General features: G+C 35.4%; 3 protein-coding genes across 8 annotated transcripts; 1 reads left to right on the top strand and 2 right to left on the bottom strand.

Annotated features, from left to right (window-relative positions):
• Positions 1–11,598: 11,598 nt before the first annotated feature.
• On the top strand, positions 11,599–15,123 carry LOC132623455 (uncharacterized). Its single transcript, XM_060338212.1, has 4 exons — positions 11,599–11,748; positions 11,865–11,982; positions 14,639–14,730; positions 14,849–15,123. Exons 1-4 carry the CDS (start codon positions 11,733–11,735, stop codon positions 14,911–14,913), a joined length of 291 nt encoding a protein of 96 aa, XP_060194195.1. The 5' UTR covers positions 11,599–11,732; the 3' UTR covers positions 14,914–15,123.
• Positions 15,124–16,274: 1,151 nt separating this feature from the next.
• LOC132622593 (chaperone protein dnaJ 50) lies at positions 16,275–21,527 on the bottom strand. The gene is made up of 10 exons (XM_060337218.1): positions 21,309–21,527; positions 21,161–21,223; positions 21,018–21,084; positions 20,432–20,491; positions 20,173–20,223; positions 19,949–20,029; positions 18,055–18,167; positions 17,790–17,907; positions 17,483–17,609; positions 16,275–16,794 (listed from the first exon to the last, which is right to left on the bottom strand). Exons 1-10 carry the CDS (start codon positions 21,428–21,430, stop codon positions 16,691–16,693), a joined length of 906 nt encoding a protein of 301 aa, XP_060193201.1. The 5' UTR covers positions 21,431–21,527; the 3' UTR covers positions 16,275–16,690.
• A 1,920-nt stretch (positions 21,528–23,447) lies between these two features.
• On the bottom strand, positions 23,448–33,656 carry LOC132623627 (gibberellin 2-beta-dioxygenase 8). 6 transcript variants are annotated; one of them, XM_060338406.1, is made up of 5 exons: positions 33,501–33,607; positions 33,093–33,194; positions 30,642–31,105; positions 24,765–25,086; positions 23,448–23,877 (listed from the first exon to the last, which is right to left on the bottom strand). In XM_060338406.1, the coding sequence occupies exons 2-5, from the start codon at positions 33,129–33,131 to the stop codon at positions 23,638–23,640; spliced, it is 1,065 nt and encodes a 354-aa protein (XP_060194389.1). In that variant the 5' UTR covers positions 33,132–33,194; positions 33,501–33,607; the 3' UTR covers positions 23,448–23,637. The 6 variants fall into 6 exon arrangements, with proteins under 6 accessions (XP_060194389.1, XP_060194390.1, XP_060194388.1 ...); XM_060338407.1 differs by having other exon boundaries at positions 33,093–33,169; positions 33,501–33,579; XM_060338405.1 differs by lacking the exon at positions 33,501–33,607 and adding an exon at positions 33,340–33,490.
• Positions 33,657–71,838: the final 38,182 nt, after the last annotated feature.

The raw sequence follows: 71,838 nt of genomic DNA, 5'->3' as shown, positions 1-71,838 counted from the left end.
AGCATTTTCACATCTTTCCTTTTCCCTTTAGGATTAAACTCAAAAGTTAAAAAAACTGGTTCCATACATAGCTACTTGCCTCATGTCAATCACATTCGAAGCCTGTTATTCTGTTTGCCTTTTTGTGGTGGTTCCTTAATTTGGCAAAAATTTGTTAAGTCTTGCATAGGGATGAGAATAGGTAGTGCTCCTCTAAGGTTTAAATGGCATGACAGGTTGTCTTTAAATTTCCCCAATGAGTAGTAGTACATGGTAATCCTGTTGTGCTGTTTGGCTCAGCCCCTTTGACAATTGATTGTTGGTCCATTCTATGTATGCTTGTCATTTGCAAACATCTTCAAAAGAACTAAAATTTTGCACTCATTTGTTGATCTACTTAAGATCCATTTTGCTGCAGAGCCATCATAGTATCATAGGTTATTTCTTTTGGTGTTGTCTCCCTAAATCTTACTATGACCTATCATTCATTCATCTGATCAGATAGCAGAAATCCCACCTGACCCTTCTGATGAGCTGTAACTGAGTCATTCACAATTATACTTGCCTTATTCATTCCTCCAAATGCTGCCCAGTGACCTCTCTGTTTCGATCAAATCATCAGTGCATTGTGAATGTTTGGAATTTGGAGCATATACAATGTGGCGAACCAGTCTCCGTGTTTGACTCTGTTAGCCTATCCTTACGTTTGTCGAATACATCCATTTAAAACATGGACACCCCTGTTGAATGTTGCTGTTTTGTTGTGAATCGGTGTCCATTACAAAGCGAATGTGTCTTGAAAGTTTTAAAAATGTCAAGTATGTTTTATGCAATATTGGTTATGTGAAAGAATGTCGCTTGAGTTTCTTGCGCTGTACTACGGATTAAACATATAGTTTCCACAATACATATAAATTACACCTCTTCTCTGTATGGGTGATTAGTCCGAATGTTTGTTTGGATATTGAGTAGTTCGAATTAATTCCCGTCATTAAGCTAATTGTTATATTCTGTCCAAACTGAGATGCATGTTTGAAATTAAAAACCAACTGCATTGCTGGGACAATCCTTAGCCATATTGCTACTTTATTTAAAGTTCCAAATTTATTAGTTTGGCTTATTGCTTATATACGTTTACCTTTATTTGTGGATCATATACTAATCCTTTTCCTTCATTTTTTTGTCTCTGCATGAACATCGCATACGAGTCCAAAGAGACTCGCCTCCCTCCGCACTTGGCGTTGGGCTAAAGCCCAACATAACTCCTCTCGAGTCAGCCCATATAGTAGCGGCCAATCCGCAGCCAAACAAGGAAATAAAATTTGGGCCTAAGCCCAATAAATGTGAACAGCAACAGTGACGCAGCAGCAGTCCCTGGAAATGGGCTGAACCCATTTAACCTATTTGCTCCTCCATTTTATTTTTTTTGTGCATTTAATTGGTAATTGTATGACTGATACTTGTTTATTTGCTTAGAGTAAGTAAACCTTAGCAGAATTAGTAGTTTAGTATGGGTAGTTAATTCCACAAATCACATTCACTTCTATTTTTAAAATTATTTACAGTATCTATAATATATATATTATGCTTACTGTCTTAGAAGTTTAAAACGTCACAAATTTTACATACTAACGTTAGCTTGTTTTGAGAAATAAAAGGCAAACTAGTTCCATGGATAATTATTCCACCTTAATTCCTTTCCAACACTTGAAACATATATTTGTTAAAATAATCCTTACATAGTCTATATTGAACTATTAGTCTTTTGTAGGTCTTACTCTTAATAGCACTAAAAATCTTCTTTTATACAAATAACTATTTTTCTACAAGTTTTACATTCAATAACTTTAGCGATACAAGATACTTTCTTAGATATTTAAATATTCACATCTACATTTTTAGCCTTAATTAAATAACATAAGTCCGGTCGGTTAACCATTGTTAATGGGTCTTAAAGGATGCCTAATACTTTCCCTTTAGACTAATTGAACCCTTACCTAGAATCTTAAGTTTCGCAGACTTTTAAACAGAATTAACTTTAAACATAACTTTAATTAACTTTAGGTGTCCTAATTAACCGTAAATAATTAGGTGGCGACTCCTTAAAACAAAATAACAAAAATAGGAATCACCAATATGTCGTACTTCTACTTTAACTCCCGGGTTAAAATGGGGTGTGACATAGGGTACATGTAACTGATTGGTTTTCCCTATCCTTAGTCATAAATTTCCAAACTTTAGCTGTTGGCTTACGAGTTCTAGGCGGTTTGTCTTGTGTATGTGATTGTGCAGGACCTGTATCTCCTATGGGATTTTCGGGGGGTTGTGTTTCATCATCATCATCATCATCTAAGTCTTCATTAAAAGTGTCGGTAAAATGTTGTTGCATTGCCTCATGACCTAAAAGTGGATTATTTCCACCAACATCAATACCTAAATTAGGTGTTTCTTCCACAAATGTTTCCTCATTAAGCGCACCCCTAACAGTACGACTACTACTACCGGCACCACGTCTTAATCTCTTTGACATTATTAAATAGAAATAATTTAAATCACAATCAAATAAATCACAAGAAAATAAATTACAACAAATTAAATTGCTAGAATTAAATTGCGTAAATTAAATTGCGAAAAATAAATTGCTAGAATTAAATTGCGAAAAATAAAGATAGAGTTGGAACGAAGGTACCAAATTGTCGTATTAATTTCCAACAAAGTGAAGGCGGCTAGAATTGCAAATCCACCAAAGCTACTTCGGATTGTTGCAAAATCACCAACTCCACCAACAATATTATAATTGCAAAATTAATAATTGAAAGTTGAAACTATAATAAGACTTTGTGGCTAATTATTGCAAAGAAACTATAATTGAGAGATTGAAATTTGAGAGAAAGATGAAGAAGAGTGAATTGATGTGAATTAAAATGAAAATGAAGAAGGATTTATATAGGGGTGGGGATGGGTTAAAGTGTTAAAAAAAAAAATTGGGGGCCAAAAATTAAAAAACTGACCGTTTGGCAACGACCATTTTTGCAAATGGACCGTTTCCAACGGTCCATTAAGGCCCAACGGCTCTTTCCTTTCTTTTTTTTTTTTTTTTAATTTTCACCGATTAAACCGGTTTAACCGGTCCGGTTTTACCAGTTTAACCGGTTTCGGTTTCCAAAATATTGGAACCGGACCGGTAAACAATTACACGGTTAACCGGAACCGGTTAACCGGTTCCGGTTTAACCGGTCCGGTTACCAGTTAAAACCGGTTAGCCCGAACCGGTTGCCACCTTTAATTACATATAATGTTATCTAATATTTTTTACTATGATCGAGATTGACTGGGATTAACGTGTAACTACACGTTTATAGAGACTAGTACTATATTAAAAGCACGAAGGGCCTTAGAAATGTTGATTGAACTTTTTGCCTTTCATTAGAAAACTTTATTATAGACAAAAAAATGTCATTTACCATTTTCCTAATTGAGTATATGTGTAATTACGTATAAACACTAATAACATATATTTTTGAAAAATTAAAAAAAAAAAAACTCGTATATTTCAATTTAGGATTCACTTTAGGTTTAGAATTTTTTTGAACCACTACTTACGTTTGTTTCAAGGGTTTCTTTTTCCTTTTAAGAGTCGGTATTAGCTTTTGTTTATTTAAGTTTAGGATTCAGTTTATAGTTTACGTGTTTTACCAGCATCTCAAGTTTCAACCAATGCATCAACTTCTCTTCACAGGTTTGGATATTCCCGGATTTAATTAAGTTGAGTTTCTCTTTTGGTTTTTGGCTTCCCTATAACTTGAGGTTTGTTAATTTAGTATTTTTTTAAATTGTTTTGGTAAGCCTTCAATTTTCTGAACTTGAGCATGCACCAATTCATGAAATTATGAGTACTTTCACCATGTTTGTTGTGCATCCCACTGTCTGGCTTATCAAAAGTATAGGTAATCCATAATTTGGCAGAGTTTGTTGGAAAATATTAGAGATAATCACATTAAGAAGAACAAATAACAGACAAATAAAAAATTTAGTAATAACAATAAAGATAAGACAGAGTTGAAATCGTAAAACCCGGTTCAAGGCACGATATGGATGACACTGTCTTCAGAGTAGATTTCCGTCGCTACTCCGGTGCAAATAGCAAAGTGACGTTCTACTTCCAAGATACAATGAACCACTCAAGAATCTTCTAATGTGCACTCAAATAGAAGTTCCGGAGAACTCTTTTAATCTCTCTCGACTGCTTTAGTAGAAAGGAAGAGGCACGAATGTAGAGTTTTATGTTGCATGAATTTTTTCTAAGTCTGAAATATTTTCTAAGTGCTGGAAATCTACAGCATACCTGTTATTTTTAAGGTGTAGAAAACAACTAACACATCTTTTCAAAGAAAGGATGCAACCCTTAAGATTGAATAATACCTTTTCACAATGAACAGGTGTATCCTCTAAAGAATGGGTAACACCTCTTCATAATATATTGTGTCTTTTCAAGGTGTATTTAAATTTTGAATCACATCTAAAATAAATTCTAACAGAGTTCATAGGTAATAACTCACATTTACCATCAAGGAATTCTATCGGAAAATTGGAACAGTTTTCTTTCGTCCGAAGAGGCAACACAATGCATCCATGGAACAATAAGAGGCAACACAATGCATCCATGGAACAATAAGAGGCAACACAATGCATCCATGGAACAATCTTTGGTAATTTCTTAGATTTCATAAACTAATCTGGCATTAAATATATGCACGCTATTTTACTCCTATTTACTTAATAATTTCTTAGAAGATTATATGTGTTTGTTTAGATATTATTTGTAGATACACTTGACATATTTGTGAGTTCTAAGGTTTTCATGGGAGGAAAAACAAAACGAAGAGAGATAGTACTTATGACCGAGAAGTAAGTTGAATTTAGTTTTACTTATTCATCGTTGAAGCTTTTAGTATGTTTTTTCCATGAACGTTCGAAAGAATCTTCACTTTCTTTTTATTCTTAAAGGGGCTGAACCTATGTACATTTTCCCCTACAATTCTCCTAATTGTCACCATCCCTTTCAAGACTCTTCCCTTGTCACGTGCAAATTATTATTTAATTATTCTTATAATATTTCACCAAAAAAATTGGCTTATTTTTGGCAAAAGAAAAACTATGTAAAAATTCTTTTTTGGTTAGGAGTCCTTCCAAAATAAAAACGTTAATATAAACTGTAAATATACCTAATATTTAAAAATTTGAAACCAACTATCAGTAGAATCTTTACAAATTTAATGGAATGTAAAGTTCTATTAACATTGAACAACCGAATAGCATAAGTTACCAAAGTTTCAATCCAAACCAATCCCACGTCAAACACATATTACCTCTATATTAAGAGTTTCACGTACGTACGCACGTCAATGCAACAAATAAAATAATACACCGAAGAGCTAATAACTTTTTCTCTTTTAGTATCATATTTTGCTTTAATTATATGCATCTTGGTTGATAATTTCGTTCACTCTTTATTGGTTGTTAAGTTAACAATCTTTCTATGTACGTAGGCATTCTTGGAAGTTGGAAGGGAGATGTGTTAATCTAATTAAGACTGAATTGTAAAAAGACGCTAGTTAAAATGCGGCTCTAAAGGAGTTAGTAGGACTATATATACAATGTTGGTTAGTTCTTTTTCTTTTCTTGATTATAATATGATCATGCGCTTTTACTTCTTTTTCTCGATCGAGCTAATTTCAACCATACCTCCAGATTTTCGTATACATTTAATCTAATTTTGTGGAGTCAAGTTAACAAGCATTAAATTCTCATCAGAATTTCTGGCAATTAAATTAAAATTTTGGTGTGGTTTTGGATTGAGAAATTAAAAGAATTGGTTTTTGGGTTCGATTTCGGGTTTAGAAAAATAAAAATCGAAAAACCGAATTAAAAGCTATATAAAAGTCTAAAGGAGTTTGAATGTTTTGCCACTTTCGACCGTTCTTACTCAGTGGCCTATTTGTATTACTGTATAAAAAGACTCATTCTTAATATTTAGAATATGTGTATGTATTTATATACTTTTAAATATTGTTTTGTTTAAGTTTGACCCGCGAATTATATAATTAAAATATATTTAATAGATTTGACATGATTACTTCTCATTCTCTATAATATGTATTCTTTTTTGTCATTCAAATATAGCTATCCGATGGCAGGGGCGGATCTACGTGTTGTCGAGGGTGTTCACCCGTACACCCTCGATAAAAAATTACAGTGTATATATAGGGTAAATTTTATGTGTTTATGTGCATATATTAACTTTTGAACACCCTCGGCAAAAAATTGCAATGTATATTTAGCTTCTTCTTTTTTCCGAACACCCTGAATGAAAATTCTGGATCCGCTACTGTCCGATTGTGTTAATTATCTTATAGAACGCAACCGAATAACCAAACCGAAAAGAGAAAAATTGAACCAGACCAAACTTATTTTGGTTTGGGTTGTACGTTTTAGAAACCGAATATCGAAAAAGTGAAACGAAAAATATAAAATAGAATCAAAAAATCGAAAGCGCACCCCAAAATAAATGTTACTTTAGGTTTAGTATAATAGTATGAAAACATTCTTGTCGCACACCAGACTGTAATATAGGCGGATTTTTCCTGACAATGATCAAATTAGCATTATGCAGAGCAATTGCAGCCGTACCTAAACTCATGACCTGAAACCTATGCAAAACTCAGTGGAAGCAAACTACATTTTTTAGAATAACATAGTTAAAACTACGTTGTTTAGAATCCATGATGCGTATGAGACAATTAAAGAACGTATTTTAGAAACAAATTATAGGTTGAATAATATAATAATCAATCTAAAAGTTTATAAGAACACCTAATAATTATCGAATTTAGATGCCCGTTTGCTTACTATGATTGAATGGAATAGGATCACAAATTTTAGAGGCCCCTCTTAGCGTTCGTCTGTCACAACGTCTATATAAAGAATTGCGTATGGGAAATATTGAAACCGTCCTTTCTAGTAGTATCCCTGTTGTCTTTTATCCAGCTTTTGTTGTTGCTGGAACTATGTGGTATGGTTCGACAACTACTGAATTATTTGGGCCCACTCGTTATCAATGGGATTAGGGGTACTTCCAGCAAGATATATATCGAAGAGTTAGTGCTGGGCTAGTACCCTTGTAAAATGAGTAAAATCAGTACACAAAAATAGGAATTGGCAATTGACAAACTTTTTAGTATAAAATAAAAAAAATATTATAAATGAATTGTCATTTTTTTTTACACTTATTCTAACAAATGAAAACTCTCAATATTCTTTTAATATTAAGTTATTTCACTACTAAATAAACATGAATTATCGACAGAAAGTCAAACAGACAAATACGTCTCTAATTCTATTTAACAACAGATCAACCACGAATTATCAAAAAGAAAATTTAGCAACGAGCAATTTAGTAACTGATTAATGAGAAAGTTCGTAGCTAAGTCCAATTTTTTCCTCAATATTTATTGTCAAATGAGATACACATTTTGGTCACGCGCGTATGCTAAACTACTCTATTACTATAATGGTGTTTAACCGGTAACCGGTTCGGGCTAACCGGTTTTAACCGGTAATCGGACCGGTTAAATCGGAACCGGTAGAACCGGTTAACCGTGTAATTGTTTACCGGTCCGGTTCCAATATTTTGGAAACCAGAACCGGTTAAACCGGTTAAACCGGTTTAACCGGTGAAAATTATAAAAAAAAAAAAAAAAAAAAGGAAAGAGCCGTTGGGCCTTAATGGACTGTTGGCAACGGTCCATTTGCAAAAATGGTCGTTGCCAAACGGTCAGTTTTTAAATTTTTGGCCCCCAATTTTTTTTTTTTAACACTTTAACCCATCCCCACCCCTATATAAACCCTTCTTCATTTTCATTTTAATTCACATCAATTCACTCTTCTTCATCTTTCTCTCAAATTTCAATCTCTCAATTATAGTTTCTTTGCAATAATTAGCCACAAAGTCTTATTATAGTTTCAACTTTCAATTATTAATTTTGCAATTATAATATTGTTGGTGGAGTTGGTGATTTTGCAACAATCCGAAGTAGCTTTGGTGGATTTGCAATTCTAGCCGCCTTCACTTTGTTGGAAATTAATCCGGCAATTTGGTACCTTCGTTCCAACTCTATCTTTACTTTTCGCAATTTAATTCTAGCAATTTATTTTTCGCAATTTAATTTACGCAATTTAATTTACGCAATTTAATTTGTTGTAATTTATTTTCTTGTGATTTATTTGATTGTGATTTAAATTAATTCTATTTAATAATGTCAAAGAGATTAAGACGTGGTGCCGGTAGTAGTAGTCGTACTGTTAGGGGTGCGCTTAATGAGGAAACATTTGTGGAAAAAACACCTAATTTAGGTATTGATGTAGGTGGAAATAATCCACTTTTAGGTCATGAGGCAATGCAACAACATTTTACCGACACTTTTAATGAAGACTTAGATGATGATGATGAAACACAACCTCCCGAAAATTCCATAGGAGATACATGTCCTGCACAATCACATACACAAGACAAACCGCCTAGAACTCGTAAGCCAACAACTAAAGTTTGGAAATTTATGACTAAGAATAGGGAAAACCAAACAGCTACGTGTACCCTACGTGGACAAGTATTTAGTTTTAAGCAAGGAACTGGTAAGGATGGTGGAACGGGTACACTAAATGGTCATATGAGAACCAAACATATGGATATTTGGGGAGAACAAACGGGTTCAAATGTGGGGGGATTCAAATGACGATAGACCCACGAATCGGTAGAAATTTTAAGTATGACAAGAAAAAAGAACGCGTAGAAATAGCTAAAATGGTAGCTTATGATTGTTTACCATTTTCCTTTCCCTCGGGTTTGGGGTTTGTTACTTACATTCAACGTTGTTATAACCCGTTATTTGAGGGTATTCCTAGAAGTATTTGTAGAGCCGATGTTATAGATTTGTTTAAAAAATATAGATTTTATTTGCGCCATGTATTTAATTCTTTAAATTGTAATGTTTGTCTTACCGCTGATTTGGGTCTTAGTATTAACCATTTAGATTTTTTTGCTATTACATGTCATTGAGTTGATGACAACTGGGTTATGCAAAAAAGAATTATAGCTTTTTTATATGACGAAGGAAAAGGTCGTCACGATGGAAAATTTTTAGCCGATTCAATGTCTACTATAATGAGATTTTTTAACATTTATAGAAAAACACTTTGTATTGCTTTAGATAATGCTTCTAATAATACAAAGGCAATTGGTCTTTTAAAAAGAGAAATAAACCCTCCTCTAAGAAATATTTTTCATGTAAGATGTAGTTGTCACATTTTAAATTTAATTGTTAAAGATGGTCTTGTGCATTTTGATGATTCTGTTCAAAAAGTTAGAAATGTTGTTGTGTTTCTTTTTGTAATGCTAATAGGGGAAGAATTAGAGATTTTAAGAATGCTTGTGTGGAAAATAACCTTAGACCTAGGAAAATTCAAGTAGAAATTGAGACTAGGTGGAACTACACTTACATTATGCTACAACAAGCATATGAGTATAGGATTCCCATACAACAAGTTCACAACAAATATAATACTGATAGTGAGGATTGGTTAACCTTCAGGCATTGGGAAGATGTTAAAGAATGTATTGAACTCTTAGAATTTTTTTATAATGCAACTCTTGCTTTTTCTAGACAATTATATCCCACGGTAACCGGAATTTTAGCCTACTTAGCGGAAATAGCTAGAGTTTTACAAGAGTATAAATATAAACCCAATTATCAAGTGGCTATTTTTCAAATGATAATCAAATTTAAGAAGTATTTTTTTCCCATCCCAACTTTATTTATATTGGGTTCCCTTTTAAATCCTTGTTTAAAAGTGTCTTATACTAAAAATTTGGTTAGTCAAATTTATACATTTTTAGAAATTGAAGAGGGAGTTCAACCATCTTTAGCTGAAGCCGATCTCGCTATTGATGATGAGTTTAGAAGAGTTTTTACTCATTATTCTAGTTTGGAAGAACGTGCTACACCCGTTGCTCCACGCCCTACTACTTCTCAGAGTAGCAAAAAGGGCTTGTCGGGTTTAAAAGTTTTACATTCACAGCCAACTTCTTCTTCTACTGCAAACTTTGATGAATATAACTTTTATTTGATGCAGCCAAATGTGGATATCAACCAACTGGATGAGGTGGACGTCTTAGCATGGTGGAAGAAGTACAAGGCAAGCTATCCGGTACTTTCAAGAATGGCTCGAGATATCCTTACGGTTCAAGTATCAACCGTGGCTTCGGAGAGCGCATTTAGCCAAGGAAGACAGCAAATTGGAGACCATAGACATTCATTATTCGGCTTTAGCTTGCAAGTACTAGTGTGCATTCGAGATTGGATTTGATCGGAGCGACGCAACCAAAACTCAGAAGCGGAGGAAGGCGAAGAGGAAGAAATTGAAGATTTGATAGCTAGTGGACCGGACCAAATGAAAGACTTTGAAGATATTTCCATGACCGAATATGATGTGGGGGAAATTAACGAAATGGTTCAAAATTGATGATTTTATTATTCTACTATTTTTGTACAACTCATGTATTATTTAATTTAATGAGCGGCGAGTCCATATATATAATACGGAAAAGGTCCAAAAATACCCTTAAACTATTGAAAAAGGCTCATAAATATCCTCCTTCAATCTTTTGGTCTAAAAATACCCTTCCATCCACCTTTTAGGTCTAAAAATACCCTTAAGGTTTGTTTTTGGCTCAAATATACCCTTTAAACTATCAGAATATGTTTTTTTGTTTTTTTTTATCGGAAAAGGTCCAAAAATACCCTTAATCTATTGAAAAAGGCTCATAAATACCCTCCTTCCACCTTTTGGTCTAAAAAAATATGAACGAAATATGTTTTTTTTTTGGGTTTTTTTTTGCATTTCATGAATAAAAAAATGAAATAGGAAATTATAATTGTTTTTTTGCATTTCGTGTATTAAAAAACAAAATAGGAAATTATAATTTTTTTTTGGCATTTCGTGTATTAAAAAATAAAATAGGATAAAAAAAAATTAATTTCGTTCATATAAAAATGAAGTTGGAAAATATATATATATATATATATATATATATATATATATATTATTTCGTTGGTATATATATTTTCCAAGTTCGTTTTTATATGAATGAAATTAATTTTTTTTATCCTATTTCGTTTTTTAATACACGAAATGAAAAAAAAAATTATAATTTCGTATTTTGTTTTTTAATACACGAAATGCAAAAAAAAAATTATAATTTCCTATTTCATTTTTTTATTCATGAAATGCAAAAAGAAACCCAAAAAAAAAAAACATATTTCGTTCATATTTTTTTAGACCAAAAGGTGTAAGGAGGGTATTTATGAGCCTTTTTCAATAGATTAAGGGTATTTTTGGACCTTTTTCGATAAAAAAAAACAAAAAAACATATTATGTTAGTTTAAAGGGTATATTTGAGCCAAAAACAAACCTTAAGGGTAATTTTAGACCTAAAAGGTGGATGGAAGGGTATTTTTAGACCAAAAGATGGAAGAAAGGTATTTATGAGCCTTTTTCAATAGTTTAAGGGTATTTTTGGACCTTTTCCGTGAGCTCGACCGCACCGTTTTTACACATAAATAAAATAATCAACTGTCGAGTCTCGACAATTATTCGTCTTCTTCCCCAATTACGAATTGGAAATTTTCGATCAAGCTATGGTTTGCGACAAGTGTGAGTCGAAATTCCTCTCTTTCTTGTGAAATTATTCATTCATTACTTGGTTCTTTTATGCTACAATTTGGGAACCAGTTGATTTAGAGCTAGGGTTTGGTAAATTGAAATTGCAGGTGAGAAGAAGTTGTCGAAGGTGATAGTGCCAGATAAATGGAAAGCAGGTGCCAGCAACACTACTGAAGGCGGTGGCCGTAAAATTAACGAGAACAAACTCCTCTCCAAGAAGAAAAGGTTTCCTGCACCTCTTTTTCGCTAATTTCTTATGCCTGAATACTAAATTCTAGCTTCCTTCATTAATTCCCTTAGACTGACCCCTGAATTAAACGAAGGATTTTTATTTTTTGGCTAATAACTTATTTCCAAATATAGAAAGAGGTCATTCTTTTTGGGCACAAACTAATAAGGTAATAGGTTCACTTAAATTGAAACAGAGCAGTTTTTATTCACAATTGACCGATCGTTAGATAATGAATGAGGTAATATGGTTTCTCTGTTCTAGGAGTTTTTGATTGAAGGGTGATGTTAGTCCATCGAGACTTGTTTTACTTCTCTAGTAGGATTTTTGATGTTGAATAACTAAGAGAGTTAGGGTTTTTTCTAATGCTCGTCAGAGGAACTATTGGTGGTCAATGAAGTGGGTGCAAACCATCAAGCAGAAACAAAAAACACTAAGTGTAAGGACCCAACTATTATAAAAGATAGAAATAAAAATTACTGACTTGACTACTTTAATCTTAGCTAAGTTATTGTTTGTAGATGAAATATAGTTAATTTGGTGTAGATTTTTTTTCTTTCTTATTGGGTGCTTGTTTTTCAAACCAATAAAGGAAAAGATTGAATAGATGGTGAGGGAGAGAACACAATCCAAAAGTAAGTGGGAAATTCAAGTCTTTTTCTCTTTTTCCAATATTAAGTTAAAAGCACACACACCCTAACACAGACAGAGACACATCAGATTCTTGAGATGATTCTTTCTAATCTTCGTATTTCTGACTTGAATTACACATGTACTGGATAATATCATAGAATCTTGGATGCCTTGTGGAAATAGGGGAAAGGGGAGAGCGAGTCTAATTAAACTGGGCTATTAACTCAGAAGCAAACATTGTGTTGAAAGTTTATCTTGTAAATCCTTTTTAAGCTCTCCATGACTTTGAATTTGAAAAATTCGGATGCTGAACAGTCATGATAGTGGTCAGTACTGAGTACTGACATGACTTTCAAAATTCTTGCATGCCAGGGCTAAGTTGTGGTTCTAGTCCATGAGATAGTTTGGTATCAATACCCCTTCCCACCCAAGATTGGTGAAAGATGACCCCCACCAGTTGAGACTGGCATTAATTCTGCGAGACACGGGCTGAGGAATAGTTGCACATTGAACATAAATTAAAAAAAGTATTTCTGGATCATGTCATCAAAATGTAACTCATACCACAAAAAGAAGAAAAGAGTAAATCAACAGCTTAACATGTGACCATGATTTATCAAAATAGTTCTAACTATGAGTAGTTGTGATTCACGTTACTTTTCAAGTAGTTCCCACATATCTTACTTTTATTTTAAAAGAACCAACAAATCCTGTGTGAATTCATTGAAATTTAGACGAGTTGATTTTGGTAGTTGGTATCGTATCTTGCCATTCTTTTTGAGATAGGCTCTTTTCATCTTGTAATGAAGATATGTTTAGCCAAAGTAAATGCACAAATTTCTTATTTAGCCATTTCAATTCGTTTCTCAAAAAGGAGGTTCTAAAGCATGTTGCATTACCCAAGAAGTTAAATTGAACATGTTTTTGACTTCGAAACAACTTTTCTCTATTATAGTACCAGTTAAAAAAAAAAAAAAAAAAATTCTCTCTATTCGCATCAACAACTTTCTTGTCAATGACGGTGAAAAGTTATATAGGATTCAGGGGAGAGATGCCCTTTTCTATTTGCTTGTGTTTTTTCAGTAAATTTGTTTTTTCCGGATATTGTATGTCTGACGTGATGACTTACTAGTTACTACCTTTGCTTCTCTTCTGAAATCTTGAGACACTGAAGCTCTGTGTGGTTCATGGGCTCTGTTATTGGTACTTAGAATAAAAGAATGCATCAAGACCATGAGAAATAAATAGTTATTTATGTTTCATTTCTTTTTGTAGACCAATGGTTTATGTTGTTGATAAGAAAATCATAAACTTTGTAGTATTCTGTCTGTAGGTTTTGTTGGTTATATTTCAAATTCCATTTCCTGTACTTTTTTCTCCGATCTTCCTTAATAACATTATGTGAATAAGACTGTAGCTCATTCACATGTTGCATTTAGAATTTTACGATTTTCCGGACTTAAGTATAGGACAATGTTCATTTTCAAGCCAAGGGTCATGGGATCGAAACAGAACAACTGCACATATATTTATTTATTCTTATAAAAAGAGTATAGGACAATGTGATTTCCGGGGATTTTCTTTGTATGAGACATGGATGGAAACTACATTGGGATTGCTATACTTGGGGAAAACGTGCAAGGTTGTGCCCCACTTGTGGAGAAAGAATGCAATTTATCACTTAGCCAAGAATATTGGCTGCAATATGCTTCTTTTAGACTATAGAATCAATATAAGTTTTAGAAATCTCAAATAACAAACTAAAAATCATTGTATTGCAATGCTAAAATTAATAAGTGGATAGCTGAACGTGGTGTTCTAAGGGGCTTTTGTTTTTGTGGTGTTGCATGATTGCAACCATTTCACTCTTTAGTTATGAACATCCTATGGCGAGTGTTATGCCAAAATGAAATGATTTATATGATTTGTTGTGATATCAAATGCAGTTTGATTATGGTTAGTCCTGTGTATTTGTCATCGGTGCCGCACTTTCTTACTAGGGAACTGGTTGTATTGCAGGTGGACACCTTATGGAAATACAAAGTGCACTATTTGCAAGCAACAAGTGCATCAAGATGGCAAGTATTGTCATACCTGTGCTTATAGTAAAGGTAATGAAAAGTACTTTGGAATTGCATATATGATTTATATTTGTGGAACTTAGCTCCAAATAATTTATATTAAGGTAATGTTTCTTTATGTCTCACCTAAAGTGTTCTTCCTGTGCAGGAGTATGTGCAATGTGTGGAAAGCAAGTTCTTGACACCAAGTTGTACAAACAGAGCAATGTATGATGTGCTCACTGCTGACGATCTAACTTCTCTGTTACCTCAGCACTCTTATCTTAGAGAATTGTTGTTACTTTGTGAATCCAATCAGATGCAATGAGAAGCAGTTAATTCTGTACTCATGATTCTGTAAAATACTTAAAGAGCTGCACCGTATGAGGAGCTGTAAATTGGTGATCTTTTGTAACATTAATTTCAGTGTTTCTTTACAATTGATTTTATGTTCTGTGGTCTCTCTTTCATCCGCTGTCTTTGGTATGGACTAAAAGGTCTAATCATCATCAATATGTATCCTGAAAAGCTTGAGGGTATTGCTCGTAGTTCTGCAATTTATTGTGTGAGAAGTTGTGGCTTCTGATAAACCCGTAGTATGAAACTTTTTGCAGCGGTAAATAGCAAAGTGGTGAAATAATGAATCTAAGGAAAACAAATACTGACCAATTCAGGACACATAAGTTTCTGTAAACTGAGTGACTATGCCCGTAACTTGTTGCTCGTCACAAACAGTTTGATATGGTTTATTGACTACTACTAATGGACGCAGGACGATCGAGAATTCTAGTACTTCTCAACTTCCTTGTCATTTCACCTAGAGATTCTTCCAGCTATAAGTTACCATCTGATGATGAAAATAATGACAGCCATTTATCGTTAAGTTCACTTTCAACAAATAATATTGAAACCATATATGAAAAGCTCCGCCATCTCCGATATAACGACTTGTTCAGATTCAGGAAGTCAAAAGGTCTTTTTTTTTTTTTTTTAAAAAAAAAAATCTATATAAAATCAGCTTAAAGCATGTTTAGATAGTCATTATACATCATTTCATAATGTACTTAGTGCCTCGTTTGCTCAGTAGCCTTGGCTCCGCAACCTTACACGTCTCCGCACTTGTCATTGTGCCTAATTGCTCGCAGCGTTCACACCATATCTGCTATTACGTGCACTTTTTAGTCGATCAACTAGATTCAACTTTCTCATTCTCAGTCAGGATATCAAATAATTAAGTCAACAATGTATGAAGCAATTGTGGAAAAGTTCTGTATGTGTACTGACACATGTCTCAAAATGATATTTGTCCTTCATAAAGAACAGAAAGATAAAGGAGCAACATGTAGTCTTTGAAGAATCGAGCATGAAAGAGTTTCTCATTCTTTATCAAAAAGAAGTTTCTCATCTAAACTAACTTGAAATTACTTTCATTTGCATTTCTGGCTGATGGAAACTGTTAAAAGACCGAAACAGCATTCAAAGATGCATTTTGCCTTACGAATTTCGACCCATGTGGTTGAAATGACACCCTAACTTATCCACGAAGGGAAGCACTCTAAATTTTTACCTTATACATGTTCCTGAAGTCAGTATGATGAAGCCAATAATGATAGACCTGTCATTATCATATTAAAGACTATGGTACATACAAATACAACATAGCCAAGTATGAAGTTCATTGTCTGCTGGAATGGAATTTCTGTGCTTCAGAACATATAAATGGTTCGCCACATATTCTAACCTAGCGTTACATCAGCAAAATCACCATGGGTGGTACTCATCAGAAGAAGCTTGTCCCTGAAAATTACTCCAAATGCAGTATGCTTACGTCCTGTCTCAATATGTATTTTGTATAGTTATTTATTTTGAGTACTAGTATAGCTGTGACACTGACCGTAAAAATACAAGTTCTATGACGATACTATCAAATCCAATAGCTCTTGGTGTCAAAAGAATACTCCCCGTCAAAACTGGTCTCATCCTACACATAGCTTTGAGTAAGAAAAAACTTCTATCTTCGGCGCTTCGATTCCTTGCGCATCTCTGCCACATAGCTTTCAAAGTTGGACTTCTCCCAAAGCCGTCTTTGAATGAGATCTTCCTTGGTTAATTCGTCTGAAAACAAAGCATGATTAGAAGAAATTATAAACAGCAAGAAAAGGAAAATAAACTTTTATCAAAACACTCATCGGTAGCATGCCAAGCAGCAATGATCGAGGAAACATTTGTAAAAAGCATCACCAATCGCATATACAGCCTCAATCACTTTTATCTACCTTTTTTCAGTTTAACTCAACTAAATTGACAGATACTCTTCAATTGGAGATAAAAAGGCATTACTGAAATTTCAAAAGTACAAAGCAAATTAATGCAGTATCCAGTGAACATCTGAGGTTGCTTGCATTTTAGATTATTAGTTGTTTCATTTGCTTATTTTTCTTTTTGGAATATGCCAACGCAGTATAACAGATTTTTATGTAACATCCACCAGCTAACCTTGAATGCTAGATTATCTGCTCTTTGTTCAATTTCTGGAATACAATAAGATGCAAGAATTGCATTGGTCATTGTAAGGAATTTCCCCTAAATAAGCAAGTCAATGGAGGGAGTGTGGTAGGATCTACCTCACCATCATTTGGGCCAAATTTGTTTTACTATAACCATATTTTCGCTTATTGCTTAGTCAATTAAACTACATATGGACCTATTTATGCTTCTATTTCATCCAATGCAACTGAATTACCCAACACTACCACAGTGTTTGTAAACACAGAAGATGTTGGAAGATTAGTTTAAATCTTACCCATAGATATCCATGAATCAAGAGGAACCCGAAGAGACCTTCGTGTCAAATAGGACGCATCTTCCCATGAGTATGGAGCACGTTTGACATTGTACCTCCAGAACCAACATGCATACCACAGCAACAGCTGCAGAAGATGGAAGAAGAATGTCAGCAACTCTTAATATCTGATCTCCAAGCATGAAGTATCTTATTTTAAACCCTCTAGCAGAACAAGCTATAAGCACTGAGAAATTTGGATATCAACTGACAACGCAAAATATCTTTTCATTTCATTGTAATGCATAAAACACCAAAACGCTGCTACCTTTCCCACAGTGTAAGGAAGAAGTATAAAACGGATTCCAATTAGTTCCCAAACAGAAGGCTTTTCAGTTCCCTTTATGTCCAAGTTGAGTTCCTTGCTAAGTTCTTCTTCCAAATTCCTGTCACAAATAGCAAATTCAGCTGATAAACCCAGATTTGGCAAATAAACAAATTTGAACAAACAGCCCATATGAAAAAGCAAGTATATTTCGTCAAGCTAAAGCCAGAAGATTCAAATTGGTAGCATAACGAAGGGATACTCATACTTGTCCATCGGTTTGTTGCCCTTCTTCCTATTAGCCACTCCTCCAGTGCGTTGAAGCTCCAAAGCACGTAGCTTGTTTTTATAAGCTGGTGTTTTCTTGACCATGTCAATAGCCTAATAAAAGAGGAATCACAATTTAAAACACATGGCAAAGAAAGAGAAGAAGCAAGGAAAGAACTACATCCATTCCCAACTATAGTTCACTCTCTTCTAAGTAAAAGAGGCTACATTTTTATTTAAGCCAGATATTGCTGTCTCCCAGATTTCAAAATAAGGAGAATTTTATCTTGTTTTATTTTATTACCATGATGTAACCTTTCAATATATTGCACTTCCTTTGGATTCCACCTGCTACTTTGCAATGTTTCCCACCCACTAAACAAAAATTGCTCACCTAAGATCATTCTGAATTTTCATTACAAGTCAAACTAGGTAATGAAGAATAGTGAAGAAAAGAATATGTAAAAAACCTTTTGTCTTGTGTGGCCGTGCTGTAGAACATGTTATGAGGATTTTCAGCTTTATGTTTTAATGTGAATCTGGAGTGCATCTCGGTGTTCGATTATTTAAATAGTAAAATTCCAAAAGATATGGTCTCCTGCTTGAATTAGAATCTATGAGAATGAGACCTCACGTTGGTCTTATTTCTATAGGTATGTAGTGCAATTTTTTTGGAAGCTACTGAATCTTCTGCTGCTCATTTAGAAGAGGGGAGAGTTTGTATGAAATAGGTAGCTGCCTCACGCTGAAGCTTTTGTTGCTTCTAAGGTGTTTTCTGCAGACTTATACCAAAGCGTATATAACATGAGTTCAGAGAATCTCAACATTCTTCTTAAATTTTCAGAACTGTCACAGTTAAGGTCATTCAAAGCCCGTTTGGATTAGCTTATAAGTTGCTTAAAACAGCTTATAAGTTGTTTTCAGCTTTTTTGAGTGTTTGGCTGGCCAACTTATAAGCCATTTTGTGCTTAAAATAAGCCCAAAAAAATAATTGGGCCCGTTTGGCTTAGCTTATCTAGAGCCTGTTTGGATGGGCTTATGTCTATAAGCTGAAAACAGCTTACAGCTTATAAGCTAAAAAAAATAAGTTGGGGTAGTCTAACTTATTTTTTTTGGCAACAAATGAGCCCAATTATTTTTTTGAGCTTATTTTAAGCACAAAATGACTTTAAGCTGGCCAGCCAAACACTCAAAAAAGCTGAAAACAGCTTATAAGCAACTTATAAGCCAATCCAAACGGGCTCCTAAAGCAGCTTATAAGCTGTTTTCAACTTATAAGCTGCTTTTTTCAAGCCCATCCAAACAGGCTCTAACTCCACCTATTTAAGATTCACAAAACATAGCTGGTTCCAACATCAGAGCCCTGATAAAGGTGGAGAGTTGCAATAGGTTGATAGCTAGAGTAATAGTAGCAAAATTATGATTGATTTCCTCTAAATATGGATAGAGGCATGATTAATTGGATTGTTCATCATTTAAAAATGCATATATTCCTCAAACTTTTCAAGAAAAAATACCTATCTTCAAACATATAATTCCACCTTGCAAGCTAGGTAATCATAAAATGATGCATCTTCATATCAGCTAGGTTTACACAGTCACCTATACATGAGGATCATCTCACTTATCTCACCAATCATCATAAGACTATTATTTTCATTTATTGTCCAAGGACCACATTGCTCTTAGATTGTCAAAGTATAAAATGTCATCACGGGGATTTTTCAAATCATAAAGCTAAAATACATGAAAGAAATCAAGCAAAAGAAAAGCCGTGAACAGCATTCTTCAATTTCCAGGCTATAATACAAAGATCTCGTCATTAACCATTGATTGCAGATGCAGGTTGCAAGTTGAAGAGAAATATTAGTGATGAATGTTTAGCGTTACTTTACCTGATTATATCTTGTCCGCTGATTCAGATACTGAAATGATGAGAGTATCAAAAGAAGACCAACGAGGACAGCACGAGTATCCTACAATTAAAACACAAACAGCTAAGTGAGCATAAATCAACTTTGCATGTATAATGAAATCTCAAGCTCAAAGTTTCACCCATGTGAAGTGTTATGGACAAAAGAATACAAATATCTGACAGGAAATAGGAAAAGGCTCTTACAGTTTTGTGACCATAGTAAGCATGGTAATACCGCGCTGTATTGTAGAAAAACTGAAAATTCAAAAGCATGAATAAAACACATTAGTATGTGACCTGATTATCATCTGTCAATTGAGAAGTCTAATAGCATTGCCCAAGAAAGTCCAATACTCATAAGCTGGACTCCGACATACTAAAAAGAATAAAAATTGAAGCACTAGGACTCCTCGCCATAATCTTTATGCAAACAATATGTAACCAAAGAGTACTGGAAACTAACCTCCTCTGGATGAGCAAGTGCATAATCATACTGCTCCCTTGTGGCTTCGTCTTTCAAAATCTAGGCGAAAAATCAACCCTTTAATATTTATCACAAAGACATACTACTCACTCCATCCCAAACTATTAGACAACAACAATATACCCAGTATATTCCCACAAGGTGGGGTCTGGGGAGGGTAGAGTGTACGCAGACCTTACCCCTACCTTGGGAGGTAGGAAGGCTGTTTCCGATAGACCCTCGGCTCCCAAACAATTAGACAATGTCCACTAACATCTTTCACAACCTTTTCTTTTCTATAAAACTAACCTTTTCGATAAAGACCATAATATCTTGTTCAACTACTACTACTACTAATAGGTAGTTAAATAGTTAACATCTTAACCCATTTTCAGTCAAACAACACATATAATACGCGATAAAGAAAGTATTTGTATTAGATTAGTTGCATCTCGCTTATTGAAAACACAATGTGCTTTTCAATGGTTTTTTATTTGATTAATGCATATAACTGAAATCCCAATTTGATCTGCCAAGCAAGAAATAAGAAAACCTCAAGATAAATAGTAAACAGAATATTAATTACCTCATAAGCATTTGCAACTTTAACAAAAAGCTTCTTTGATTCTGGATCAGGGTTTTTATCTGGATGACTAAACAACCACAATTATCAATAACCAATAAATTAATATCAACTAGTAACATACAAGGAAGAAATTAAAAAATTACTGTTTCAAAGAGAGCTTGTAATAAGCTTTCTTGATTTCAGATGAATTCGCATTTTCAGTCACCCTACCAAAAAAACACCAAAATTAATTAATTAATTAAATAAATAAGTGAAAAAAAAGAACAAAGAAATGAAGTACTAATTAATTACCCAAGGAGATCGTAACAGTTATCTTCATCACAGTAAATGGAGAAAGAAGGTTGAACCACAAAGGAGAGCACGATAGTTACTGTGAGGGCGAACCACTGGATCCCTCTTCTTCTTTGCTCCATTTTCCGGTCTCCTTCTCCGACCAAAACTCAAGATTGCGTCCTATTATTATATGAATGAAGGCTGCTTCGTTGTGTTTTAGTAAATGACTTTTCTGTCCTTACAGAGTCAAATCTCCTCAACAAGTTTTTTAATGCCTTCACTAATAAGTAGGCGGTTGCTCGTGAAAATCAAATATATTTTACTTTATTTAAAATTTTAAAGTTGAAATTGTGTTGAATTATAGCTTTTGTAAAGAATATTTAGTTATTTAAATTTACTGAAAGTAAAAAAGTGAATATAGGATTTTATGTGCTTTTCAAATTTCAAATATAACTTCAAGTTATATTTTGAGTTTTTTGATCAAATGCTTATTTTTAAATAAAGTAAAATAAATCCGCATGGCCAAAAGGTTAAATGTCCATCATTTTATTTATTTGATGATAAAGTTATTCTTTATTCTAGATTAATTTAAATTTAAAAGTAAGAACCTTAAAATAATATTTAATTATATTAGTGGACTAGTAGTGCAATAGAACCTTAAAATAATATTTAATTATATTAGTGGACTAGTAGTGCAATTATTTAATAAGGTAATATGAATAATCAAATATCTATCTCAAATTATTGAATCACATATTTTGTCAAAATGGTTGAATTGAACGCAGGTCGCGGGCTTCTGATATGGTTCGATTCTGACTTAGCTAATTGGGCTCCGCACAGCCTGCTAGAAGTTGGGATGTAACAAATAGCCGGTTTTAGGACCCTTACTTAAAGAATGGCTAATCTTTATAAAGTTTTTAAAATTTAGCCGGACAAAAAGAATTAAAAAATAAGTTTTCACAAGTTATACTTGAGTTATAACTTTAATACAAATTGTTCACAAGTTCTGCGAGATAGACAAAACTTGTATTGCTACAAGTTCTGCCATACCAGCAAGACTTGATATATACTATTTTCATTCTACCTATCTTATTAAATTATCACAAGTCTTGATAGAGTGACAAAACTTGTCTGTGTTGTTCAATTGTTCACAAGTTGATGGATTGGCAATACTTATTAGTTCTACCATCATTCTACACATGTTCTTAAATTGTTTATAAGTATTGATGAATTGGCAAATTTATTATGTATTGTCCAATATTTCGAGTTTATTACATTTCTCAATATTATTCTCTTGATTCCAAACCTTCCTCCATCAATTTGGTAAATTACCTGTCATATTAATTATAAAGTCGATGAAAGAACTCGTGCTAAGTCCAGCTTCTTAAAAGAATTAAGTGGTGGAGGCAAATCGGGGATATCTGAAGAAGAAAATTACAATAACTTCATTAACGACATCAGTTGTTTTTCTTCTTTTTATCCCAGTTTCTACCTTGTCCTTGTCTAGATGGTTAAGATTTTACGAGTCAATATGGAGGAGGGAGAAAAAGGAGAAAAGAAGCGTGAAGATGGAAAGTTTGCCACTAAATTTGTATTTAACTTTTGAAAATTGGGATAAATAATTAAATACTTGGCTAGCAGGATTCTACACATATAGCATCAAAAATATTATTTCCATTAATGAAGTATCAAAATTAGAGATACTCGTAAAGTATTATTAGCTCAAACTCAGTTGCTTACGTGGTACTATTGGGATCGAAATAACAGGGCGTCATGCGGAAGCTTACAAATGCAAAACCTTGAACGGTGATAAATCAAACGATAAAGAAAAACATACTAAAAGAGGCATAATATTCTAATACGCTCTGATCAATTGATCTACATATGAAAACTAATATAAAATCATAAAATTTATTGACAGGAAAATCTCCCCCTAATCAAAACTCTCTAAATGACTACATTGTGGATGCTATTGTGTTCTAGTTGTGGGAAGGATGTCTTCATTTTATAGATGTACAAAACTTTTCCTCCAAGATAAGGATTAGCCAAATATGGATGAGAATTATATTTTCCTTTCAGGAAAAGTAAAAGCAATTATGGTAATACTTTGACTTTCCTTCAAGGGAAAAGTAAAACTCAAATTTGGTAAGAAAATCATGGCAAAACCCCTAACAGGTACAACGTATAATTTATATAGGCAGTATATATAAGATATACACTTGTTCTAAATTAAAACTCAGAAAGAGAAAGATTGACTTACACATTTTTCCTATACACTATTTAAAAGGTCAAATGTGACCATAATATATATGCATTTTTAATTTAATTACTACAAAAAATGTTGAGATTAATGAGTTGACACAAGAAACCTAGGGAGACCTACTTTATAACCAAATTTCTTAACATCTTCTTGGACTTGTTGTCTGAATTCTCTAAAGGTAAATCTTCTATAAACAGAAGGCTCAAAACAACTCCGTATTTCTGTGTCATATGATGGGCATAAGAAAAATGCAGTTGAGAATCTCTCTTTTGCTTTGTTTGTAACAACCCTGTGCTCAACACTTTTATAAACACCATTGCTCCAAGCCTGCATCATCAAACATTACTTCATTAAGAGTGCATATTTTACGGAAGGATTTAAGTTATATACACTGAGGATATAATAATTTGTATATTACTACTGTAATTTAACTTTTTATAGGAGTATATAACAAGTTATTTACCATTTATTCTAAGCTGCCAATCGATATTTATTAAGAGGGTGTTTGGATAAATATATAAGCTGATCAAATTAGCTTAAATACTTTTTTGCTTATCTATGCGTATGGTAATATCAAAAGTAGCCAAAAGCCATAAATTGGTCACCTCTAACTTCTGATTTTACAACTTATAAGCACTTTTGATTTAACCAAAATTTTATAATTTTATAGCTAATATCTTTTGTAATCTTTGAAAGACTACCTAAAACATATCTTAATTGTCTCTCTACTCTAATTTCATTTTTCACCCTTTTACATATAATAATTGTTTGAGTTATATTTTTTGTAAATAAATTTAAGTACATTTCAGTCATTTTAACATAAAAAAAGTGTATCAGTTATCAATACCTTTTTACCAAATACCGAAACTGCTTATTATCCGTTTCATCACTTCTATCCCAATCAGCCTCAGTACCTTAAAGTTAGTACTTTTCGACATTTGATGCTTATCAGTGTACTTTTAATCAGCTAACTCAAACAAGCTCTAAATAGAGTTACATGCAATTAGTTTTTTTTCTTTTCTTAAAGTGATCTTATTATATAAATATCTTCTATACAATGTCAGTATATAGAACTTAAACTCTTTACATAATATTTGCACTTAGATTTTGCGCAGAGGGATTTGCAAAATCTCAGTATGTTATAGCTTCATAAGTGAAGAAGTCAAAATGAGATAATAATGTCAAAGCATCTAATTAAGTTCATTGTTAATTACCTGAAACAAATCTCCAATGTTGATGATAAGTGCTTCAGGATTGGGCTTAACAGAGATCCATTTCCCATCTCTTACTAACTGCAATCCTCCAATCTCATCTTGGTGCAATATAGTGAGGAAGTCACTATCAGTGTGTGGCATTAATCCAAACATTTCTGGTGAAATAGGGCATGCTGGATATCTATTCATCCTAAGGTAACAAGTGCTTGGCAAACATGTTTCTCTGAAATATTTCGACTTATATCCCATTTTCTCCGACAAAATCCTTGCTAATTTATGTGCTAATTCAGATAGTGTTGTTGCAAACTGTTCCATTGTGGAGCTGAGCTCATCCAAGAAAAAGAAAAAATTGTAAGAAAGATATATATATATATATATATATATAAAGAGAGAGAGAGACATTGATAGTGTAAGATTTTTCACATTAATATATCCATTATAGCAGCTAAGTTACTACTCCCTTCGGATAAAAAAAAGAGTCTACTTAGCCTTTTTTTCTTGGATAAAAAAAGAATCCACTTAACAAATCAAGAAAGAATTAACCTTATTTTTTTATATTTGCCATATTAAGTGTTATATGATCAAATCCCAATGCTTATTTAATTAGGGGTAGTTTAGTCAAATTACCTATTTTTGTCTAGGAGTTAGTATTTTCTTAAAGGGTGTGTAAATGGCTAAGTGGACTTTTTTTTTATCCGAAGAGAGTATTTTTAATCAGGTTATCAATTGATGCATATTGTATGGATTATAGTATCTTATAAATAAATTAATTGCACATACATAATTTGTTAAGCTGTCAGTACTAAACTGACAGTGAGAACATATCATGCGCAGCTTCATACAGGTTTTGCGACCCGGAAATATATGCACTTTGGATATGTCGCACTATATTTAGGATCTGTTGAGTTCACACTAGACTTATCTTTATACTCCTCGATTTGATGAATTAGATTTTTCTTACCTGAAGTGGGTTATACATAAATCTTTTTATCAGCTTGACATTTAGGAAGTGGAGATTTTCCACTATACAAGAAAACTATTAGGTAGAAAGATCAAAATGCAGAATGCTAAATAGCTAAAAGTGGTTATTAAGTAGTAGTAATATATATGGCTAGGGATTAACTAGCATGACCCAGGTCACAGAGGTAATTTTTGAATTGAAAATTGTTAAAAGTAATTAAACTCAGAAAACCCACATAACTCATATAAACAAAAATTTATCAATATTTTACCTAATTCTTTTTATTTATATAAAAAGGTTTAACCTCTGAGGACAAGCTAAGAAAGGAGAGGTTGAATTTTTCATGTTTGATCACTGAAAAATTATTATTATTCTATTAATATCTAAGCTTATTTTCTATATATGCTCAAACAATTTATTATACTTTGATCGTGGCGACTTTGAACAGCCTTTAATTTGAATGGGCCACTGGTCCTCCTTCTTTAACACAAACGTAACCTTAATGGTCTATCTGAATAAAAATACTAATGGATGAGAGAAGTTACAACAATCATATGCTCATATTGGATTCTGATCCTCAATGGTTAACGTCATCACCAGGTCCAACATTATTATAGGATAAACACACCAAGAATTCTCGAAGTCGCCAGCTCCCAAATTAAAGTTTCTAAAGGTAGGAACCGACTTAAGGAACTACTGTACTAGCTGAGGATCCAAAACTAAAATGCTGTCAATTCTAAACCTAATTTTGAACACTGTTGGCAGCCATCTACTTTAACCATTATTTTTTTAATTATTATTATTACTCCCTCCGTCATTTTTACTTGTTCACTTTGAACTTTTCGCTCTATTTAAGAAATAATAAAGGAAGTAAATAATTTACCAATGTATTCATATTAATTGGTGCTTATTTTTATTAAATTTGAAAAAAAATTAAGTGAGTAATTAATACTATAAGTAAAACAAAAAAATAAAATTTGATATGCTAAAAGTGAAAAGTAAAAATCAAAATTTATTTTTAAATAATGGATAAGTAAAAGTAAAAGGTGGGAATATTTTTTTTATTTTTTATGTACGTAATAAGAGAAGGTGAATAATTTTATCACGTTTCTCTTAGGTTCAGGCGCTGACGAAACCAGGGTTACTTTACATCAAAATTTATACTCCGCAATTAATACTCTGTACCGATGCCTCACTATTTCTTTTGATCCTTTCTATTTTAAAGTGATTACTCCCTCCGTTTTAATTTATGTAGTATCATTTGATTTGTGATATAATTTAAAAAAGAAAAAAACAATTTTGAAATTTGTGGCCAAGAATAAATTTTAAAAATTTATATAGCTTTAAATCATTTCATTAGAGTAAAAGAAATTTTTTAAAGTTAAATTGTTTTTAATTATAAAATGGTGACATTATTTTTTGACATACTAAAAATAAAAAAGTGATACAAGACATAGGAGTAATAGTTAAACAGTTTCATAAGCTTTCCTTAACCAAATAACTTTACTTTGTAAACTTAGCCTCTCTTTTAACTGTAGTAGTAATAATTCTTTTTTCTTAATTGAAGCACTTTAAATTCTAGCGATATTTTCCTCTAAAGATAAAGTCTCGTACTATTTAATTAAAAGAGAACACGAAGAAGCAATATGGATAAATTTCACAACAACAACAAAAAATCTAGATAAAAAGATGAAGAATCAATCCAAGTGTAAGTTTGTTGACAAACGAAAAAAAAATCTCCAAGTTTATCGCCTTTAGATCAAACACATTCCGTTTCAATTTATGTGAATCTATTTCTTTATTAGTTCGTGCAAAAAAGAATGACATGTTTCTTTATTTGAAAACAATTTACCTCTATGCAATGATTTATAGCCACACACAATATATGTGACTCATTTAACACCACAAGTTTAAAAGTCTTCTCTACTTTCTTAAACTCAATGCCCAGTCAAATGGGTTCACATAAATTGAAACGGATGGAGTATTATTGTGCAAGTAGTGAAGAATATTGTGGTGCAGCGGATGAGGTTGCTGTTCTCTTAATCAGAGGTTTCGAATTCGAGCTCTGAATATTAAAAAATTCATAACAGGGAGGATTTCCCCCCGAATGGGGCCTTACGCTGTATGAATTCAGATGTAATCAAGCTCCAATGCGGGTACCGAAGACGGGACCCAAAAAACAAAAAAAACCTCGTTCGAGATTTAAAACATCAATATTATTGGTCTGCACCCGACATCGTTGCCTGCAGCTTATGGAGGGCTTTAAGAAATTACGGAGTAATAGAAAGGGAAACACCTAGGAGGCTAGGACTGCTCTCTTTGTTTCAGAGTCCAGAACTAAAATGACCCTAAAGAAATTCTTTTGAATCAAAATACCCCAACAAAAAAAAAGGTGACATAAGTACTTTTAGCGCAGTAAAGACTTAACCATAACGGCGCGATTAAGTCCTTTAACGCAGTAAAATTCTTCGTTATAGAACCAGTAAAAAAAATCTATAACGCAGTAAAATACTGCATTATAGAAATAGTAAAAAAAATTAAAAAAAATTGGCCAACTTTATTTTTTGCAACACTTTAGTGTTTTTTTTCCATACTTTGATCAACGATTAGTCGTGTGTGAAGACTCCGAAATGTCAATATTTTATATAGAACCTGGCATTTTTTTCTACGTACAATAATGTAGGTTCAATACATCAAGGATGCGTAAACGTTCGGATCGTCATTTTAGGGGTTGAAAAGGTGCCCGAAGTAAATTTTGTTTGAAAACTTTAGATTTAAGTGTTCTATTTTTATAAGGTTATTTTAGTCAACTTTATATGTCGAGAAAATTAGTCGGCTTTATTTTGAAAAATTGAAACCACAAAAGTGAAATTGACATTCACATCTACATTGCCCCAGGATTTTTACGTTGAAATCTATTACGTATCATCATATTATAAGTAAAGAAAACTAAAAACTTCAAGCCAATTTGGGGGAAAATTGAAATTGAATAGGATAACAAGTGTTTTTTTTAAATCGGCTCGGCCAAACCGCCTTGCAGCCATTTATCCGCGTAGATCTCGAAACAAATACACAAGATCAAAAAAAAAATCGCGTAAAACGGACATCCTAGCACAAAGTTATGACCATCTAAAATTTGACCACTTTACAACTAGTTTTTCGCCCTATATTTTTTAGAATTAGATTTATATTCAAAATAAAGTTATGTCTTGATTAAAAAATAACACGCTTAAATCAAAACCTTAAAAAATAAAACACTTAAACCTAAAGTTTCCAAACAAAACTTACTTCGGGTACCTTTTCAACCCCTAAAACGACGATCCGAATGTTTATGTATCCTTGATGTATTGAGCCTACATTATAGTACGCAGAAAAAAATCAGGTTCTATATAAAATAATGACGTTTCGGAGTCTTGATACACGACTAATCGTTAGTCAAAGTATGGAAAAAACACTAAATGTTGCAAAGAAAAGATTTATTAAAATAAGATATTGCTATCTTTTTATGGAAAAAAAAACACTAAGTGTTCCTTAAGTGTGTTATTTTTTAATGCGTAACTTTATTTCGAATATGTTGCAAAAAAAAAACGCGTAAATCGGATGTCCGAGCCCAAAAAATCACATATATTCGAAATAAAGTTATGCTTTACAAAATAACACACTTAAATCTAAACCCTAAAAATAAAAAAAAAATTAAGCTAATGACAACAAGTCTTCAAAAAAAAAAAATTGACGTCTATGTATATAGAACACTTAAACCTAAAGTTTTCAAACAAAACTTATTTCGGGCACCTTTTCAACCCCTAAAATGACGATCTGAACGTTTACGTATCCTTGATGTATTGTACGCAGAAAAAATATCAGGTTCTATATAAAATATTGACGTTTCGGAGTCTTGACACACGACTAATCGTTGGTCAAAGTATTTAAAAAAAAAACACTAAAGTGTTGCAAAAAATAAAGTTGGCTAATTTTTTTTAACTGTTTCTATAACGCAGTATTTTACTGCGTTATAGATTTTATTTTTATTTTTTTACTGGTTCTATAACACAGTATTTTACTGCGTTAAATGACTTAACCGCGCTATTACGGTTAAGTCTTTTAGCGTAGTAAATTATTGCGCTAAAGGTACTTATGTCACCTTTTTTTTTATTTTTTATTGAGGTATTTTGATTCAATAGGTTTTTTTTTTAGGTCATTTTGGTTTCGGACTCTTTGTTTCATAAGCAAAAGAAAATGAAAAATGCACACATATGTGGGTTGAACTTATAAGACTACTTTCTTTATTTCAAAAATTAATTTCGTTAATCTTTATGTTCAAGTATTCGCAGAAGTTTCAACGGCCCTTTAAATTTAGGTGAGTAATTAATGTGTACCCCTAATCCATTTAAGTGTTTTAACTTTTTAAGGTTTTGACCATTTTAAATGACATTTTAGTAAAAATAAATTGTCCAATAATAATTTCACTTTAGAATTTCAAAAGTATACCCTTATATGAAAGAACTACTCTTTCGGTTCACTTTTATTTGTCCACTTTTAACTTTGCACACCTCTTAAAAAATAATAAAGAAAGTGCATAATTTACCAATCTACCCATATTAATTGGTGCATATTTTTATTGGATTTAGAAAATGATTTGAAGTGAGTAAAGGGAGTAATATGAACCAATTCCATAGAAATTATATATACGGACAATATAAAGCTCTTTTTAAAAAAAAACTATAAATACCTTATAAGTGACCTAATCCTAATTTTTTTTTTAGAACTTATTAGCCGTGCATCAAACTATACTCCAAACAATATTATAGATCACAATTGTACGGGGAACAGTTGTCTTTAGTTTGGTACATGTCCTACAATACAAATATAATGCAAAAGGGAAACAAGAAAGAGAGAAACAGTTTATTGGTTAGTACCTGAGGCTGCTAAAATCAGTTGAATTGGTGATATCAGTGAGAGGTACGTGGAAAGCTTCAGACCAAGAAAGTTGTTGAAGACATGTAGCAGAAGGAGTTCCCCACCGGTAACTTCCTGCTGAGAATTTGAGATTCTTGTCATTCATTTTCTCATGGAATGGCTTCTTGAATAGCTTAATTTGCTCCATTCGCATTTTTGCTAATATATCGTGTGATATTCCATGGTTCACTACTTGGAAAAAACCCCATTCTTGTGAAGCTTTGGCTATTTTCCTCTTGCATTCTTCTCTGTCTAATTCTATTCCGTTTAGTTGCTCAAGATCTATCAATGGCAACTCACATTCTTCTACAACGAAGAGGTTTTGGTATTTTATTTTTGATGACTTTCCCATTCTTATGTCGTCAAAAAGTTTCTTGTATGTCTCCTCAAAAGGAGGATCAGGCGATTCTCCCGTGCTTAATTTCTGGAGAAGAAAAAAAGAATGATGTTAATTAGGAGCAAAGATTGGGGACAAAAAGGAGTAGAGAAAGATGAACAACAAGATGGTTTGCATCTATCATCGACTAGATCTTAAGTCAAAAGACTTCGTTTTGGGGTTTTCAAAGTCCCGAATGGAATGAATCTTTTTTGCCAGCAAAGAACCTGTTCCGAATTAACAGCTTCTATAACCGGAAGTTCTAGCGAAAAGAACAAGATTTTGCTTCTCTTTGCTCTTTCTGTTCTCATTTTATTAATCTTCCCCTCGAATTTCCATTAATTAGATCTCAAGTAAAAAAGACTTCGTTTTTAGGTTTTCAAAGTCCCTAATGGAATGGATAGTTTTTGCCAACGAAATAAACATAGAGATTCTTTTGAATAACCCCGTCACCTGTACAGGAGGTGAAAAGCCTCAGTGAATGACTTTTATAATGAAAAAAATAGTACTTTCTATTATAGGAAGTTCTCGTGAAGAGAACAAGATTCTACTGCCCTATCCTCGTTCTTTTCCTACTTCGTTAATATTCTTCCCCTCTAATCTACTCTTGATTAGATCTCAAGTCAAAATACTTCATTTGGGTTTCCAGAGTCCCTAATGAAATGGATCCTTTATGCCAATGAAATGAACAGTTAAACACAAAGATACTGCTTTCCTTTTCTCTTTCTTTTCCCACCTTATTAATCTTTGCAACTTATGGTCACTAAGATAGAGGAGGAAAATAAAATTGAATACCATATTACTGAAGTTTCTGATTCAATATTTTCTAGGTGATGGTTTCAATGACCGTGGAGACAAAGAAGATGCCTGTCCTTCACGTCGGTAGGAGGACGATGAGGGAGCAGGAAATTAAACCTTGTGCAATAAGCAGCAACAAACAGGGACCCATTTAATTTGCATAAATCAAAATTAAATTAGGCATGTTTTTTAAATTGATCGTGATTAATTCAAGCATATGATATAATTGATTTACATTGTTTTTTTCAAAACAACTCATGTGTATAAAACATGCTTTATTGATGATCTTGAAGTACCTGTTTCAATTGCATCTGAATTCCCTATGTTTTAAAAGTTTTCCATGATGTTAACTCTGGGAAGAGAAAAGGAGTGGAAGGGAGTTAGGTAGGGGTTAATCTTTACCCCTGGATTACCTAAAAAAGTTAATGCATTAAATTGCGGCATGATTATCAATCCGAGAGCGATAGAGAGAAGAAAAGGCGGTAAAAACTTCTCTTATTCGGTCATCAACAAAAATTGGACGACTCTTGAGTAACCTAAGTGATTCGGCCCACATGATTCACAAACACAATAATCATTAATGTTGGGTGTGCAAATCAATTAGAAGTGAGAACCACACAATAGCCTACTACAATATATAGTCAATAATTGTACTGATGAATCTAATTAAATTTGCGTTGTTCAATGTACATATGTAAAGTCCCCTTGAAGTGTGGTAGAGATTTAGACAGATCCATTGTCTTAAGATAAGAGGTGCAGCAAAGTACACTTAATAGTCATTTTATTTTCATTTTCAATTAAAATTGATTTGTACTATCACTCTGCCATTGGTTGATCAGTATTCCAAACCACTTACTTATTTGAAGGGAGAAAACTTTGACTATGCAAGTTAAAAGAAAATTGTATAGTAGTACCAGCTTGGTCAAAGCAGTAGATTTTCATTGAACGAACTTTTTGTTAATTAAGGTTATGGTTGATGGTATATGACATATGTCATATGATCGTATCTTAGGTTAAAGCTCTCCTCCAGTCTTGCACTGAAATATGGCCAAGAAGCTACAACTTGACCAGCTTGATCAAATCTTTTTTTTTTTTCCTTTAGTTTGTTTTACAGAACGTTTAGTTTCATTCCTAATTAAAAGAGCCCAGGTTTTAAAGGGAAGCAAAATGAATTAAGCAGAAGTAGGTGCATCTCATGCTGAAATTTGCAATTGACGCAATTATTCATTTTTCTTACTTGGTTTGGCTGCTGTGAGAAGTTTGTAGACTTCCCCATGATATTTCCTCAAAAGGAGCAATATGCCTTGAGCTAACCTAATGGAGTAGTATATTTAATGTTCTGTGTAACAACAGAAAAAATCCAAACAAGCATATGATCAGTGATTTTAGAAAAAAGATAGCTTTGCTAACTACTTGCATGGCAATGCAGAAAAGAGAGCCTAAAGTAAAAGAAAGTAAAATGGCATGATAACCAAAAACGGTACCTCGGACATCAAGACCACAAATGATCTAAGAATCTTCTAATAAAGAATTTCATCATCAAAGTTGTCATCACAAAAATCTCTTAAAAAATTTCACCATCTAAGTTTGTAACAGGCAAAGCAAATATAGTTCACAAAACAAAAGTAAGAAGTTGGTCACGTACCAGATTAGGGAAGAGTAAGAAATCTAAGAAGAAATTGAGAAGTATAATGGAGGATATATTAGGGTCTTCTTCAAGGGTTGGTGGCTAAGTATAGCTGCTTGTTTTGCAGTCCAGAGAGATTGGAGAATTGGATACTTTTATAGTGAAAAGGAGGACTTAATTGGAAATATCAAAAGTAAAACTATTACATACAAGAAAAGAAAATAAAAATTGAATGGCAAATATATGCAAAAGGATTAAATGTAAGCATAGAACAAGAACACGCGGCTCACAATTCAATCAGAGAAATACTTTACCTTTTTAGGCAAATGTGCGTTCTTTCCATATCTTGCCATACAACTGTAGGTTGAAAGGGTTTTAATTGGGGATCATGGGTAGGAGGGGGCCAAAATCCTTTTATTTTTTATTTTTTTATTTTCAACTTTTTTCTTTGCACATCACTCATACATAACAAGACGTTACAATTATTAACATTCAAGCTACCAATAATTACATTTGGCATAATTGAACCAATAATATCAGAAAAACCAACCTTCATTTTCTCAAGATTTTACTTATAAACATCAATAGTATAAATAATTTTTACAGTTAATAATATATTATAACAAATAATTTGTCTTATTTTCAGGTTATTTGTCCAACATTTTTGTGAATGGTAACCTTTAGTTATCTTGGAAATGTGATGTGTGCTACAGGAGTGACAAAACTAGCCCAAACCCATTTGATTCGCCTAACCTGTCCAATCTTCAATGAGTTTGGGCTAGAGTGATTTTGAAGATGGGTTGATTGGAATTTAACTCATCACAAATCATTAGCCCAAACCGACCCATCAATTGTCATTCATTCATAAGTATAAAAGCTATAAGATATGATCAACTTCTTTTTTAATTATTATTTAATTTTTGCAATTTTTTTTTATTTTTTAAAATGTTTTTTGTTTTTTTTTTAATCTTTTACTAGTAACTTTTTTTTTTATCATGAGAGTCTGTGCTTTCCCTTTTTGTTTAACCTATTTTTCGACTCACCTCTATCCAACACATGTTTGTCACTCCTAGTTAGTACAAGACAACTATAAAAATATATAAATAAGGCAAAGAAAAGAGAGGAATTTGATAAAATCACTATTCATTACATTAATTAACATTTAATTTTCTTTTGATTTACTTCTCGAAATAATTTCAAATATAATTTATGTACTGGATTAACTTATAGTAAATATCTTTATTATTTTAAGTAAAAGTATACGTTTGAGTTTTTTTATATCCAAAAAGTATTTAAAGTTAATTTTTAAAACACCGTTTATTTAGAAAAGCATGAGCGAGATAATATTTGTAATCAAAGAATATTGATATTTTTAGTTTATCAAAATGTTAAAAAGGTGGGTTAAGTTAGGCAGGTTGGATTATGACCATTCGTTTAACCCATCTTGACTCAGTTCATCTTAGCTCAAACAAGCTTTGGGCAGGGTTGGGCTTTGCCCCATCTATATATTCAGCCAATCTTAACCCGCCCAACTTTAGCCTAAATGACTCATTTGCCACCCTTGTGCGTGCACTACCAATATATAGACGTTAAAACTGTTTTTTTTTTTTATATCACAGAACAGTTCATTTCAATTGGCTCTCATTCTTCCAAGTCTTGCTGTCCTTTTATTAATTCAATGTTCATATCTTTAATTTATCATCCCTCAGTCTTTGATTCTGATAATTGAGAGGAACAGGGGACATGATAAATTTCTAGAATTGGTCCCAAAAATGCAACAACTTGAGGGGGCAAAACTTAAAAAGCGAAAAGATCAACAGTGTATTTTGAGCAAAAATGCAGAAACAGCATTTCTGAATCAATGTCGGCATTAGCAGGAAAGTATACGTGGCAGCATATGGGAAGTCCAAATCACATGATCAGTTGGAAATCCACGTCGGCAATTTGTGCTAAGGAATTGGTTGCTGGCTGAGAATTTAAGGTCTTCCATGTGCACTGCTTTGATGAAAAAGGACATAAGCACACATGCTGAATCATTATTTCTTACTACTGCCATACCATATAATAAGGTCTCTCTTTACACCATAAAGTCCTTGTTAGGTGCAGTGGCGGATCCAGAATTTTCATCCAGGGTGTTCGGAAAAAAGAAGAAGCTAAAAATACACTGTAAATTTTTGCCGAGGGTGTTCAAAAGTTAATATATGCACATAAATACAGAAAATTTACCCTATATATACACTATAATTTTTTGCCGAGGGCGTTCGGGTGAACACCCTCACTTCAACATGGATCCGCCCCTGGTTAGGTGACATGAGTAACATTTATAACAAACAGTGAAGCAAGGATTTTCACTAAGGGGTTCAAAATATGAAAAACACATCAAGAAGCCAAAAGGGTTTCGACGTCTACTATATATATATATATATATATATATATATATATATATATATATATATATATATATATATAAAATTAACCATGTATAAACAGTATAATTTCCGCCGAAGAGAGTTCGGATGAACCTCCTGGCCCTTCCTCCCTCCGCCCCTGTTTATAACATCTTATTTTCATGCACTGCTTTCTTTTTCACAATTTCAATCGCTACGTTTTAATTAAAATATGATTTGAATGGCTATTTCCCGTTCATAATTTTGATACAGCTGATACACTAGAAATCCGATTAGGTAAGTTACCATGACTACATTATGGTTCAAATATTTTAAAGTATTGTTTACCCCGAAATTAGGTAATCAATTGAATTTGTAAGTGAGGTATAGGATATGTGGGCAAACTTTAATCTTTGTTGGTCTTTGAGGGAATATATATATATATATATGGATTCGGGTACAATGGTTTGTAGATACGAATATATGCGTTAATAACTTGGATACATGCGTTGCATATGTTTCTATGGATGATTAAGTATAGTGATATTAGAAGAATGAAGCTAAACAACAATGCTCCACAGATCTGGACTAAAAGAGAGAGAGAGCTTCCATATATTTTTTATTACAATCTTCTTGATCTTGAAAAGCTAACCCTTAAAAGTAGGGAAATGTCTCCTATTTATAGTTTTGCTTTATGGGTCTTGCATACAACATAAAGCCCCTTTAGAATAAAGAAAACCCTAAAAGGATAAGGTTGGGCCGTACGGTCTGACACCCGTACGATTGGCAGTACAATGTGGCAGAACGGTCTTGACGCGTGACAATTTTGTAACTGATCGCCCGGACTAACGGCCACGATCAACTCGGCCGTGGAGAAACTGGACTAACGGCCACGATCAACTTGGCCATGGAGAAACCGGACTAACGGCCACGATCAACTCGGCCATGGAGAAACCGGACCAAACGATTTCCTTCGCTTTCTTCTGATCAACCACTTCTGGGGCAATACCTCCGGTCCGAAAGAAAGTCTTCATGCTCGTGCTTGTTTCTTTCTTCCCTCGATTCCCGGTCTCACCGGTCTAGCATAAATTCAATTTTTACCGTATACAGATAGTCCCCACACTTTCCAGACCGTAGTTTTACCGGAGTAACGGGAAGTGGATGAGTCACGAAACCGATGGTTCCATAAGCTCGTTCTTATCTTTTAATTTTGGTGGGAACAGTTGCGTCACGTCCCTCTGCCATCAGCAACGTGTCTCATCCCAAACGGCCAACTTTGGCAACCGCCGTAACGCACGTCGTTTTAAATCACGTCTCATTAATTATGAGACACGTGGCATCCCCCGGTTGGCTGGGATCTGTAACCGTCTCAGTTCCCATGCCTATATAAGGCCTTTAACCCTTTCATTTCTCCATTTTACTTCTTCACCTTCTTCTTCTCCACTTCTAATCATCTTCATCTCATATTTCTTACTGATTTCAACCGTTTTCTCCCCTCGATTCGTTTCTTATTTAGTGTGTAAGAAAACCAACTTTACCAACCTTTTCATTTGCTGTTTTCCTATCGAAAGTGTTGCTTCGTTTCTTCTCTTACTTTGCCATTTTGAATTTTTTCAACTATCCTTCACTCTCGTATTATTTTTTAACTTGTTCCTTCTCCCTTTTCGAATTTGCCAATCTCCTTTTCCATAACTTCCAAATGTCTGCCAACACTGAAACCACCTCCCAGGGTGTTCCCTCGGTTTCTTCTCAAGGAACCGAGCCAACTTCACAACCCAAGGGAAAAATCATTGTTGAGCCCACTGCTTTGGACATTGTACCGTCCAAACCCAGCTATGAGCCCATTTGGATTGGCTTATAAGTTGCTTATAAGTTGTTTTCAGCTTTTTTGAATGTTTGACTGGCCAGCTTAAAGTCATTTTGTGCTTAAAATAAGCTTAAAAAAATAATTGGGCCCATTTGACTTAGCTTATCTAAAGCAGCTGAAAACAGCTTATAAGCCAAAAAAAAAAAAGTTAGACTACCCCAGCTTATTTTTTTTAGCTTATAAGCTGTTTGCAGCTTATAAGCATAAGCCTATCCAAACAGGCTCTATAACAAGGAGTTTGAAGTTGAGAAGCCTTCTTCGGTTACTGATAGAGGGTTTGATGTAAGACGGTACCCGTCGTCCATTACCGAGGACAAACTTGATCAAGTCCGGGCTGATTGCGGATAACCGTCCGGTACAAGTGTTTGCCCTCGGACCTGATGAATCGATCACCGATCATCAGGAGGTCTTCCTGTACGTTTACACCTATCCTTTTACACTCAAGCTCGACCCCCCAATCAACCCTGTTATTTTGGATATGTGCCAGACATATAATGTAACCTTGGCCCAGATTGGTCCAATAGTCTGGAGGACCGTGGCCTGCCTCCGGCTGTTGGCCAACAACTTGAAGAAGGAGTTTACGATGGCTCACTTTATCTGATTATATTCCACGAGGTTATTCCGAGGGGGTGTAATAAAGCTCACCAAGCGAAGCCGGAACCCAATCTTTTCGAAGATGGATGAAGATAGAAACCGAGGTTGGCTAGAGCACTACGTCCGGGTGAAGACCGCGGACATTTTTCCGGCTAACTATATGCCCTTTCCGGAGAGGTGGAATGATAATCGTAAGTGTCTCAGTTCTTTTAATAGCCACCTTTGAATGCTTTGTCAAACACTTGTCCTTACATATTATCACGATTTCTCCCCTTCTTTATACCAGCCGTGGCATGGATACCTCCGGCTGTCCGGAAAATGAACGAATGGGTTGGTGTTCTCCTTTGCCAACATACACATGAAGCACGGACATGGGGACTCCTGTCGCGCGGCCGATGGGTCGCTCAAAACTACGGTAATACTATGCTTGGGTCTGAATTTATCGCATTTTCTACCTTTTCCTTTTTATAACATCTTCGATATTCAGGCTTACCCAAGGGCTCGGTGGACCCAAGACCGGAGCCAGCAGCCGAACCCGCTGCACCAGCACCCGAATTTGATTCAGCGGGTACATCCCGTATTATTGCTGCTGCCAACAAAAAGAGGAGAAACCCCTCGAACAAAGGGCAGAAACCGAAAAAGAGCGCAAGAAGCGTCGTTCAGACTCTAAGAGACGAAACAGAGCCCGATTTCCTCATTCGAAGGATCGATGTGACCCCTTCCGTTGCTTCTATTTCGGAGGATGATACCATCATTTCACCACTTCCTTCAGCCGGGGAAGGACCGTCAGCTCCGGCATTGCGCACAAGTGGGGAAGAAGTTCTTTACCCGACTCCTCTAAGGTCCATTGAATATGTTGATATTTCAGGTGATGCTTCATCCGAGGAGACCCCCCTGTAAAGGACCAGAAGGTCCAGGCATGCACTAGCTGCCGAAGCCGATCAGAGGGCTGAGCTGGTCCCCGAGACCGAGGCTCCAATGGATGTTGGTCTACTGCCCGGCGACGTGACTGCTACAACTTTCGAGATGCCTGCCTCTACCGAGGCTTCTGAGGCTGCTCCGAATTCTCCAACTCCAGCTTCGAGGTCGGATAACTTTAATGATATGTTCTCGGATACTCCTCCTTCTACCGGGGAAGCTGCCGGTTTCAGACATCTCCCTATCCCTCGAGTCATTAGGGCAGCTAGCCGGTCCACCTAGACTGGTGCAAGGGATAGTCTGGTGCGCATCTTCCCGACCCCAAGTGTGGAACCTAGGAGGATAAGATAGATCGTGATTACCGTCCCCGAGGACTGCAGCTTTCTGTCTAATCTGGTGGGAGTAGCAAGCTATCTGAGGCCCCTCGTCTCGGACTCGGATAAGCGGAAGATGACCGGAGTCCCCTGGCAGAGTTTCATTATCGGGGGCATGCACGCGGGCAATCGAGTAAGCTTATCAGCCTATCCTTTCATAATTCAATGGGAATTTTAGCTTCTCATTTATCCAAGTTTAACTTCTCGTTTATTTTACAGAGTGTAGTGCTCGTCAATGAAGCCTTCGTCTATGCTCAGCAAGAAGTTAACGACCTTAAGGGCCAGCTGGATGCCCAGGGTCGAGAAACGGAGAAGTTCCAACACCTTTTGCAAGTGAAGGAGGATGAATTGAACCGAGCTGTTGCCCTTTCCAACCTTCAACCCGAGCTCGAAGCAGCGAAAGTCGAAAATCTTCGGTTAAAGAATGAGTTGGCCGGGATGGTCGAGAAGAACTGGCTTCTAGAAACGGACAAGGTCGGCCTTAGCCAAGACAATGCTCATTTTTCTTCGAGGCTTGGTGAGCTCGAAACCACTATCTCTCAACTCCGGGGGGAGCTTGACTCGGTCAAGTCTGATGTCGTGAACATGGCCGAGAGGCATCGGCTGCTTGAATTTAAGAGTGCTAAGTATAAGTAGAGGATGAGGGTGTTCGAGCAAAAAGCCGAGGACAGGGCCCGAATATGCGACGAGCTGAAAATCGTACTCGAGGAGATGACCGAGGCTAATGACCTTCTCAAAGCCGAGCTCGAGTTGGCCACTCAAATCCAAAGAATCCTTGATGAAGAGAGTGATGAATTAGTGGCCAAGCTGGCCCAGGCTGAGGCCGATTTGGCAGAAGCCCTTAGGAGTGTGGAGGCTGCTGAGGCTCATACCACGATTGCGGTGGAGTATGAACAGTGGAAGTCCCGGAGGGCCACCCTTGAGCAAGCCGATCATGGCTTTGCGGATCTATCGGCCCTGATACTCGAAGCTAAAAGGATCCAGGAACAAGCTAAGAGAGCCCTCGATACTGACTCCGAAGATTCTGAGCGGATAGTATCCGAACATTTTGGATCCAACCACACCGGATAGACCAGGGCCTGTATTTAGGCTTTATTTTGTCTTTTGCCTTTTTGGCTTGATTTTTGTTTTTCAACTTCGTAGGAATTTCAGGTGTACAAAACCTTACATATATGAAATGTGAATTTGTCTTGTTGACTTTCTTTATTCTTTTGCTTGAATGCTTGTTATGACTTTTGCCCGAATTGTCGGTCTGTTTTAAGGACAAGCAGAGACTCGGAGTCATTTTTTTTTTCCGGACTGTGCCTGAATATTGGCTTTTCTCTTCATCCGGTACGTTTTTTCCGGTAATTTGATCGAGTGGTTTCCTCATTGGGCTTATTTATTCTTTGTGAATCAGACGTCTCTGAATCACGTTAAGCATTGTTAGGGCCGATATTTTTTTCGGCTATTCACTTATCATAGATTAGGTTCGGACACCTGAATTCCTGCCTTACCAATTTCTGATGTAGCAGTCCCCATTTGAGGGTGTTAAAGATTTTGGCTCAGTTCAATGTGACCTTGTATTGCAAGTATTTGTACGTACATGATATGAGAATTTTGTCCGTTTCCTTCTTTTTTTGTCGTAGCAAATACTAGGTGGACACGATTCATTCTGATCGTTTGGTCCTTACATCGAAACCTAATACAGAAGGTCCGGTTTTGGTTTTGCCGTAGCAAATACTAAGTGGACAAGATTCATTCTGATTGATTGGTCCTTACATCGAAACCTAATACAGAAGGTCCGATTTTGGTTTTGCCGTAGCAAATACTAAGTGAACACGATTCATTCTGATCGTTTGGTTTGTTGAGCTCCTCCGTTTTCAACTAACCGGGGTAAACCTCGATATGGGTATAGTAGTCCCCTAGTGCTTATCCAAGCTGCAATATCGGGTAAGTACTATCAAGTCCCCACTCGTAGGATGTGGCCTCGAGTTTCCGGGCATTTGTCCTCGTCTTTATCAAGTAACACGTTATACTTGTTGCCTCATTAAAAATCTTGTCAGAAAACCCATTTTGGGATAAAATCGTACTAAGGAAAAGAGTGCAACACGTGTTTTCAGACCTGACACCTAACTTTATCCGGTACTCGACTTCCTGCAAAAAAAAAAAGATTAATAAATAAACACAAGTGTCCATACCTTAGCAGTAGTATCTCTTCAAATGAGCCATATTCCAGTTATTGCGCAACCGTTGCCCGTTCATGGATTCCAGTTGATACGATCCTTTGCCCGTTACCTCGGTTATCTTGTACGACCCTTCCCAGTTCGGACCCAGCTTTCCATCGTTGGGATTCTTGGTGTTCAAGGTAACTTTCCGAAGCACCAAGTCTCCAGCTTGGAAATGTCGAAAATTGGCCCTCCGGTTATAGTACCTTTCCATTCTCTGCTTCTGGGTTGCAATACGGACCAATGCGTTTTCGCGAAGTTCATCCATGAGATCGAGTTTTACGGCCATGGACTCCTCGTTTGACTCCTCGGTGGTGTACCTGAATCGGAGATTCAGTTCATCAACTTCTACGAGAATGAGGGCTTCGGCCCCGTAGACCAACGAGAAGGGTGTTTCTCCCGTGCTTGATTTCGATGTGGTTCTGTAAGCCACAATACCTTCGGTAGTATTTCCCTATATTGTTGCTTTGATGCTTCAAGTCTTTTCCTCAGATTTTGAATTATTGTTTTATTCATGAATTTCGCCTGTCCGTTCGCACTCGGGTGATACGGAGTTGATTCGACTTTCTTGATTTTCAACCCTTCGAGGAAATCGTTGACTTTGTCGCTAAAGAACTGAGGACCGCTTTCACAAGTTATCTCGGTCGGGATGGCGAAACGACAAATAATGTGATCCCATATGAAGTCAATAACTTCCTTTTCTCTAATCTTTTCGAAGGCCTGCGCTTCAACCCATTTGGAGAAATAGTCAGTCATAAACAAAATAAAACAGACCTTACCTGGTGCCCATGGCAATGGACCAATAATGTCCATTCCCCACTTCATGAAGGGCCAAGGTGACATCACCGAGTGCAGCAACTCCCCGGGCTGATGAATCATCGGGGCATGTCTTTGACACCCGTCACATTTCCGGACAAAATTCTACGAATCTTCATCCATCCGGTTTCAGTAGTAACCGGCTCTGATAATTTTTCGGACTAAGGCTTCAGCACCGGAGTGATTGCCGCAGGTCCCCTCGTGTACTTCTCTTATCACATACTCGGTTTCTCCGGAACCCAAACACTTAGCCAGGGGTCCGAAGAAAGACTGTCGATACAATTGGCCGTCTACTAAGCAGAAACGGGCAACTTTTATCCTTAGTGATCATGATTCTGTTGGGTCACTCGGGAGCTTTCCATCTCGTAAGTAGTCGATCTACTTGTTGCGCCAATCCCCAGTTAAACCCATTGTGTTTATTTCAGCATGTCCGTTTTCTATCGCCGAATTCATCAAGTGCACCATAGTCTCGGGGTTGATTTCTTCCCCTTCGACTGAAGATCCCAAATTGGCCAATGCATCGGCTTCGCTGTTCTGCTCCCTGGGTACATGCTGCTTGGTCAATTCTTGAAACCGGTATAATATTACTTGGATTTTTTCCAGATACCTTTGCATCTGTTTGTCCTTAACTTCGAAGACGCCATTCACCTGGTTAACGACCAAGAGAGTGTCGCATTTTGATTCAATTATTTCGGCCTCCATACTCCGAGCTAATTCCAAACCTGCAATCATAGCCTCATACTTGGCTTCATTGTTAGTCAATTTAACAGTTCTAATGGATTGTCGAACGGCATCCCCGGCGGGGGTTCTAAGGACGATTCCTAGCCCTAAACCTTTGAGGTTCGAGGCCCCGTCCGTGTGTAGCGACCAAATACCCAAAGCTTTTCCCAAGGTTAGCAAAAGTTCTTTCTCAACCTCGGGGACCATCGGGGTGAAGTCTGCCATAAAATCGGCCAAGATTTGGGACTTGATGGCCGTCCGAGGCTTGTATTCGATATCATATCCGCTAATCTCTACGGCCCATTTAGTTAGTCTACCCGATAATTCCGGTTTATGCATGAGGTTCTTTAGAGGGTAAGTAGTCACTACACATATCGGATGGTATTGAAAGTAAGGCTTGAGCTTTCTAGAAGCACTTACTAATGCCAATGCCAACTTTTCTAGGTGGGGATAACGGGTCTCCGCATCCCCTAAAGTTCTACTCACATAATATATAGGGAATTGCGTACCTGATTCTTCTCGGACCAAAACACCACTTACCGCTACCTCAGATATGGCAAGGTAGAGAAAAAACTGCTTGTCCGCTTTCGATGTGTGCAGTAGAGAAGGGCTGGACAAGTACCTTTTCAATTCTTGCAAAGATCTTTGACACTCCGGTGTCCAAACGAAGTCATTCTTCTTCCTTAGTAAGGAGAAAAAATGGTGATTCTTATCCGAAGACTTCGATATGAAACGACTCAGCGCCGCTATCCTTCTGGTGAGCCTCTGCACTCCTTTAACGTTATTCACCACCTCAATATCCTCGATGGCTTTGATCTTATCCGGGTTGATTTCAATCCCCTGGTTTGACACCATGAAACCCATAAATTTGCCAGACCAGACACCGAAGGCACATTTTTTCGGGTTAAGCTTCATGTTGTACTTGCGGAGTACATCGAAGGTTTCCTGCAAATGCTTTAAATGGTCCTCTGTTTCAAGGGACTTAACCACCATGTCGTCACTATAAACTTCTATTTTTTTTCCCTATTTGTTCTTCGAACATTCCATTAACTAAGCGTTGGTAAGTTGCACCGGCATTTTTTATTCCGAAGGGCATGACATTGTAACAGTAAGTCCCATACCGGGTAATAAAGGATGTTTTCTCTTGATCCTCCGGATGCATCCGGATTTGGTTATACCAAGAGTAAGCATCGAGAAAACTTAACATCACATGTCCGGCCGTCGCATCGATCATTCTATCGATGTGAGGCATCGAAAATGAATCCTTCGGGCATGCTTTGTTTAGATCCTTATAATCAATGCACATTCGAAATTTATTACCTTTGTTTGGCACCACTACTACGTTAGCTAGCCAGTCCGGGTATTTTACCTCTCGAATAGAGCCTATTTTCAAAAGTTTTGTTACCCCATCCTTTACGAAGGCGTGCTTCGGTTCTGCCATAAGCCTCCGCTTCTGCTTCACCGGGAGAAATCTCCCGTCGAGGCTGAGCTTTTGAGTTGTTACTTCCGGTGGCACACCTGTCATATCTATATGGGACCATGCGAAACAATCGGCATTAGCTTGAAAAAATTTAATTAACTTGCTCCTGAGCTCCGAGGTTAACCCCGTGCCCAGGTATACCTTTCTATCCGATAGATATTCAAACAAGATGACTTGCTCCAACTCCTCTACTGTAGACTTGGTTGCATCCGAGCCATCCGGCAAGACGAATGATTTGGGTACACCGAAATCATCCTCTTCATGCCCCGGGTCCAACCCCATCTGCTCCGTTGTCGAACCTGTGTACTTTAGTTGGTATTTAGAGTCGTTGCCACTGACTGATTCATCTTTTTTTTTATCCGATTTTTTGGGAAGGGGTGACGCTTCCTCGACCGCGAACATCTCCCTTGCATCGGGTTGTTCTCCCCGGATGGGTTTTATCCCCTCCGGAGTTGGGAATTTCAGCAGCTGATGTAATGTCGATGGCACGACCCACATCCTATGTATCCACGGTCTACCTAGCAATGCATTATACTTCATATCCCCTTCGATTACATAGAACACCGTTTGCTGAATGGTGCCGTCAATGTTGACCGACAAAGAAATCTCCCCCTTCGTGGTTTCACTTGCCATATTGAATCCACTGAGCACTCGGGATAGCCTTAGCTGTTCAACCCCTCTCCACCGGATAATGTTGGTCGAGCTACTTGGGTCAATCAAAATACGTTTAACTTGCGATTTAAAAATAAGAATAAAGATTACCAATGCATCATTATGCGGTTGAATGATGCCTTCTGCATCCTCGTTGTTGAAAGAGATGGAACCCTCGGGTACGTAATCCCGACTGCGCTTCTCACGCACAATAGAAACCTTTGTCCGTTTCATCACCGGCCCTCGAAGGGTATCGGTACCCCCGAATATCATGTTGATTATATGCTGAGGTTCTACTGGTTCGGCCCATTTATGAGATTCGCTTTCCTTGTAGTGGCCTTTAGCTCGTTCACTTAGCAATTCTCGAAGATGGCCATTCTTCAGTAACCGAGCCATCTCCTCTCTTAGTTTGCGACAGTCCTCAGTTCTGTGCCCATGGATTCCATGATATTCACAAATCACGCTCGGGTCTCGTTGGCCCTGGTCTGACCTTAGTGGTCTTGGCCATCTTGCTTCTGCGATACGGCCAATAGCCGAGACGAGGTCCGAAGTGTTGACGTTGAAGTTGTACTCCGATATCCTTGGAAAGTCTTTGTTGCTGGCCAAGCTTCCGACATCACTCCTAAATGAGAGACCTCGACTGTTCGACAGGTGCTCGGTCCGTTTATCACCCCGACCGAAGAATTGACTCGGGCCAACCCTTGATTTTTCCAACCTAAAGCTTGGATTTTCTGAATGAGAGTATGGCCGATACCTTTCCCTCGATGGTCTGGACTCCGGCTCGTAATTTTTTCGCGATCTCTCAGAGTTTTATTGATATTCACGGGCCCCGGGGGAAGCTAGAGTTGGTCATCCTCTACCCGAATCTTCGATTCGTATCTGTTGTAGACATTCGCCCAGGTCACAACCTCGTATTCTAGCAAGTTTTCCTTTAGTTTAAACGAGGCCGTCGAGCTCCGAGGATTGAGCCCTTTGGTAAAAGCTTGTGCAACCCATTCCTCCGGAACCGGAGGGAGCTCCATCCGTTCCCTTTGGAACCAGTTGAAAAATTCACGCAATAACTCATCATCCCTTTGGGCTATACGAAAAATATCCGCCTTATGGGCCTGTACTTTTTTGGCACCGTCATGAGCTTTTATGAACGCATCCGCGAGCATTTCAAAAGAAGTGATTGAATGCTCGGGCAGATGGTCGTACCAAGTCAATGCTCCTTTCGACAGAGTTTCCGCAAACTTTTTCGACAACACAGATTCAATTTCATCCCCTTTAATATCATTGCCTTTTATGGCACAGGTGTATGAAGTCACGTGTTCCTGAGGGTCCGTTGTGCCGTCATATTTCTGAATATTCGGCATTTTGAACCTCTTCGAGGTCAATTTCGGAGCCGCACTTGGAGGAAAAGGCCTCTGAATGTACCTCTTCGAATCTGGTCCTTTCAGAAAAGGCGGAGCCCTCGGGATCTGGTCCACCCGAGAGTTATATGTTTCCACCCTCTTCTCAGTCGAGTCTACCTGCTTCGCCAATGTTTCGAGCATTCTCAGAACTTCGGTGGATGAACCAGCTCCGGACCCATTACTCTCGCCCATCCGTGTTTTGTCCCTTCTGGGTTCGGCAACATCTTTCGTCCTCTTCGGGGCCGTTTTATCATTTTTGCTTTGCAACTGGGCTATTGCGACTCCTTGTTCGGCAATAGTTGCCCCTATGTTCCTATAACATTTCAAAAATTAAACCTAAGTTAATCTCATCCGGGGTATGCGGCACTTTCCGGCCTTGTGCCCGGGATAAAGTAATTGAATTGTGAGTATTTAAGGGATCGGTGGCCGGCGGGGCGGCATTCTCCTGATTCACAGTGTTTTGCCGGTTGAGGCCCTCCCTCGAATTAACGGGGTTTGGGTCAATGGGATCTGCTGGTAATACCCGTAGCCCACTATTTTCATTTTCGGCCACAATCTCGTTGTTGTTGACGTGATCAGATTGTCCACTATTTGCCATTTGGTCCGTTTTCACAGAGACGAACAAAAGATTTTTTCAATCCTAATGGGTAAGAGATAGAAACCAAGATCAAAGACCACTATTATCCTAGCCCCGTGGTGGGAGCCAAACTGTTTACCCCGAAATTAGGTAATCAATTGAATTTGTAAATGAGGTATAGGATATGTGGGCAAACTTTAATCTTTGTTGGTTTTTGAGGGAATATATATATATATGGATTCGTGTACAATGGTTTGTAGATACGAATATATGCGTTAATAACTTGGATACATGCGTTGTATATGTTTCTATGGATGATTAAGTATAGTGATATTTGAAGAATGAAGCTAAACAACAATACTCCACAGATCCGGACTAAAAGAGAGAGAGAGTTTCCATATATTTTCTATTACAATTTTCTTGATCTTGAAAAGCTAACCCTTAAAAGTAGGGAAATGCTTCCTATTTATAGTTTTGCCTTATGGACCTTGCATACAACATAAAGCCCCTTTAGAATAAAGAAAATCCTATAAGGATAAGGTTGGGTCGTACGGTCTGAAACTCGTACGATTGGCAGTACAATGTGGCAGAACGGTCTTGACGCATGGCAATTTTGTAACTGATCACCCGGACTAACGGCCACGATCAACTCGGTCGTAGAGAAACCAGACTAACGGCCCCGATCAACTCGGCCATGGAGAAACCGGACTAACGGCCACGATCAACTCGGCCATGGAGAAACCGGACCAAACGATTTCCTTCGCTTTCTTCTGATCAACCACTTCTAGTGCAATACCTCTGGTCCGAAAGAAAGTCTTCACGCTCGTGCTTGTTTCTTTCTTCCCTCGATTCCCGGTCTCACCGGTCTAGCATAAATTCGATTTTTACCGTATACAAGTATGTATTAAAGCATCTTCAAAATTGGTAGGAGTATAAGAAATACCAAGCGTGTCATTAGAATTCTTGGCTGCCGGGCGATCTTGATTGAGCCTTCTTATCAATTTCTCATGCTAACAAGACATTATGCAATGTTAATGTCATCGAGATAATCGATTTAATATCAAATTCCATCAATTAAGTTATTTTTTGAAAACTACGAGACATTTAAGTAAAGAAAGATCTATTCACTATTAAGTAAAAGACCTAAAGGGTAAATACAACATTGCTTGGTAGCTTCAGGACTCTTATTGACAAGATAAAACAATTACGCTCTCAAACAAACTTCATTGCTCAACATTGTTATAGAGAGGCAAATCAGATGCTTTGGCCAAATGGAGTATGGATGGACAAGAAGAATTCTTTTATGATATCAAAGATTTCCCAAAAGATGCAGCTCGTGCATATACGATGGACAGAAACAACATGTCCTCTATAAGACTCAAGCAGAGGAAGAATATGTATGTATAAAAGTGTTAATTTTTTATTTTTTTTGGAAGCTGATCTTTTGATTTTGAGAGCTTACTTCTCGGTACATGATAGCCATTAGCACTTAGGCTGATTTTAATGCATCAGAAGTTTCGCTTATTGCTTTAACCTCTGAATCTTGTATATTTCTCTGTTATGAAATAAAAGAACCATGCCCCTCAAAGGCGTAAATTATATAAAAAAAAGAAAAGAAGTAAAGACCTCATAATTGGAGAATTCTCAAATATGACAGATAAATATTTTTGCCCTGTCCAATTTGACGCATAAGAATCTAGGATATGTATGCAATGTGTGATCATAACTAGTGTTAGAGAAATATAATTATCTCTCATCATTTGTGTAAGGGTTTTAAAGTGGTTTATGATGTTTTGGGTTACTCCACTCATTATCTTAAGATTTTGAATTGGATGTTTAAATGTTTTTACACATCTAGACTTTGGTGAGTCCGTTTGCACAACCGATTTCATCAGTCGTTCTCTCTCTCTCTCTCAACTCGGCACATAGATCTGCTCTAGGCTTCTTTTTCTCTCTCAATTCCAGCCCATCGAGTGACAAACTTTACTACATGCCCACTTCTTAGCTTGTTTAATCTACTCTCACCGGTCAGTTCTAAGCCCACTCTTCAGCTCGTTGAACGTGATCTCTCTCACCCTACATTAAGTTCACTTTGATTTTTTTTTCCTTAAAAAAAAAAAGAAGAAGAAGAAACAAAGAGACAACAAATATTCGATACACGTGTATACCTAAAAGTTGAGTTACTCGTATGGGAGAGTGTTAGAGAAATACACTTGTCCCTTACCGTTTGTGTATGAGTCTCCAAATAGATTTATAATGTCTTGGTAATTTCATTATCTTAACGTTTTGAGTAGAATGCACAAATTGTTTCACAACCATAACCATATTTCTCCCAAAATTTGAAACCAACTGAAATTACGTCAATAATAACATTGAAACTAGTTGTCGAAAATTTTGTTTTGCAATTGATTAATACTAGTACAAAAATGTGAACCGCTATTGATTAGTGAGGTATATTATAAGTACATTGGTATTTTATGATAAAGTTATTGATAAAGATTATTTTCAATCTTATAAAAGATACATGACTTATTTTCACATCAAAATAGTTTAGAAATTTTCTTCCATCTAACTCAAAACGTTGTTGTAACTAAAATTTTGGTATACGGGTCTTTTGATATTTATGATAAAGTGATAACAACAATTTCTATGGCGGTGAGGGTGGCTGCCACGATAAAAGAAGGGAGTGGGATTTTTGAGATGAGCAAGTTGAGAAATCGAGGATACAACAATGGTATGGAAGAATCTATGGAATGTTGAGAAAATTCAGTTATATCTAAAACGGAAAAGGGCCAAATATACCCCTGTACTATCAGAAAAGGGTCATATATACCCTTCATTATACTTTGGGTTTAAATATACCCCTATAGTTATATTATTCGTTCAAATATACTTTTCCACCGTTAAGTTTATCCAAGGTGGACATCCAATCCTATGTGACATTAACATTTGATGAGGTGGATGCCACATGACATGCCACATAATTGCCCTAACCCATTTTACCCCTACCCTCTATTTATTCTTCCACCACTAAAATTTTCTTCCTCTCCACCACAATTACCGCCACTATAACCATCTCCATATCTAAAAAATAGAATGAGTTCGTACAACTAAGACAAAGGAAATTTTAGTGCTAACTAGGATATCCACTATGAACAAGCTTTAACTCGTACCCCTCAATCATAATTGCAAGATATTAACGAGTTCAACTTTAGTTTCTATTGAATCCATACTTTTTAAGAATTTGAATTTAGAATTTAATTGTATCAAAAAATTATTAGATTTAACTGGATCCAATCAATAAGGTTGCATCCATCCTCCACTGAATGTAAACAAAATAGGAAAAAACATGAATGCACAGAACTTCCGTTTTTTCATTTCCTCTAGTTTCCTTTTTCTTTTGGTCCATACTTTCCCCATCGGCGGACCTTCATAGGCCAGCTGCTGTTTTCCCCTCTATCAATTCCTATATCTTGATAAAATTTCATAAACGTGGTGCTTAACCTAAATCGGATAAAACTTCTACAAAACAGTTCACAATGTTTAGCTAAGCTATTCACAATAGCAAGTAAATGTTACCAGGCTTAAAAGTTTCATCTTTCAAGTTAGATGTCATGGTGGCGGCCGACGATAATGGTGATGGAGGGGTAGAGTATTTAGTGGTGGAAGAATAAATAGAGGGAAGGGGTAAAATGAGTTAGGGGCGATGAGATGGCATGCTATGTGGCATCCACTTCTTCAAATGTCAGTGTCATGTAGAATTAAATGTCCACCTTGGATAGACTTAATGGAGGAGGGGTATATTTGAACCGATAGTATAACAGTAGGGGTATATTTGGATCCAAAGTATAACAAAGGATATATATGACCCTTTTCTGATAGTACAGGGGTATATTTCGCCCTTTTCCGTATCTAAAATTAAAGGTGCACAGTCAAACTGAAAATGCTACTAAAATATCTGGATAATCGCTTACAAATGCGCCAACTGCCAGCGTTCTAAATGTAGAAAATTTATGAAGCAAATAGCTAAACTAACAAAGACCGATAGTCAAGTTTGAATTACTATCGCTGTCCCAAAATAAGTGTCGTTTTAACAAAAAATAAGTGTCGTTTTAGGAACTCAAGATAAAAAATAGTACTGTAATTGTTTCTAACTATATCCTTATATTAAAGAATTACTTCTTAATAATGTTCAATTCTAAAAAAACATCTAATAAACAGGAGTAACAAGTTAACAAATTATGCCTTACATTTATTGGTTTTTTTTAATGAAGGTGAAATGAGCTAAAGCGATGCTTAATTTGAAGCGGAGGGAGTACGAAGTGTCATGAGCATCAGTCATCACTAAAATGGTACAAAGTTTCCAATCCCAAGATTAGGCAACTAATTTCAGTAAAGCTTTAAGGTGCATTTAGGAGGGGTTTATGCCAAGTCATTAACTGGAACTTGAAAGCACAGCAGAATTTGGAATAAATTAATTTATTGAAAAGATATTTTATCCCCTTTTTAATTGAGCTCCTTACAAGCTACATCGCGAGTCGCGACAACACTAGTACTCTTTACTTGCTGACCAAATTCATTGGCAAATTGGGTTCGCCGTCAATGGTAGTAGAAATATGTACTAACTTTCTGGTACACAATGACAAATTCGTCCCAAAAGTTTTGACTTTTAATGGTGGTTGGAATTAAAACAACTTTTTTGATTTAATTCTATTCAATTCGATTCGACATGTATCAGCAATATAGTCCATCGTACACCCGAAGAATCAAAAGGATCGGTGCCTGAACTATGAAAATATGACAAAGTTGTGCATATTAGTTAAATTAAAAAACAGGTCAAATACAACATAATTTTGGCTAACTCTTTAACAGTCCTGTTCAAAAGAAATTGGAATAGTATAGAAGTAATATTGATACTATACGTCTTCCCCAGACGAAATGGGATTAGCAAGAAAGTAGTGATGATTCAAGTTTACCACTAAGTCTAATCAGCAATTTCTCATCAATTATAGTGATGCCAATTTTGTGGCACCTGATAAGGACTGACAGGTTATTGTAGAAAAAGAAAACCAGCCATTCAGCGAGTTTATTGGGGACAAATTCATCATAGAAAACGATTTTTCTCGACATCATATCATAAAGTAGGTTGAGTCCGCAACATAAATAATTCCAAAAGTGGCATTTTCATTCAAAATAACCCATAAAAAAAATATATGACAAAAGTACCTTGTGCGCACAAAATTAGTGCGCAAAAGAATTTAACTGTGACGATCACCGATAAGTCCTATTGCGCTTTAATTATGTGCGCAAAAGGTACTAGTTTTATTTTCCCACACTTTGTATATATGGCAGCTTTACAGAAATTCAATCCTGGTATTGTTGTAGAGTGTAAGCTCGTTGCCAGTAATATTTTCAATTTTGAACATTCAAACCATGCATTGATAGTCTTACCCATTGTCGGCCAGTCATACTCACAGATGGCACACATGTGTATGGGGTATACGACATCAAGCTACTAATTGCAATAGGGATGAATGTCAATGGGTCGATATTCCCTCTTGCTTTCGCCATTGTCGCTAACGAAAGCAACGAGACATGGGACATGTTTTTGACACATTTGAGGTGATATGTTATTAAGGATCGTATGAGCATATGCGTGTTATCTGATCGACATCAAGTCATATTGAATAATATGTTTAATTTGACGAGGTGAAAGTCTCTCTTTGCCTACCATCGCTTTTATTTAACGCACATAAAGATAAATTTTCAAACAAAAATTGAAAATAACACACTAAATAAATTGATATGGATGGCTGCAATAGAGCATCAAGAAAAAAAAGCTATTTACTAGACCAAATATAAAAATTAAAAACATTAGTTTTTTATAATATGGACTGAAGGGAATAAAGAGAAATAAAAAGGGCCTTAATTTACTTTCAATTGACTGTCAAATCGAGGGAAAATCAGTCCTCTTTGTTGTGGGACTAGTAGAGAATTTAAAGAGACGGGGAAATTGGGTCCCAACATTAAATATGGAAAGCCTCCAAGTTTATCGTCTAAATGGGACCAACTAATAGGCCCACTTTTCTGCTTTGCCGACGTACTGTCCCCAGGATACTCTCTGTATAATTCTACTCCACTTGGTGGTTGTTTGATTTAAAATACCAATTATGTAGAAATTATAGAGCAAAAATTATGAATAATAATGAATGAATTGTTTTGCGGTCATCGATAATGAAGGAAATGTCATGTCCTTATTAATAATTCAGAGATTGATCATATATTCAGAGATTTTTTTTCCTCGGTGAGCGAGAAATGTATCTGGAACATACCATTAGGATCAATCGTAGCCTTTCGAAACTCAGAGATATATACGACGAGATCATAACTCCCTCAACTGTTATTACTTGAACTAAGCCCTATGCAGAAATTACTTCCTTTAGGGTCTGTTTGGAAACCCACCTGGTAATTGGAATTGGTGTAATTACTACCCTAATAATTATACAGCCTAGTAATTACACAGTATTGTAATTATAATGACCTGTTTGTTTGTCATAATGTAATTACAGTGTAATTACAAGCGTGTTGTTTGGTTGCACAAGTGTAATTACACAGTTAGTTTAATTTTAAAATAAAACTTCACTATAAAAAATTTAAAATTAATATTTAAAATATGTGCCTTTATACAGGATATTAAATTAACTATTTAATAACACATTATTTCTTGAAAATATGTTAATTAATAATCATATATTTGTAACTAATATTGTAAAAAATAGTTGATATATAATTCAAATTAATCATATTTTTATTTTAATTGATTATAAATTTTTTTTTTGTGAGAACATCATGGGATTTGATGTTTGAGAAAAAAAAGAATATTTATAAATATAAGCCACAATATTATTCAAATGTTTGAAAAATAAACAACAAGCAATGTGAAATAACAAGTAAATAGTATTAAAACAAATAAATTAAAGTAAAAAATATAACCTAATTCTCAGCCCCCCTCCCCCCCCCCCCCCCCCCCTTGAGAATTGAAGAGTGTAATTACACCCTGTCAATTACACCCAATTCCCACCTAACTGTGTAATTACCTGATCAAACAAACAGGTCAATTGAAGAGTGTAATTACACCCAATTCTCAGCCCCCCCCCCCCCCCCCCCCCTTGAGAATTGAAGAGTGTAATTACACCCTGTCAATTACACTCAATTCCCACCTAACTGTGTAATTACCTGATCAAACAAACAGGTCAAACTGTGTAATTACACTCAATTACATCCAATTTCAATTACCTGGGTGGCTTTCCAAACAGGCCCTTAAAGTAAATTTATTTTTAAACAGTTTAATCCCTCCTAATATGTGTATTCGTACTTTATACTTCATACAGTATCATTTAATAACATCAACCGAACGGAGAATTGTTTGTTCTTCTAATCCTTTCAACCAATTACTCATTATCTGGTTCAATCAATTACCAAAGTAAATTGATAGAGATGGCTCAAAACCCCCAATTAATGTTTGACGGGTTCATTTATTAAGCGGAACATGTTTGATGGTGACAAATAGGTGCCATTTACTGTCTGAGAGAAATTAAGGGTGTGTTTGCACTGTTTCTTTCAATTTTTCCATTTTCGATTTGTCAAAAATTTTGAAAAGTAATTTCTCTAGAATAATAAGTTTTTAAAATGAGAAAAATAATTTTTCTTATGGAAATAGAAAAATAAGATTTATAAGTGGCATTCTACATTAATTGTGTCCTACTCACTCTCCAACCTCATCTTCACCCCTACCCCCATAGCCCCCATCTCCACCACCCATGCACACCCCTAACGCCCACTCTCACCTCTCATAGTATATGGATAGATTATATCCAAACGTTTTTATGAAAATATCTTTTTGTTTATATACCGAACACAAAAAAAAAAAAAAAAAAAAAAAAAAATTACTTAATTTTTTTTAAAATAAATCCAAGAATGATAGTTTTCACGAAAAATATTTTTCTTCGTACCGAACACACCCTAAATGTAATCCAGTTCACACAAGGGAATGGTCATTGGAGTCGGGTATGACAATATCAACTGGTTAAAAATCAGAAGAGGGGACTGGTGCGTTTGGCACGGCAGATCACATTCTCCACAAAAAAGTTTCACAGAATAAATCAATTTATGAAAGGAAAAAAAAAAAAAAAACTAGATCCTGATAACGTCCTCTATTGTAACTAGCTCCTGATAACGTCCTCTATTGTTTGGTTAATGAGTGAATCATAATTTTAAGAGAACATTTACTAGTAATTGATGATACTGTTAGCAAGTGAAGAGTTTTTCAATTAAAAATTTATAGTAATAATGTCTAGTCGTGGATTGAAACATTGATTTGAAGTTAAGAATAAAATAGTTGCGAATGATGATATATGTGATCAGTGAGAAAAGTCATTTTTCCTATTATAGATAAAAACTATTACTCCCTCTGTCCGATTTATGAGAGGATTTCGAGAGTAAAATAGTCAAATTTTGACCGTGAATGCGGGCATAATTTTTTTTAAAAAAAAATAGAATTTACATATTTAAAAATTACGTAAAAGGTATTATAAGTCTCAATAATTAATAATTTAAAATATTTAAAAGATATATGGAAATTTTGTCTCTAAATTCGAAAGATGTCACATAAATTGGCACGGAGGAAGTAATTATTTTCTCTGACAACTAAATATCACGAAATACTTATATTTCGAAAAGTATTTCAAATAGTTAGGTCATATTTATTTATTTTTACTTTGTCTTGTACTTCCTCCGTCTCATATTACTTGGTCACTTTCCCTTTTGCACTCCCCTTAAGAAATTATAGATAAAAAATGTATTTTACTACCTTACCCGTATCTCTCTCCAATAAATACATTCTAATCACTATTTTCAAGAACATTTAATACTAAGGGTAAAATGGAAAAGATTTAATTAATTTTATCTTGATTTTGTAAATGAGCAAATAATTTGAGACATATATTTTTAGTAATATGGCCAAGTAATACGGGAGGGAGGGAGTATTGACTTGACACACCCCTTAAGAAGTCATAAATAGAATGATAATTTTACGATATAACACGTAATTATTATTAAGTCATCTAATGGATGAAATCAATCAAACATACTTTAAATGTGCAGCCACTAATAATTTCTTGAAGTTTTCAACTGGATAAAAAAGGTATGAAATGGTAATTATCTCCTAATTTTTTAAATTGGATAAGTAAAAGTGGATATCTATTTTTAGTATATAGGACAAATAAAAATAAACGGAGGGAGTAGATCTGAATCATTTAGATATTAACATGTTAAATGCATTATTTACATTTGTTTTATTTATTCACAAACCACTAATTAAATATTAATAGAGACGATTCGCTCAAATCATAATCTCAATATTACTAGAACATTCACTTAAAAATTCCTGTGTAGCTAACCTTTTACCATATTTTATTTTCTATCACTACTGACGCTATCTGCCACCACATAACTACCAACACTAACCATCTTACCGTCATCAAGCTCAATGTGTAACTTGCCGTCATCAGCATCTACCGCATAATCACCACGCTAACAGCAGTAAATATTTATCCACACCGAGGGTTTATTTCAAATTAATGCAATTTATCATGGGTAAGTGATTTAATAAAGTGAATATACACATTAATTAACCATGATCAAATGATAGTTGTATATATTCAAATACATGTCATGCATTCATTGATTTATTGTAAACATCCGGTGTGAATAAGTTTTTACTTGCTAACAGCTATTATCGCCACCACCTCTATATAAGCTGGTCTCCACTACCTATCACGAGCTTCAACCAGGGGCGGAGGCACATTAGCTCGAGGGGGTTCAGACCCTCTCGGCGAAAAATTGCAGTGTCTTTTCAAAGTTAAAATTATTTTATTATATATATTTAGTAAATGTTGAACCTCCTTACTTCTTCGTGTACTTACCTTTTAGAATTTTTGAACCCTTTAAATGAAAATCCTGGCTCCGCCACTGACTTCCGGACACAATCGCACTATACAAACCGCTTTCATCACTAGTCATTGTGAACGACACCATCAATCGTCACCGCAGTACACCCACCACTAACCACCACTTTACTACTTGAATTGTGTTGCCAACCATTACCGCTAGGCACATCCACTATCTTTTAGAGTGTGGTTCATCAAGCAAATAATTTATGTAGCACATGCAAATTAATATTTTCTCTAATATTTGTAGATGTAATATTTATTAGTAATCATATAAATTTTATATTTAGTACTCCATCTGTCACAATTTATACAACACATTTTCCTTTTTAGTTAGTTTAAAAAAGAGAAAAGTTAAATTTGTTTAGTGATTTTAAAGAATACGTGATTTGATTTGTTATAAGCAGTGAAAATAAGCTAATTAGAATGATAAGAGGGACATTGATTGACTAAACGAAATTAAATATAAAGCAATTGAGCTTGAGCTTGAATGATCCTGGAAGCAAATTCTTTGATAGGTTTTCTCCGGTTGAACTGTAAAGCACTTAAACTTTCTAAGAACGAGTATACAAATCCGGAGCAAAAGAGCAATTTAAAAGAATAAATGTGAACAGTAAAGCTTGTAAGAATAGTGTGCAATCGGTGTCATTCGATGATTCTTCTTTTGGGCTGTTAAGCTCCTTTTATAGTACCAATACATGGACTTTTTAACCAGTAATTAAATCCTAATAATGAATAATAAAGTGCAACGAATATTGCCTTTAATTCTAAATCGTAACGTCTGCTTCAGATCCGGTCCGATCTTGTAACGTTATTCCGCTATTAATTATCCGGTGTGGATTTCCCTTGTAATTTGACTCCAGATACAACTGGGGCTTCTTACTTGTATTAAATGCTATAACTGAAAACGTTTCATCTTCCTGCGCCACGTGACCCAATACTGTTTCGACACGTGTCAAGCTGTATTTTGCCATGTATACAACAACAATTTAACTTTAAACTTTACTACCTTTTACGCTTAACGAGATGATTTATAACCACAAAATATCTTTGACTTGTTTTAGACCATAAGATTTAAAAATCGCCATTTCTTTCTTAAACTCCGTGTCTAGTCAAATTACATCACATAAATTGAGACGGAAGGAGTACTAATTTTTTAATAAAGATAAAAAGTATTCATATTTAAACGGTGAAAATGCAAATAAGTATAAATTTTCATTTCTTAAATCTAGATGTAATACTTTAATATTCCAATATGTATTCAAATTCACACATTTTATAATTTTAAGGGAAAAAGTGCAAATATACCTCTCAACTTTGCGATTTAGAGCATATATACCCCTCGTTAAAAAGTGGTGCATATATACCGCTGTCGTTACACATATCGTGCAGATATACCCCTGCTGTTATAGAAATGGTGCAAATATACTCTTTTCGTTGCCAGAATTTTTTGAAAAATCATTTAGATTTTCTTTTAATTAAGAAAAAGTCACATGGCTTTAAAGAAAAAGTCTACCAATTTTTTCTCGTAGACTTATTTTTAAAGGCATGTTGATATGAGTACATCTGAGCAAAATGCTTCAACAACAATGAAGAAGAAGATGTTTGATTTTGCTTCGTTTGTATCGACAAAAGGAGGAAATGTTTTTATTCCATTTGGATTGTTAAATGATAATGGGTCAACATTGAAGAGTAGAAATGGGCCAGTGCGGAACAACAGTGCCCACAAGCCCAAACAGAAATATTCTGCAGACCCAAGGCCAAGATACAATGCAAATACCAAAATAGAAAATACCTAGTATACTATTTGAGTTTCTTTCCTTTTATAGCCTTGCAACATTGTATAGGAATATTTTCGATTACACTATAGACAAAAGATATAGGACAGGTGTAGGAGAATAGAAGGTTCCTTATGCTTCTTTTTCCTTGTATATATATATATATACATGTACAGTCTTGATGCAATATACACAGAAAATTTCCCAATAATTTTGCTTAAGTTTCCGATATGGTATCAGAGCAGCCAGGTGCTCTTTGATCTGCTGCTTCAATTTTCAAATTTTGTAATATACTTAATCCATTACAAATCACAATCCTTCATTCATCATGCCTCTAACTGAAGAAATCACAACCCAGCAAACTGTGTGTTGACACCCAATTTTGGCCCTCTGTATTTACAAATTAACTTCTTTAGGCTTCCTAGTCATTAAATAACACAATATACTGTTTTTATACATTTTTTAACTTTAATATAATTTATTGATGATTGTCCTTATTTTTAAATAATAGGATTTTTTATCAATTTATTTTCATTTCAAATAATTATTTTTTTACAGTCGTTTGTATATAAACAAAATGCTAATACAGTTTTATTTCAATTAATTAGCAAGTCTCCTTAATTCAAATCACATTTTTTACTTTATTCACGAAATTACCTTAAATATATTTTTATACTTTATTATTTTTAGTTACAGTCTATTATTACATGGAAGTCAGAGGAACTAATTTTAAACACAGATAAGATTTAGCACATGGTTTTGTGAAACCCATGGTTTTGACACATGAGTTTGGATAAAAAGTGATTTACCTTTGCCTATATAAAGGAGGACTTCCCCTCTCATTTTTTTCATCATTTGCACACTACCTCACACACATTTTTCTTCTCTCTACACTCTCTAGATTTTCTTTCTATAGGAAGATTAGCAAGGCTAGCACTTTCTTCCTCTTTTTATATATTTTTTTAAATTGTCTTTATATTTCATTCGTACATTGCTTCTTTACTTATTCATATATATTGTCTTTACATTTATTTACTTGCATTGTCTTTATTTTATTTTTTATATACATTGCCTTTATATTTATTTATCTATATTATTTTTACATTTATTTATATACATTGCGTCTTTAAATTTTTTCATATATTGTTTCTATATTTTTGTATTCTCTATACATTTTTCTTTACATTTTACATACATTTTCCTTACACTCTCCACGCTTTTTCTTTATATTATCTTACATCTATCTATTATTTTATATATTTTTTATACAAATACATTATATACATATACATGTACATATTTACATTACTTAACTACTAAGAAAAGAAGAGAGAAACTTTTCATTAAAAGGAATACACTTATTGTTTCTACATTTTTTATGCATTATCTTTTGCTATATTGTCTCTACAACTTTATTTATTTTCAATACGTGTATACATTGTCAAGTATTTTCTTTACACTTTTGTCAATACCATCACACTACATGCCTATTTGTTTTTCTATATATTTTGCTATTTACATTTACTCTACATTGGCTATACATCATATTTATATTTACCTATATTTTCATTTGTATTCTTATGTTCTTTTTACATACATCATTCACCTATACATTTGTTACATTGCATACACTACACTAATCCTAGGGGCAAATCAAGTTTCATCATTCTTTTGTCAAATCACTTTTTCAAAAAACTTTATGTCAAATCATGTTTCAATAACTTTTTGTCAAACTACTTTTTCAAGGACTTTGGTCACATTACTCTTTCAAAGAATCTTTATCAAATCACTTTTTGAAGACTTTATGTCACATACCTACTTTTTGACTTTTTCAATTTTTTTTAACTAATACTTTTTCTTTCATCTTGCAATTTATTACAAATACTACACTTTTGGCCGATGAAGAAATTTTCGTCGATTTCCAAGGCCTCCCCTGTACAAAAGACGGGTTTTTATGTTAAGTTTATTCATTATTTCTTTAATTCATTCGATAGTTATTTATTTTCTTACTAACACTTTTACTAAGTGTTTATACAGGTACCCAGAGACACATCCCGAAGACGACACTCGGAAGCTACCTGAAGACTTCATCGAATCCTCATACACTTTTATACTTACGAGATACTTTCTCTTTATATATTCTTTTTTTAATATACATTCTTTATAAACACTTGATACTTGATATAAATACATTTTTATACATTGTATATACTTAGTATATTATCACCTAGTATAGTTTTTCACGAAGTCACAACATTTTGAAAACAGGTAATAATAATGATAAAAAGATAGATAATCCCCCTCTAGTGTTCAGTTAAACTAAGTTTAAGGATTGTCTTCGGGCAGACTCTGTGGGATGCTTAATACCTTCCCCATGGGGTAAATAAAACCCTTATTTAGAATCTCATATGTTTCGTGGACTAAAAATGGAGTGGACATACAAATACATGCAGGTTTCCTGTTTTTCCTTAAAAATAAGTGTTGACACCCAATTTTGTCCCGCCTCTCCTCCGAAATACCTATTTACGCTTCTAATATTTTGGAAAATTAAAAAAAAATATGTTTATGTTTTATTATAATTATTAGCTTTATTTATACCGACATTTCATTATCCTGTCATTATCTTTACTGTCGTCACTACTACCGTTATTATCATTATTAATTATTATCATTATCATTATCATTATTAATTATTATCATTATCATTATTATTATTAATTTATTATTATTATTATTATTATTATTATCATTATTATTATTATTACTACTAATTATTATTATTAGCATTATTATCACCGCTATTCGTTACTTTCATTTTATTATTAGTATTATTATAATTTTTACGTTTCAGCATTTTTTTACCAATTTCTGCACACGTATCGCATTTTATTTCGCACAATTAAATGACAGCGTTTATTTATTGTTAAAATGATATTGCACGGCTATTATAGCATCATATAATTTTATTACCCGAATCCTAATAATTACACATTTTGTATTAGGTAATATTTTGTCATACTCAGTATATTAATAATTAAAATGGGTCTTTTATTCAAATTTAGAAGCCAAGCCATTTCTTGCACTCAGTCCGTATTTCTGATTTATCGGATCCCAAATCAAACTCCAATCAACTTATAAATATTTTTGGACCAGCCCATATTTTGATCCCAATTTTTCAGACCAGTCCATGTTTTAATTCACTAGCCCATTCTTTAATACCCAATCCAAAAATTGACCCAGTCCAAAAAGGACCGGGTCCGGCCCAATCCGTTTCAAGATAAGGGAAACCCTTTTAGGGTTCCCCCTTCATTTCCTTTTTCCTCCGCCGCACACACCCCTCCCCTCTCTTCTCTTTCCCTTCTCTCTTTTCTTTCCCTCTTTCATCGCCATCTCATCCCCACCACCGCCGTTTTCTCCCTGTTCCCCGCTGTCCCCCACTTCCCTTTGTCCCCCGCTCTTCTCTCTCTCCCGCTCCTCCTTCTCTCTTTCTTCAGCACAAAACAAAACCCTATAAAAGGGGTGGCGGGTTGAATCGTTGAGGACATGTTTGAGAACCCCCAAAATTGCCTTGCAAAAAATGAGCTCTGAAACAGAAACCCCCTCCCCCTAAAAATCAAAGCTTTCAGTCGCAAAAATCCCTAAAATGCGAGTTCTATTGGCAGTTTTAATCTTGTTTGTTATCAAGAAAAAATACTAAATCAATTCTTTGTTTGCCTCGGTATCGTCGCAAATCCGAGCATCGCAAATTTGGATTCGACAGTGTTCGTATAGATTGGAGACCCCTGCGCCACTTCGCTGCACCCGAAGAAGGTAATTCTCCATCCCCTTTTTTATTTCTGTTGCATTTTGTTGTTCTGTGTTGTGTTAGTTTATTGTTTCATAATTCAAGTATGTTAGTTTTAATTAAGTTATTCTAGTTTGATAGATAAATCCATTTCCGTGTTAGTATGTTTATGTGGTAAAACATGTTTATGTAGGATAATTTAGTTTGGTCTATTTAAGTATGTAAACAACTCTTCTTTATTTAGTTAATTTCTGTTTTAGCAGTCAAGATGTGTTCCTGTGTTTATATGCCAAGTTCGATTCAGGTTTAGTTAAATATGTTTCTGTGTTAGCCTGTTTATGTGGCTAAGCATATATGGTATGATTTGTTGAAACGGCTGTTGTGGTATAGATATGATCATTGACTTAGAAAAAATATGATATATATTGCTTTATTTGGTTGCTGAAATAGTGATCGTAATCGAAGAAGAAAGATCTTCCTGTTCTGCTAGCTAATGGAATTGCTTGGTTTGTTTAAATTAGTTTAATCCGATAAAGTGGTAAGCTTATAACTGTGAGCATGAATATTGTTTTTGTTAGTTATAAATAATCAGTTATGACCTCCATTTGTTTCTGCTATTAGCTTCGATATGATTGATTCTCGAATGGTGGTGTTAGTTAGTCAGTTATTACTGTTAGTGAGCTAATCACAGTTAGTTAAGATTATGAGGACTAAGGAAATGACCTTTTGGACCATAAGGAGTTCATCATCCATATCTTCTGTTTAGTTTTTGTTTAGTTTAAATTTAGTATGTTTTACTCTTTAGTGGATAATTTGGTCCTCGTTATGTCCCTTGAATAATGCTAGCATATTGCCAGCAGTTTTAAGGCTGTGTGTGGCCATTGTTTTCTCTGTTTCGGACTGTTATGTTCAGATTCCTTCATGATAAATCTTTAGTATAAAAGAAATTATTTGTTTGTATGCGTAGAGATTAGTTCCATTCGAGTTAATACATTTTCTTGGTTCATTGCATTTATAAAAAGTGATATCGCTTCTCCTTCGTTTTCACTTTTCTCTCAGATTCACGGTTTAGTTTTAGGCAGTTTTAAATGGCTTCATCTCTGTTTGGATTCTTCATTGGTGCTCATGTTAATTTGTAATCAATGAGTCTCAGTACTTATTTGCTGGTTTATTTGAGTTAGAATAGGTTAAAGTATTGAACTTGCTTATCAGGAGAACAAGTAACTTGTTGAATGATTAGTATGAGTCTTTCTAAGTCATTCAAGCTTATTAAAGGCTTATTTTTAGATGATTTCAGTATAGCCAGTACCAGTGGTATGTGTCATCAATTTGCTATTGGTTGTAGTATTTAAAGAGCTCGAAATATGTTTCTTTAAAGGGATACAAGTATTTAAACTCAGTTCTGTCCCTTTTTTTTATTCAAAAGAATGAAAGTTCAATTTGTTAAGGTTGCTGTTCCCTTAATGTGATTTGGCATTCTCCTACCCCCTAGGTGTTAACGAATAACCAAACCTGTGTATGGTATGTATGCTGCCTGATTTCCCTTTTGCGTAGTATTCCTCCTGTGTGGTTCTATCCCTTTATTCAGCTCATTTTCATACTTCCGATCAGTTTTGTGTAATCTTGTCATGAGTCCTATTTAAGCTTAAAATCCAGTCCACTTTGAGGGATTTAGTCTTGATTTAAAGTTTTAAACATGCTAGACTTAGCGGATGTGCTTCTGTTTAAATAACCTGCAAACAATTGGAATATTTAAATGTGTTAAAAGCTAGCTGGATTCTTGTATGTGTTCTCATGAATTGATCTGTGCTAAGAGAGGTTTTAACTTGATAGTTGTTCATACTTTATATCCTTGTTGGTCTCATACATGTTTAAATGTGTCATATTTGGCTCATTCTTATCCCCCCCTGCAATAAACACACAGAAAGACACACTTTCAACTCTCTATTTTTTCATTACTTCATTCAATCTCTCTTCAATCATCTTATTGCTTTTTCTGAGGATAATAAGCATTTTCACTACTATTGAGCAAAGTAAAGAACAACATGTGGTGGTTTTGTCTATCTGTTGACGTCTATCAGAAAGTCGTCTCCTCGAACTTGTATTGTCGTGTCATTCTGTAAAATATACCCCTTTTGCATGTTTGAATTCCTGGAATGGACTGACATGAGTATTAAACAGCTGGTTGTTTGTTGAGTCAAATCTTTGTTTCTTTATTTCAGAATCTGGTCAAAAGAAGGTGAATTAAAATCCAGCTATACCATCTGAACTTATATATTTTGTTAGTAAAAAATGACTTGAATAGGTTCTCTCTTTGGGCATTCTTCAAAAAAAAAAAATATAAAAGTAGAACGGAGAGTTGATAACAGATTTCTTTTAAAGATCCAGCTTCAAATCTGTAATGCCAGCTGAACTGGTGCCTGTTTATGTGTTTAAAGACAAAATATGTCCTCCTAGGTGATGAGCCGTAATTTGCTGCAGTTAACTTACGTGTTATGAGGCAGTTTCTTAGCTCCAAGACAATGTTGATCCCTAGAATGGTTTGTTACTTTTAGAGTAATTAAAGTTCTCTTAGTTTAGGCACTGTCCGTTTGAAAGTATTATGTCCATTGCATTCAATGACATGCACTTATAGGTTCTGTTGAGTTGGAATATTTTCAGCATCTTTAAAACTATCCTCTTGAGTGATTTCTTAACTTGCATCTTTATTTCCTTTGGTTGCTACCTTACCTGGTTTTCGTGTATGTATAAATACGTCAAAATGTTCGGTTAGAATCTGTTTTTTTTTTTTTGGATTTTTATATGATTGCAAGTATACCATGTTTGATTCTATACATCCTTATGAGTGTAGTATACTGCAGATTTGTTTTGAGTTTACATTTCATACGTTTAGCGCTATTCATTGATCGCATACTAATCCTTTTCTTTCGTTTTATGCATGACTATCGGACTCATCTTCTTCCGCCTCCAACGATGGGCTGAAAGCCCAACAAAATCCTCCTCTCGAGTCAGCCCACCCGCAGCAAAAAAAAAAAAAAGGAAATTCTGGGTCAAAGCCCATAACAGCAACAACATATAAAATTTATTGGGCCTAAGCCCAATCACGCGCACAATTCCAACAGTTGGGCTTTAAAATGGACCAGATCCATTTCATCATTTTCTTTCTTTTCTCTTCCTTATTTTATTGTTGTGTATCTTTATTTGCTTTGTATGACTAACCTTACCTTATTTCATTAACTTAGATGAATCCTAATGAATTAGTAGATTTAGTTTTTAGTAAATGGGTAGTTAGTTTAAGGAAGACTAATCATCGATTCCATAAATTTTATTATCTTCTTTTATGTTAAAACTATTTATAACGTCTAATACTTATATTTTATTCGAAATGGTTGAATCGCAAAACGGCATGACTATATATTTTTATCATAAACGTTTCAAGACGTCATTAATATGTCACTATAAACTCAAGTATATTTTATAGGAAATTCATTCAAGTTTGAATCAATCATGCATATTTTTAGCTAAGCATAATTAATAAGAGATAATGAAAGGAGAAAGAAAATTCGCACCTTGTCTATATTCCTAAATTGCAAAAATCAATTAATATCTCGCCATTTGAGTTGTTTCAAAAGATTAAAACGCTGCAACCCGCACTCTTTTCCATTTATATGCAAATTATTATATTTTACAAATCTTATTTTTTTAAATAGCATTTTTTTTAGTCATAGCAATATTTATAAGATTATTTTCTATAGCATTATTATATTTTCACTGAAAGCTTTAGCAACATTCTTAAGTTTATTTTAAATAGCTTTATTATTTGAAGCCTTAATAATATTTACAAGTGTTATTTTAAATAGCTTATATTTTCCTTTTAAAACATTAGCAACATTGTAAGCCAATTTCTTAAAATTTAAATGCTACATTTACATCTTTAATTAATTAACCTAAGTTTGGTCGGATAACCGTAGTTTACGGATTCTAAAGGATGCCTGACACCTTCCCTTTAGGATAATATAGAATCCTTACCTAGAATCACACTGATTAAGCAGACTATTAACAGAGGTTTAGTTAGCTTTGCCTTAGTTAATAAATTAGGTGTCCTAATTCACCATTAAACTAATTAGGTGGCGACTCCTTAAAACAAAGCACTATAGGAATCACCAATATGTTGTACTCCGCTTCAACCCGGTTAAAATGGGGTATAACAATAAGGTGGCGACTCTAACCCTTTTTAAACCAGTTAGAAGAACCGGAAAGTTGCAAACTATCTTGGACCCATTCAAAATATGGCGTAACACTGTGAACACCACAGCTATGGACACATCCAACCCTCACTATCTGCACCCATCTGATTCTCCAGGGATGCAGCTAGTTAATTCAGTATTTTATGGAAAAGGCTATGCTGGTTGGAGCAGAGCCATTGTGATGTCCCTCTTAGCCAAGAACAAGCTCAGTTTCATTGATGCTAACACCATAGCTCCAGATTCAAAGTCACCCGAGTACAAGGCATGGAGTAAGGCCAATGACATGGTCATTTCTTGGATATTCAACTCACTCTCCAAGAACATAGCTGAATCAGTTCTCTACTCAAAGACTGCACAAGAAATTTGGAACGAGTTAGCAGCCAGATTTGGTCAGTGCAATGGGGCACAACTCTATCAGTTACAAAAGGAATTAAGTGATGCAGTACAAGGTAATGATGACATAGCTGGCTACTTCACTAAGGTGAAAAAATTATGGGATGAGCTAGATGCCATTAACACCTTTGATCATTGCTCTTGTAACTGTAGCTGTGGAGGTAAGGTGAAGACTGTTAAGTCCCACCAAGACAGCAGACTCATATGATTCTTGATGGGGCTCAATGACACCTACTCAGGTGTTAAGAGCAGTATTTTGATGCAAGATCCTCTTCCCACATTAGGACATGCCTACTCTCTGCTCATACAAGACGAGAAGTAGAGAGAAGTTCATGTCTCTGCACATTTGAGTGAGGCAACATTCTTGGCTACAAATCATAAGTCTACACAAAATCAAAGGTTTCCACAAGGAAGGTTTAGGCCTAATTTTGAAAGGAATTTTGAGAAACCAAAAACTGGACTATTTTGTACAAACTGCAAGTTGACTAATCACAATGTTGAGAAGTGTTACAGAATAATAGGGTATCCACCAGATTTTAAATTCACCAAATCCAAAAAGTTTCAGCACAATTTCAACAATAATGATCAGTATAATGCAAACAACAATGGAAAATCAGTGAGTGGGAATGCAAGCAGTGGAGGTTATGGTAATGCTAATCCTTCAGGTTTTAGTGCTATGGAGGTGTTTAATGGAGGCAAGATGTTTACACCTGATCAGTACCACCAGCATTGTCAGATGTTTCATGAAATGAATGGAGGACAACAAAGTGATCAAGGTTCTGAGGCCACTGTGTTTGCCAATTGTGCTGGTATAATTAAGCCTAATTTTAATCATGTTGCTCACTCTTTCTTGTCTCACACTGATCCTAATTCATGGATACTTGACTCAGGTGCTTCAGAGCACATGACCTATGATCTGTCTCTATTGTCTAACTTAACACCTTTAGCTACTGCTGTGTATGTGAACCTACCTAATTCACATAAACTCAAAGTCACTCACAGAGGTCATGTGACCATTTTTCAAGATCTAACATTACACAATGTGCTCTATGTTCCTAATTTCAAATTCAATTTACTTTCTATCCATAAGTTCACTCTTCAATTTTCATGTTTCTTATTTTTTTGTTCTACTGCTGCAATTTTTCAGGGCCCTTCTATGAAGAGGCCAGTCATCCTTGGGGAGGTTAGAGATGGTCTATACATTCTCAAATCCAGTCCTATCAAGTCTAACACACAGGTCAAGCCTGCCAGTCTCCAAGTCAAGAATAAATCAGTTTCAGCTTCAACAACTAGTTTCCATTCTAAGTTTGTTTGTCCTAGGTCATCTAATGATAATGCTGAGTCTGTTTCCATTTTGAGCAATTGTTCTGTTGAGTCTGTTTCTATTTCAAGAAATTTAGTTACTAATGTAAGCCTATGGCATCAAAGACTGGGTCATCTGCCCATTTCTAATATGAAGAATTTACCAACTTTTCCATTATCTTCTATTCTACCCTGTGATGTTTGTGCAAAAGCAAGACAAGTCAAATTGCCTTCCAGTAGCAATATCACAAGCAAGTCCATATTTTAAATCATTCACATAGACACTTGGGGTCCATATAAGGTCACTACACATGATGGACACAAGTATTTCCTAACCATAGTGGATGATTTTAGCAGGGCAACCTGGACCTACTTACTTAAGACTAAGAGCAATGTTTTTCATGTCTTGAAACAATTCTTAGCAATGGTTGAAAGGCAATTTGAAACAAAAGTCAAAGTCATTAGATCAGATAATGCAAAAGAGTTAGTGACCAGTTTGTCTACTTCAGATTTTCTTTCATCCCAAGGTATCCTACATCAAACTAGTTGTGTAGCCACCCCTCAACAAAATGGAGTTGTTGAGAGGAAGCATAAACACCTATTAGAGACATGTAGAGCCATTTTATTTCAATCTAACCTCCCTCTGATTTTTTGGGGTGAGTGTCTACTGACTGTTACTCATTTAATCAACATTACCCCTTCAAGAGTCCTTGACCATCAGTCACCTTACCAAGTTTTGTTCTCAAAACCACCACCTCACAGTTGATTAAGGAATTTTGGGTGCCTTTGCTATGCTGCTACACTATCCCAATTTAGAACAAAACTTGATCCCAGGGCCATAAAATGTGTCTTCATGGGATATCCTTTCCACCAAAAGGGATACAAGCTTTTAGATTTGCCTACTCATAAAGTGTTTGTTTCCAGAAATGTCAAGTTTTTTTAAAATGTTTTCCCTTTTCACAGTCCATCAACTCCTGTCCCTACTTTTCCAACAGACACACCTTTTGATTTCACCTTTTTTGCAGAATCTTGATCACACTCTAAGAATATCGAACCCCTATCTGATGATTCTGCTATTGGATATTTCCCGGTTTATGATGACACTTCTGATAATGACACTGACTCCCAAATGCAACCCACAAATGACTCACCTAATACTAGCATCCAGGACACTAATCCTAGCCCATCTGTGCCAACAGATATGCCATCTCCACCTGCAGAACCTACAGTTAACTTACAGTCACCTACCCCACCTACTGATCCTATGCCTATCAATCCTAATCCTGACAATCCCAACCAAGGTCACCAAGTCCTTTTACCTACTAGACAATCCACTAGAACTTTAACAACACCAAAGTATTTGGATGATTACATATGCAATACAGTGTTCCTTACTAATCTTACAAAGTCATGTTTCACAACACCTATTTCTCCTACCAAACTCCCTGTTTCTAGTATCACACAATCCAACCAGTCTTTATTCAATTCAATCCCCATAGTTCAAGAACCTACATCTTTTTCTCAGGTTTCATTATATCCATGTTGGCAAGCTGCAATGGCTAAGGAATTTGATGCTTTGGAAACAAATCATACCTGGGAACTTGTTAAGTTGCCTCCAAACAGGAAAGCTTTGCCCTCTAAATGGGTTTACAAAATTAAATACAAGGCAGATGGATCTATTGATAAATATAAGGCATGATTGGTCATACGAGGTGATATACAAAGAGAGGGTATCTGTAAGGACCCCACCGCCTGGGTCGCCCAGGACCGGTGAGTAGACCCCTTGCGGGCCCCCTCCATGACATGCATGCTTGACATACTCAGGTATTGTATGGACAGGAAATCACACCAGTTCGCTGCGCCCTGCAGAGCTTCGAACCCGTGACCTCAAGCCTTTTGTTCTCCCAAAGGAGACGACTCTCACCTGAGAGTCGTCTCCTTTGGGAGAACAAAAGGCTTGAGGTCACGGGTTCGAAGCTCTGCAGGGCGCAGCGAACTGGTGTGATTTCCTGTCCATACAATACCTGAGTATGTCAAGCATGCATGTCATGGAGGGAGCCCGCAAGGGGTCTACTCACCGGTCCTGGGCGACCCAGACGGTGGGGTCCTTACAAAAAAGGCGACTTGTGTTTGAGGATCCGCAGGTGTAACCCATGCATGCTGCGGGTTGCCCTCCATGAATTGCTCATGTACACTGCATTATTGTGGCAGTGAAATCACACCAGTTCGCTGCGCCCTGCAGAGCTTCGAACCCGTGACCTCAGGCCCTTTGTCCTCCCGAAGGAAGCGCCTCTTACCAGTTGAGCTGCAGCTCAATTGGTAAGAGGCGCTCCTTCGGGGGACAAAGAGCTTGAGGTCACGGGTTCGAAGTGCTGCAGCACGCAGCGAACTGGTGTGATTTCCTGCCTACAATAATGCAGTGTACATGAGCAAGTCATGGAGGGCAACCCGGCCGCAAGGGGTCGGATCCTCAAACACAAGTCACCTTTTTTGTGAGGACCCCACACCCCTTGCGATGTGATGACCCCCAGTGCCAGCCCCTTGTCAACTGGACACCCATGCATGATTGACATAACATGACATACTCAGGTATTGTAGCAGTGAAATCACACATAGTTCGCTACGCCCTGCAGAGCTTCGAACCCGTGACCTCAGGCCTTTTGTTCTCCCAAAGGAGACGACTCTCACCAATTGAGCTGCAAGTATGTCATGTTATGTCAATCATGCATGGGTGTCCAGTTGACAAGGGGCTGGCATTGGGGGCCATCACATCGCAAGGGGTGTGGGGTCCTCACAAATCCTTTGGGAGAACAAAAGGCCTGAGGTCACGGGTTCGAAGCTCTGCAGGGCGTAGCGAACT

The sequence above is a fragment of the Lycium barbarum genome, chromosome 12 (assembly GCF_019175385.1).
Source record: "Lycium barbarum isolate Lr01 chromosome 12, ASM1917538v2, whole genome shotgun sequence".
Lineage (NCBI taxonomy): Eukaryota > Viridiplantae > Streptophyta > Magnoliopsida > Solanales > Solanaceae > Lycium > Lycium barbarum.
Note: the sequence above shows the minus strand (reverse complement) of the source record. Positions and strands in the feature narration are given on the sequence as shown.

Coding starts and splice junctions, on each gene's coding strand:
- LOC132622593 (XM_060337218.1), bottom strand. CDS start 21,430: ATGGAGCAAAGAAGAAGAGGGATCCAGTGGTTCGCCCTCACAGTAACT. Junction 21,224..21,308: donor AACTGTTACGATCTCCTTGG/GTAATTAATTAG, acceptor TTTTTTTGGTAG/GGTGACTGAAAATGCGAATT. Junction 17,610..17,789: donor TTCCTTACACTGTGGGAAAG/GTAGCAGCGTTT, acceptor CATCTTCTGCAG/CTGTTGCTGTGGTATGCATG.
- LOC132623627 (XM_060338406.1), bottom strand. CDS start 33,131: ATGGGGAAGTCTACAAACTTCTCACAGCAGCCAAACCAA. Junction 25,087..30,641: donor ACTGATTTTAGCAGCCTCAG/GTACTAACCAAT, acceptor GGATGAGCTCAG/CTCCACAATGGAACAGTTTG. Junction 23,878..24,764: donor ACATTGGAGATTTGTTTCAG/GTAATTAACAAT, acceptor TTGATGATGCAG/GCTTGGAGCAATGGTGTTTA.
- LOC132623455 (XM_060338212.1), top strand. Junction 11,983..14,638: donor CTCCTCTCCAAGAAGAAAAG/GTTTCCTGCACC, acceptor GTTGTATTGCAG/GTGGACACCTTATGGAAATA. Junction 14,731..14,848: donor TACCTGTGCTTATAGTAAAG/GTAATGAAAAGT, acceptor CTTCCTGTGCAG/GAGTATGTGCAATGTGTGGA.